This window comes from Onychostruthus taczanowskii, unplaced genomic scaffold (genome assembly GCF_017590055.1).
Source record: "Onychostruthus taczanowskii isolate IOZ18803 unplaced genomic scaffold, ASM1759005v1 scaffold192, whole genome shotgun sequence".
Classification (NCBI taxonomy): domain Eukaryota; kingdom Metazoa; phylum Chordata; class Aves; order Passeriformes; family Passeridae; genus Onychostruthus; species Onychostruthus taczanowskii.
The window spans coordinates 203,593-262,274 of record NW_024499151.1 but is presented as its reverse complement, the minus strand read 5'-3'; the positions used below and the strand labels follow the sequence as shown (position 1 = coordinate 262,274).

At 50.3% G+C, this 58,682-nt stretch overlaps 2 protein-coding genes across 3 annotated transcripts; both read right to left on the bottom strand.

The window, feature by feature from the left end:
- Positions 1–19,527: 19,527 nt before the first annotated feature.
- SMIM11A (small integral membrane protein 11A) lies at positions 19,528–28,319 on the bottom strand. Of its 2 annotated transcripts, XM_041402107.1 has the most exons (5): positions 28,164–28,319; positions 26,953–27,014; positions 23,267–23,355; positions 21,383–21,562; positions 19,528–19,695 (listed from the first exon to the last, which is right to left on the bottom strand). In XM_041402107.1, the coding sequence occupies exons 3-4, from the start codon at positions 23,285–23,287 to the stop codon at positions 21,395–21,397; spliced, it is 189 nt and encodes a 62-aa protein (XP_041258041.1). In that variant the 5' UTR covers positions 23,288–23,355; positions 26,953–27,014; positions 28,164–28,319; the 3' UTR covers positions 19,528–19,695; positions 21,383–21,394. The 2 variants fall into 2 exon arrangements, with proteins under 2 accessions (XP_041258041.1, XP_041258042.1); XM_041402108.1 differs by lacking the exons at positions 26,953–27,014; positions 28,164–28,319 and adding an exon at positions 23,474–23,535.
- Positions 28,320–29,971: 1,652 nt separating this feature from the next.
- Positions 29,972–30,349, bottom strand: KCNE2 (potassium voltage-gated channel subfamily E regulatory subunit 2). The gene has a single exon (XM_041402106.1). It carries the CDS (start codon positions 30,347–30,349, stop codon positions 29,972–29,974), a length of 378 nt encoding a protein of 125 aa, XP_041258040.1.
- Positions 30,350–58,682: the final 28,333 nt, after the last annotated feature.

Below are 58,682 nucleotides of genomic sequence, written 5' to 3'. Positions count from 1 at the left end.
CTGGGAATTCCATCCCGGGCAGGATTTGTCCCTGCTCTCTGGGAATTCCATCCCGGGCAGGGTTTGTTCCCTGCTCTCTGGGAATTCCATCCCGGGCAGGATTTGTCCCTGCTCTCTGGGAATTCCATCCCGGGCAGGGTTTGTCCCTGCTCTCCGCAGCCCCAGCTGTGTTTGTGTGCCACTCCTCTGCACTCACACACACAAAAAGGTCCCAGCAATCCTCAGGCTGTGCAAAAGAGGGAGGAAGGGGCTGAGCCCAGTCTTGGAAAGAAAGAAAAAAAATAAATAAATCTGATTTCTGATGGGTTCAATGAATCCAGCCTGGACTGGTGGGACACCCCGGTGTCTTCATGGTGTTCTAAAAATCACCCAGACCCTTCCTTTGGCACGGGGGCTCAGAGATGGTCCTGGACACTTCTCCCAGCCTGATTCCTGTGGTTCCAAGCCCTTCCAGCACTGTCTGTGAGTTACACATGGACAAATAACTCAATTTATTTATACAAGTCCTTCCTGGACTCCAACCTGGAGTTGCCCAAGAGCAGCCACCAATCCTTCCTTACTTGTCTTTAAAGGCAGATTCTACCCTAATTAAAAAAATAAATAAATAAATTTAGTATTATTTGTATATTATTTATATATTTTAAAATGAATATATTATTTATATTATTTATTTATTTTTAATGTATATTGAGATTTTTTTTAAATATATTGAGATTTTAAAAAATATAATGAGGGTTTTTTTATACTGGGATTTTTTTAATACTGGGATTTTTTTAGATACTGATTTTTTTAATATACAGATTTTTTAAAATATGGAATTTAAAATATTTTTAATATATTGACTTGTTTTTTATATTGACTTGTTTTTTTTTTTAAATACTGAGATTTAAAGTGCCTGTCCAACATCTCACTGAGCAGAAGACACTGTTTCCCTTGCAAAGCAAAGTCTGAGCACCTGAAAAATCAGAACTCTGGGCTTTGTATTCAATTTTAAATCCCCAAAAATTCCTACATACGCCTTGTTCCAGGACCAGTCCCACCCCAGTGGTGGCAGGAGTTGGGGAACCCTTAGAATTCCAGAAGGTTTGGGTTGGAAGGAACCTTCAGGATCATCCCAGTGGCACCCCTGGCATGGGCACGGCCAACTCCCCCCGTGCCAGGTCCCAGGCAGGGTGGGCAGTGCCCATAAAAACCACCCAAAGCTCAGTCTCAGCTTCAGATGGCAGCAAATAAACAGAATTTTGGGGATGGGGTGGCTTGGGGGTGGGCGGGAATTCCATCCCGGGCAGGGTTTGTCCCTGCTCTCCGCAGCCCCAGCTGTGTTTGTGTGCCACTCCTCTGCACTCACACACACAAAAAGGTCCCAGCAATCCTCAGGCTGTGCAAAAGAGGGAGGAAGGGGCTGAGCCCAGTCTTGGAAAGAAAGAAAATAAATAAATAAATCTGATTTCTGATGGGTTCAATGAATCCAGCCTGGACTGGTGGGACACCCCGGTGTCTTCATGGTGTTCTAAAAATCACCCAGACCCTTCCTTTGGCACGGGGGCTCAGAGATGGTCCTGGACACTTCTCCCAGCCTGATTCCTGTGGTTCCAAGCCCTTCCAGCACTGTCTGTGAGTTACACATGGACAAATAACTCAATTTATTTATACAAGTCCTTCCTGGACTCCAACCTGGAGTTGCCCAAGAGCAGCCACCAATCCTTCCTTACTTGTCTTTAAAGGCAGATTCTACCCTAATTAAAAAATAAATAAATAAATTTAGTTTTATTTGTATATTATTTATATATTTTAAAATGAATATATTATTTATATTATTTATTTATTTTTAATATATATTATTTATTTGTTTCAAAAGAAATATGCTATTTCCATTAATTATTTATTTTTAATGTATATTGAGATTTTTTTTAAATATATTGAGATTTTAAAAAATATAATGAGGGTTTTTTTATACTGGGATTTTTTTAATACTGGGATTTTTTTAGATACTGATTTTTTTAATATACAGATTTTTTAAAATATGGAATTTAAAATATTTTTAATATATTGACTTGTTTTTTATATTGACTTGTTTTTTTTTTTAAATACTGAGATTTAAAGTGCCTGTCCAACATCTCACTGAGCAGAAGACACTGTTTCCCTTGCAAAGCAAAGTCTGAGCACCTGAAAAATCAGAACTCTGGGCTTTGTATTCAATTTTAAATCCCCAAAAATTCCTACATACGCCTTGTTCCAGGACCAGTCCCACCCCAGTGGTGGTAGGAGTTGGGGAACCCTTAGAATTCCAGAAGGTTTGGGTTGGAAGGAACCTTCAGGATCATCCCAGTGGCACCCCTGGCATGGGCACGGCCAACTCCCCCCGTGCCAGGTCCCAGGCAGGGTGGGCAGTGCCCATAAAAACCACCCAAAGCTCAGTCCCAGCTTCAGATGGCAGCAAATAAACAGAATTTTGGGCATGGGGTGGCTTGGGGGTGGGCAGAGCGAGGGGTTGGTGGTGGTTTTTTTGAGGTAGGATTGCAGGGAGTTTGGAATTCCAGCAGGAGGAGGAAGGAGTGAGGATTTATCCCTGAATTTTGGTCTCTGTGCCCCTCATGGCACTGCCCATAAATCCCACGGAGCAGAACGGTCTGGAGGGGCAGGGCAAGGAGAGCTGGGCTCGGGGAACAACTGGGAAAATTTATCAGGAGAACAATGGATTTTCAGTCAGTTTTTGCAGCCTAAAACCTTCACCTGGGGTTGAGCCAAGGAATAAATCCCTTTTATTGTGCTGAGCCGGGCAAGTTTCACTCCTGAGCAGAGCTGGGATCATGGATTGAGTCCCTGGGGAGAGAACATCGCCAGGAGCATGGTGGGGACAGGACAGGGGAATGGCTCCCAGTGCCAGAGGGCAGGACTGGGGGGGATCTTGGGAATTAGGCAGGGTGGGGAGGTCCTGGAATGAGATCCCGGAAGGAAATTCCCAAAAAGCTGTGGCTGCCCCTGGATCCCTGGCAGTGCCCAAGGCCAGCTTGGAGCAGCCTGGCACAGTGGAAGGTGTCCCTGCCACGGCAGGGGGTGGAACAAAATTATCTTGAAGGTCCCTTTCAAATTATTGATGAATTTTAAGAAGCCAGATTGGGCTGGGGCAGAGGGAAGAGTTTTATAATCCATGAGTTTTACAATCCATGAGTTTTATAATCCATGGGCGCTTTATCGGGAACTTGGAAGGGATTTTGCCATTCTGTTTTCCTGCAGAGGCAAAAAAAAATCCCGTTCAGCTCAAAGCCACACCTGATCCCACACCCCCAGAGCTGCTGGAATTGCCTGGATTCCCTGGAACATCCCCAGCTGCGGGTGCTGTGGCTGTAAATCTCCCCAATCCTGGATGGCACCGACGCAGCCGCGTTTATTGCGCGTTAGGAGATTCCAGGCGGAGCACTCAGAGCCCAGGAGGATAAACACAGACACTAGCAGCATTAGGAAAATTAATCCACAAACACCAGAGGTTTGTGTCCAAAGAGGAGACAAAGGAGTCCTTTTTGGCTTTATTTGAATAAAGGGAGAGGCCATGGGGCATTCCCCTGGGATGTCTCTCAAGTTTTTGGAGGATGCAGCCGCCTTTTTATCCCAATTTCCCACATTTCCTTCTCTCCTTCCTCATTCCTGAGGTCCTTGAGAGGTAAAAAATTCCTGATACACCTGATACCAAAGATTCCCCTCTAATATATAACCCTCTCTTTTAATTTTTCATTCTTACGGAATTTAGAGGTTTTTCTTCCCCATTGTTTCTTTCATCTTTCAATGTCTAATTTAATTTCTCAGCAAACCTAAAGTTCATTAAAAGCAGATCTCTTTTTCCATTCATCAGTCAGGGGAATCCTTCCTGTTGTTTCTTTTAAATCCCAGTGCTGGTTTTATCTCCCAGCGGACCCACAGCTTGTTAGTAAAGACAAATCCACTATTCCTCTCATATATATAAATGTATATATACACACATATATATGTGTATATATACATATATATTTAATATATAAATATATCATATATCTAAAATATAAATAGATATATTTATATTTACAAACTATATTACATATATATCTATATAAATATATATAATATCTATATAAATATGTCTATACATATATATGTGTGTGTATATATATATCCCATATACATATATCTGTCTCTCTCTTTAGTCTCCTTATTTTTTCAGATTTTTTTAAAATTCTCTACTTCACATTAATATTAAGTTTTAAATGTGAATGCACTGTTTTGAACCCAATTTTGAAAACCCACTTTAAATACATATATATGTGTGTATATATATATTCCATATACATATATGTGTCTCTCTCTCTGTAGTCTCTTTATTTTTTCAGATTTTTTAAAAAATTCTCTTATTCACATTAATATTAAGTTTTAAATTTCAAGTTTTTAAACCCACTTTTGAAAACCCACTTTAAAAACTTTTAAACTCACTTCTTAAATAGGTTCTTGTAGGAAATTTAGGGCAGAGCCAACCCCTCAGGTGTTGTGAAGCACCTGAGCTCTGGCTGCAAGAGGTGAGCTTGTTCCCTCATTTTTAAAGACCCTTGAGGAGCAGAACACGATAAAAACCAAGGAAAACTGAGACAAGGAATTGTGGAATAGGGACAAGGAATTGTGGAATAGGTCTCTCTGTAGGGAGAGACCTTAAATCTCATCCCATCCCAGCCCTGCCATGGCAGGGACACCTTCCCCTGTGCCAGGCTGCTCCAGCCCCAGTGTCCAGCCTGGCCTTGGGCACTGCCAGGGATCCAGGGGCAGCCCCAGCTGCTCTGGGCACCCTGTGCCAGGGTCTCAGCACCAGGAGAGGGAATGACTTGAAATTAGCCAAAATTGCATATTTGGGATGAAACTCTTGGATTTGATTTACAGCCCTCATGGGCAGATTGGCACAAAGCTTTTCTAATATTGTCACATTCTTCTCAAAGGAGGCATTTCAGAGAGCTAAAAATGATCCATGGATTTCTGTCAAAATGAGGAAATTGTTGCTGCCAAAAGCTTATTTTTGGGTGTGGGATTGGGAGATGGAGCAAAAATTTTTTTTTCATCTTTAGATTTTTCAGAATGGCAGTATTTTGTGGTTTGCTTGGGGGCAATGGTTTGCCCAGAGCAGCTGGGGCTGCCCCTGGATCCCTGGCAGTGCCCAAGGCCAGGCTGGACACTGGGGCTGGAGCAGCCTGGCACAGGGGAAGGTGTCCCTGCCATGGCAGGGTGGCACTGGATGGGATTTAAGGTCCTTCCCAACCCAAACCATTCCTTGATTCTGTGACAATCCCAGTATAGATTTCCTCTCCTCTTGGAGAGGTTACTGTTCATCCCATTTCCATTGAGGTTATCCCTGGAACTGGCAGGGTTATTCCCAAATTCTGGCTCTGCTGCTGCATCACCAGCAGAACAGAAGCAGCCTGGGGGAATTGTGTGTGCCCTGCCCGTTTTCCAGGCAGACAGCACAACTTTGCATTCCCTGAATTCCTGCCCCAACTTGCCACTGGCTTCCTCCGTGGAGCTCTGCCTGTCAGATGTGCAGCTGGAGGATGGAATCCTGGAATATCCTGAGTGGGAATAAACCCACAGGGATCCCCCAGTGCCACCCCTGCCCTGCCCAGACCCCCCCAAGCCCAGCCTGGGCATCCCTGGCAGCGCTGGCCAAAGGCTCCTGGAGCTCTGGCAGCCTCGGGGCCGTGCCCATTCCCTGGGCAGCCTGGGCAGTGCCAGCAGCCTCTGGGCAAGAACCTTTCCCTAAAATCCACCCTAAATCCCTTCTGGCCCAGCCCCAGCCAGGATCTTGTCCCCCTCCCAGGGAACAGAGACTGGAGCTGCAGCTCAGGTGAGCTCAGGCTCCTCCAGCTGAATCCCAAGTGCAGGAATCCCCAGAGCAGAGGACAGGGAGTGCTATGAAGGCCCTGGGCTCAGCTAACCCGTTCTTATTTGCTTTTTTTTTTTGGTTTTTTTTTGTTCAGATTTGGCCTCTGGAGCGGAAGCTGCCATGGCTTTGAGCAACCACACCAACAGCAGCTCGGTGCTGCCCAATTTGCTCCACATGGAGCAAAAGAAGTCCCTGCGGTTCAACAACTACAGCAACCCCGCCCTGGAGCTGCAGGAGGAGATCATGGCCTCCTTCTACATCCTCATCATCGTCGGCTTCTTTGGCTTCCTGCTCTTTGTCATGATGCTCAGCAACATCGTTTCCAGCAAGCCTGAGAACTACATGGACTACCTGTACTCGGGCAAGCTGAGCCCGCCCCGGGGCCAGCTGGAGCTGCCCCAGACCCAGAGCAAGGACACCAGGGACACCAGGGACACCAGGGACACCAGGGACACCAGGGACACCAGGGACACCTTTGTCATCATCAACAGCGCTGCCCTCCTGGAGCTGCAGCGGCACGATGGCACAAACCAGCCCGGGACCGAGGGGCTGGGCACAAACTCCGTCCTTAGGGATGTGTGAAAATGGGTTTTTTTTTTCATTTTCCTTCTGCTCAGCCTACCCAGGGATCATTTTCCTCCTTGGGGAGGTTTCCCACGTGCAGCTGTGAAGGCACTGGGGGGGAACCTGTGTTATTCCAGCTCCAGGCCTTTGGATGAAGGGCTGGAGATGAATTCCCTCTTGGCTGCTCTTCCATGGCTGTTCCTGTTGTGTTTTCATGGCTTGGCTCTCAGGAGAAGGGATCACCCTTCCTTTGCTGTTGCTTCCAACAGGGCCAGGACGTGTCCAGCTGGGACAGTGTGTCTGTGCCTGCTTCCTGGAATTCTTGATTCCCTAATTTCTTTGGGAGCTCGGAGCTGCCAGTGAGCCCTGGCTGTGACTGTGCCAGCAGGAAGAGCCTCCGTGTCCAGCCTGAAATGATGGGAAAGGGTTGAAGATCTGTGTCCACAAGGAATGAAGGACATTCCAAGGATCTGGAGGCACGTGCTGGACTTGGACTTGTTTGGTCTGCAGCAGCTTTTGGACAGTGGTCGTGCATTTCTCAGCAGCTCTTCCACACTTGGCTGCCCTAAACCAGGAAAATGAGGAGGGCCAGGACATCCCATTCCCAAGGCTTGGAGACAGGACAATGGGGAATGGCCTGAAGCTGCCAGAGGGCAGGGCTGGATGGGATCTTGGCAATGAGGAATTGTTCCCTGGCAGGGTGGGCAGGGGCTGGGATGGAATTCCCAGAGCAGCTGGGGCTGCCCCTGGATCCCTGGCAGTGCCCAAGGCCAGGCTGGACACTGGGGCTGGAGCAGCCTGGCACAGGGGGAGGTGTCCCTGCCATGGCAGGGGTGGCACGGGATGATCTTTAAGGTCCTTCCAATCCAACCCATTCCATGCTTCTGATGTCCCTCCCTGGGCAGCCTCAGGGCTGACAATTCCCAGCTGGAGCCCTTGGGGATGTGACACCACTGTGCCAATGATCCCAAAACAAAATCCCTGCTGCTTCCCCAGGGTGGTTACAGGAGCCAAGGGGGTGTTGCAGTTCTGGGGTGTTTTCTGCAGGTCCCCACGGGGCTCAGGACTGTGCCCTGCAGAGTCCTGGAATCCAGGATGGGAGATGTGGAGAGGCAAATGCTGGCAGAGGGTTCCAGCTTGCCACACTTGGTCCAAGAATTCATTGGCAAAAGCTCTGGAGTCTGCAAATCCAAATGTTTGGAGACCAGTGGGGCAGATACTGTGAGAACCTTGAGGCATTTGGTTATAGGAGTAAAAATCCTATGAAATCCTATAAAATTGTGAGTCTGAATGTTGGGGGCTCCTCTCAGCCTCCTTTATGTTCCTTTGTGTGTTTGCTCGTTGTTACTGACAGGAAAAGAATTCCCAACAATTTTATAGGGAGCATTATTTCCTAATTCTCCTTCCACAGGTTTTTCCTGTCTGGAACTTCACGTTTTGCTACTGTGATGTTTTTCTCTCCCAGATATTCCTGTATCCTTTTCTACCATGATAAATTGTTGCTATTATGGGATTTTGCCACTGTTTGGGCCAACCCAACCGCCTGGAATTGATTTATTCCATGTGGCCACATCCTTAAAGGGAGTTTTCAGAGCCTGATCTCCTCAGAACTGTTCCAAGGCTGCTACTTCCAGCTGATACCCAAGCTGAAATCCAAACCACTCTCTTGGCTTTCCAAACTTGTCCTTGGAATTCCAGAGGTTCAGCTTTCCAGCAGAGACCTCTCCTTTTTTGGACAGGTGCATATTCCCAGCCACTGGCTCCAGCAGGGGCCAATTAGGGATTGGAGTTGGTTTTGGATCCTGTTCCTTTGGCTTCCCTGAGGTGTCCACAACTCCGGCTCTCAGCAGCCACATTCCCACTGCTGCTGCTCAGCTGGAAAATGGGAGATGTTTAAAGGTTGGAACAACATTGGCAGCTTCCAGGTTTGTTCCTTCTCCCCAGTGGGGCTGTTTTCCAGAAGGGGACAGGTGGCACCATCCAAAATTGGATGCACTGAGAGGAGATTCCAGCCTGACTTCCAGCAGCTCTAAGAATTCCTGCTTTGCACACCCAGCTTCTCCATTTTTACATGCAACAGCATCAGGAAGCAGAGTTGGAGGTGTCTCATTCCATGGTGAGATCCTGGTTTCAGTGGCGCCTCATTCCATGGTGAGATCCAGGTTTTGGAAGTGCCTCATTCCATGGTGAGATCCAGGTTTTGGAGGTGCCTCATTCCATGGTGAGATCCAGGTTTTGGAGGTGCCTCATTTCATGGTGAGATCCAGGTTTTGGAGGTGTCTCATCCCTTGGTGAGATCCAGGTTTTGGAGGTGCCTCATTCTATGGTGAGATCAGAGTTTTGGAGGTGCCTCATCCCTTGGTGAGATCCTGGTTTTGGAGGTGCCTCATTCCATGGTGAGATCCAGGTTTCAGAGGTGCCTCATTCCATGGTGAGACCCAGGTTTTGGAGGTGCCTCATTCCAGGTTTCAGCTTTCACCACCCACTCCAGATTTTGGGCAGGGATTTCACCTCCTGCACCAGTGGCAGCTGCAAGGATGTGCCAGGCTGGAAGTTGAATTCCACAGGGAAGGGCAAACTGAGCTTCCAACAGCAAATTCCCTGCTGAGGGATGACAGAACTCTGACATTCCCTTGGGAATGAGCCCATTCCTGCTCACACCTTCACCAGCTCCTGCAGATGGCTGAGGTGGGTCCTTCCCTCTGCACTGGGGGCTCCACATCCCAAAAAGAGAGGGGAAAAATCAAATTCTGACCACTCAGGATCTGGTTGGTGGCTTTGTCCCCTTTCCAGCCACTCTGTCCCAGCCCCTTGGAGCCTTTTTTCCCTCCTGGCTTTTCCCTCCCTACCCCAGGGAGATGCAGCTGTGCCTGCCCTGTTCCAACCACACTGATAAAAGCTCCAACTCCTAAAGAAATCCCGATCCTACTGAGTCCAGGCAAGGAAAATTCCTATTTCCACCTGGAATGGTGGCTGGGATGAGGCAGAAGCCATGAGGGGAGTGGGATAAACTCAGCCTTGGCTGTGAATTCCTAACGCCCAACCCAAAATTCCATCAGTTTTCACAAAGTTCTCCCTGGTTTAGCAGGAAACCACCTGACTCTGTTCTGAGGAGTAGAAGGCTTTTAATTTAATTATTGTCTTAATTTATTTTCTACATTTCCCACCTTTTTCTGTTTCCATCCTAAGGCCATCTTTGACTCAGGCAAGCTTTTCTCTCTTGGTTCCAGCAGAGCTAAAATTACCCACTTTTGGAAAGTATTTTTGACACCAGAAATGCAACTTTGGTGTGGGACTGCAGCTCATGCTCAGGAATTCATCAGCCAGAGGGAAGGAAAAGTGATTATTTAAATTTGGGATGGTGTTGGTTAGAAAAAGAATCCTAATCTTCGTCACTTTGTGTAAGACTGGGAGAGAACCAAACTCCCTGTGGAGAGATGGTTTTGGAAAAAAAAAAAAAAAAAGAAAGAAACCCACAAAACATTTAATTTAGATAAAAATAAAATATTAAATTTCAAACTTAATTTTAGCTGTAATATAATACAGCAGTTAAAAAACACCCTACTGTCACTGTGTATTTCATTATGTTCTGAATTTCATGATGTTTTTAGTTGGCATTTTAAAATAAATGTGAAAATGTGTGTAAAATAAATGTTTTTGTGATGAATTTTAGTTCAAATCTCATATGTGGACTGGGAAGGTAATGACATAATGACCCCTGAAGTGGGTAATTGGGATGTAAGTGATAATTGCCACCCTAATTAGCAGGGACTTTGTGCAGGGGTAGGTGGTAAATTTGGTGGTTAGGGTGGTTTATGTCTCTGCTATGGGGCTGGGACAGAGGAGAATCCCCTGCTCAGTGACACTGGGATTGCCAGGTCACAGAATCAGGAATTCCTGAGTGGGAATAAATCCACATGCATTCCAGTCTGTCTCAAAGTCTGGGAAATTTTCTCCATGAATGAGGGGCAAAGTCAGAGCTCCCCTGGGAGCAATTCCCCTCACAGGAGGCACAACTTCTGCCCTGGTGTGACAACTCAAGTTTTAGCTTTTCTGTTTTTCAGACTCTGTGCTGCTTTAGTGTGTGGGTCTGGGTTCATATTATGGGATGGTGAGCTCTGTGCACAGAGCAGGGACACAAAACAATTCCTGCTCCAGCTGGGCACCAAGGACAAATGATCCAAATCTCAGCCCAGGAGCACAAACCCCGTGGGCTGCAGAGAGAAAAACAAGCAGGATGGGAGTGCAGGGGCTGAGCTGGAATTGGACACTGAACTGCAATGTGCACATGGAGCAGAGCTGATCCCAGGGAGAGACCCCGGGAGCGCTCGTGCATTTTGGGGCCATTTGGGTTCATCTTGGGTGCAGCCCTGGCTGGGCTCTTGTGCTGCCCAAGGTGCATCCATGGAGGAGATCCTTTGGATAAATCCCTGCTTTATTCTTTAGCTCTGCCCAGCCTCTGCTCTGGCTCAGCCTGCACAAGGCATCAGCAGGGACTGAGCTGGAGCAGAGCCCCGAGAGGGGCTGGAGTCTCTTCCCTAGGATATTCCAGGATATTCACAGCTCCATGCCCTGGGCTCTGGGATGATGCTGGAGCTGGGAGGTGGCACCAGCTGTCCCAACCTGACGCATCCTATGATTCTGTGAAACACCACCTTCATATTAGGGAACAGAGAATATGATTTGCACTTCCAGTGGGTGCCAATGGTCCCAAAAGAATTAGGGGATAATTCCCTCCAGGCTTTTCTTCTCACACTTTACATAGTTCTTTAATAGTGAGGTCCATGAATGACTTCTTTAAGGGACCTCAGGCCATCAGCAGGTCTTTAAATGTGCTTTTTGCAATATCAGTAATTCCAGCAGGATTATCAGGTTCTGCTCCTGGTATCCTTTATTGAGGATAAAAGCACATATTAAAAGAACACTAATAAAAGAAAGTATTTGAAATCCAAATGTTTCATTTCGGGGTACCCCCCATGACCAGGTGCATCTGTGCTCTGCTTGGACCAGGGACAGATAATTTACACAAAAATGGGCCAAAAATCCAATTTCACCACCCTTGTGACAAATTCCTGATATGGGAGCTATGAGACCAGGCCTTGGGTGTAAATTCCCCAAATTTCAACAAAGAGAGGGCTGGAAAATGAACTCCATGGATCAAGGCTGTCTTTGACTCCAAGGGGGAATCTGCTCCTGAGCAGGGAATTGAATAAGGCTGAAGAATTCCAAGTGACTCTCCCACTGCAGACACATTCAAATCTGGTGAAAATGGGAAATTCCAATTTTCCCCCTCAAAGCTGGTGCCAGCTCAGTGCTTCCCAACACCGAGCATTTCACTTTCAGCAGTCTGCAAGGAACTTCTCAGGGACAGGTGGGAGAAATCTTCCTGAAAGGGAAGTTCCCAGCAATTACTGCTTGGTTCAGGCTTTAAGGCATGAATTCAGGATAAAATCTGGCACCTCATCATGGCATATTTTCCTTCCCCATGCCATTAGTTAGTGAAATTCAGTGATTTCCCATGCTGAGTGATGCAAAGTGGTATTTTTAAACAGTTTTTCCAAGTTTATTGAACATTTTCTTCCTTTTTCTTTTGGAAGTGGCTCCCAATTTACATTGTGGTGCTCCTTACTGTGTTTCTTATGTATTTCTGAGAGAATCAAGACCATAAAAACAAAAAAGAGAGAAGACATGATTCACTAAAGAGACAAACCTGTGCTGTGATTCCCCTGTGCGTGGAAATCATTGAAATGGGAAATTTTGTGGCAGAGAGAGATCTAAACCAAGGGAGTCTCATCTACCTTCAGAGGAATCCACAGATTTAATTCTCCAGAGTTGAGATGTGAATGGGAAAAGAAAAATAACCTGCTTTTCTCAGCTTCAGACTCCTCAGCAAAAACATCTGTTTGTTTCTGACCATCAGGGAAGCAGCAGGGAAAGGGAAATGGAGGAAAGAGGAACAGGAACAGCTGATCTGCTGCAGTGAGGGCTGTGTCCAGAGGGATCCTGACAGGCTGCCCCAAAATATCCACATCTGCTAAAAACCTGTCTAAACGTCCCAATAACTCCATGGCTGAAGGTCAGAGACCACATCAGGGTGCACTGTCCTTAATTCCTGTGGAATTAAGAGAGGGACACCTGGGATGCTTCTTTGTGGATAAAGGAAAATCCCAGAGTCAAAGAATCCCAGAATCACCAAGAGACTTCCATGGTCATCCAGCATCACCCCAAAGCCTGTCCCCAGGGCCACATCCAGACTCCTCTGGGACAATCCCAGTGACTCCAAACCTCCCTGGGCAGCTCAGCCCAAGGCCTGACCACTCTGCCAGGGAAATTTTCTGTGCCAGTCTCCAGCCTGAGCCTCCCCTGGTGCCATTTGAGGCCATTTCCTCTCCTCCTTTCCCTGCCTCTCCTGTCAGGAGCTGTGCAGAGCAGTGAGGTCCCCCCTGAGCCTCCTTTTCTCCAGGCTGAGCCCTTTCCCAGCTCCCTCAGCTGCTCCTCCCAGGCCGTGCTGATGGACTGGGAGTGCTGTGAAATCAGAATGAGGAAAGGAATAGTTGTGGTGCCTCTGTCCCCCGGGGAAAGGCAGGGACTGCACAGCCCTGGGCTTCTCTTGAGCCACAGCTCTGCTCACCCCGTGGCCCAGTGGCTGCTGCCCTGCCCTGCTGACCCCTCTGGGGACAAGGAGCAGCTCCAGCCGGAGCAGCACAAATCCCAGCCCTGCATTGTTGTGTCTGGGCTCACAGGAAGGAGAACAAGCCCAGACCTGCTGGGATCAGAGTCCTGGCCCTGCTCCCTCGCTGGGCTTTGCTTCCAGGGCTCAGCAGCTGCAGGTTCTGGTGCTGTTCCCAGCCTTGTTCCATGGAAAGGTGTGTCCTGCCCTCCCTGACAGAGCAGAGCCCATGGCACCAGGAATGGGACCAGAGGGTCAAGGAATCATGGAGTGCTTTGGCTTGGAAGGATATTAAACCCATCTTGTTCCATCCCACTGTCCCAGGCTGCTCCAAGCCCCAATGTCCAACCTGGGCACTGCCAGGGATCCATGCCACAACTTTTTGGAAATTCCATCCCAGCCCCTGCTCACCCTGCCAGGGAACAATTCCTCATTGCCCAGATCCCATCCAGCCCTGCTCTCTGGCACTGGCAGCCATTCCCTGGCTCCTGTCCCTGCAGGCCTTGTCCCCAGTCCCTCTGCAGCTCTCCTGGAGCCCCCTCAGGCCCTGGGAAAGCTCTAAAATCTCCCCAGAACCTTCTCTCCTCCAGGCTGGACAACTCCAATCCCCTGCTTCCCATCCATTTAGGACCAGGAAATATCCCAAGGAAGCAATTTGTGCCACAGGAATTGTCCTCCCTGGTTTGGATTCCTTGGGAAGGCAAGAGGGAAGCCCCCATGAAGGATTTAAAGTAAACAAGCATTAGGAAAGAGGAAGTTTTCTGCCAGATTCCCAGAAAATAAAGGGAAAAATAGAACAATCTCCTTTTCCTGGGAAAGCTGTGTCAAATCCCTTCCCATTTCCCTCTGGGAGGTTGAGGCCTGGCAAAACCTTTCTCCCCAATCCATTTTAACGTCATGGAAACCTGTGGGCAGGAAAAAGAGCTGAGTCTGAAATCCAAAGAACTTTGGGATGTTACAGAAATCCCTCCAAGAGGAGTCCTTGCCTTTCCTCCAGTCCCCCTTTGCTGCTGTGTAGGATAATTACAGCCCATGTTTTCCACAAAACCGTGTAACCCTTCGTGGGGAAGGAAAATATTGTGGCTGATGCAGCTGTGACTCAACTGGTAATTTGGGATGACGAGCAATTCCTTGAACATCTGACTCAAGTTAATGGGAGGATGTTACCCAACAGCAGCACCTTAGTCAAGAGCCCTTGAAATAACATCTCAGCTCCTCAGCAGGGCTTGAAATCCCCAGTATTTTATTGGGATTGCCAGCAGGAGCTCTTGGAGGGAGGCTCAGGGCACTTGAACATTGCAGGAGAGCAAAGCCAAGCTCTGGTCCCACTCAGGAATCTCTGTGTGTGTGTGTGGAGATTTCCTCTAAAATGTGGGAAAAAATAATTAAAGGATCTTTGCAAGAGGCAGAGGCAGATGCAAATATTGGGGAGAAGCTGTCACAGATGTCCCTCTGCTCAAGCTGGAATGCAAATCACTTGAATTTCCATCATGTCTCATTAACTAATGACTCCTGGGGCTTTTACAAGCCTCATCTTCATGGGAAAAAAAGCCCCACAAACATTTATTTTTCCTCCAGCTCTTGGAGCAGGTCTGTAATGGATCACCCCATTACCCAACACATGGGAACATTTTAAATGGGAACATTTCCCCCCATTTTCAAGTCCTCACTCCTGACAGCTTTCTGCAACCCGGGGCCAAAAGCACTTGGGGACGTAATTTAGGGGTGGTTATGGTGGGACTGGAGGATCCTGAAGGTCTCTCCCAAGCTGGATGGTTTGGGATTTTGGGATAAAAGCTTTTCTGGGTGAGCAAGCAAAGTGGAGCCCACTGAGAAGTGGGAGAAGGGTGGCCAGGAATGGAGAGCCAGGAGACATCACTCAAAGCTCATGCTCTGTCCCTAGGAACTTCCTCCTTGGAATTTCTTCCTGCAGGGCCCAGGTGGGAGAGGAGGAGGCATGGGAGGGAGAGGGAACACCCTAATGATGGTCTGTGTGAGAAAAGCAGAACAACAGAGCTGGTTCAGAGCCCAAACACAAGGCCCAGGCTCGTTTCTTTGACTCCAACTCCACTGCCGTTTGTTGGTGCTTGGCTCTGAGCCTCCCCACATCAACGAGGAGCAGCAGGCTGGGAAATGAGCCCGAGTTTAGGCCAGAGAAATGAGTCAGGGCAGATAAAAAGAGCTGGAGGACTGCAAAAGGGCCACGCTGTTGGAAGTGAGGCAAAGCCAAACAGCAGGAAGTCCAGGGAAAAAAAAAAAAAAGGATAATCAAAAAGGAGAGTCACCCATCTGTGCTCCATGGCATCAACAGGAAGCAGCCACATCCATCCTCCTCCATGTGACAGCCACATCCCAGCCTTGGGACAGACTGGAAGAGCCTTGCAGGGATGCTGGGACACGTGGACATTTCCAGCAGCTCCCTCTGGTCCAGCAGGAATGGCTGCCAGCTGGAAATCCACATGGATAAAAGCCGAATCACTCCTTTGTGCCCAAACAAACTTTCCCTCTGCAGGAGCACACAAGGAGCTCATTGCCATGGGATAACCTGTGGCAGCTGCCAGAATTCCTGATATCAGCTGGGATTGTCCCAAAGTGCTCCACACGTGAGCCAGGCAAGGTCCAGCTGAGCCCAGACACGCTGGAATTGCTCCAGCAGCCAAGACAAAGCAGCTTCAAAGCCAAAGCCAAGCTGGGCAGGGACTTGGGTTGTGCCACCTCCCAGTCCTCGGCCACTCACAGCCAAAAAAAAGGTCCTTGGATCAAATCCAGGGGGAAAACATCAACTCAGGTTGTGGAAATTTTACCTGAGCTGTCCCCACACACTCCTGGGTGGGACACTGGGCTGTTTTCCATGTGGAGCTGCAGCGTAAGAGCCAAAGCTCTTAGAGACAGCCCAAACCATGGGGAAAGGTCACACAAGGAGCACCTGAGGGTGCTTAGAATGTGCAGCTGGAGGAGCCTGAGGGAGACCCTGAGGGGCTGCAGCTCCAACCTCTGCTCCTGGCACGGGGACAGCACCCAGGGAGCAGCTGGGGCTGGGCCAGGGCAGCTCCAGCAGGAATTAAGGGCAGGGCACCCTGATGTGGTCTCTGACCTTCAGCCATGGAGTTATTGGGACGTTTAGACAGGTTTTTAGCAGATGTGGATATTTTGGGGCAGCCTGTCAGGATCCCTCTGGACACAGCCCTCACTGCAGCAGATCAGCTGTTCCTGTGATCCTGGGGGAAAAGATGGGCTCCAACAAACCCAAAGGGTCACAACAGCTGATCCAACATTAAACAAAGCCTCAGGATCTCTCAGGAAACCAAAATACCCCAAGGGCTGACCCCCTCAGCAGTCACAGACCCCAAAAGATGCAAGAACTGTTCCATAAGAAAGCAGCAATTCCAAAGAGTTTCCCCAGTTAAAAAGAAAACCCAGCCTGGGCAGGGCAAGGCATCCAAAGTGCAGAGTGTGTTTATTGCAGATGATGCAGGGAAACAATGGAATGTTGGGAGAAAAAGGGACCAAGTGCACTGAAAACCCCTCTGAAGGGAAATGTCTGGGGGAGATCATCATTAATAACAATCTTCTGCTTTGACCTTCAGGGGGACACTGGGACTGGGATGATTCAGGGAATCTTTGGTTTCAGGAACAGCTGGTAGAAGACAGGGGTTGAGGAGGGATAAATTTCACATTATTGGCAGTTACTCCTGAACTTGGGAACTTCCAGGCTCCTTTCTGATCCCTGTGGGTTTGTTCCCACCCAGGAATTCCATGGTTCAGTCCCACCAAGGTCAGCACTGCTGGATGCTCACCAAGCTCCAGCAGAGTGAAGATTTAAGCCATGTTCACATCTCAGATGTGATTTGGGATAAATCCATGATGGTGGCACTGGATGATCCTGGAGGGCTCTTCCCACCTTGATGATTCTGGGATAAACCAAGCACTCCAAGGCCCTCTATCCTTGCTGCCTCCTCTCCCTCAGAGATGAAACTGAACTGAATTCTCTTTTCCTCTTTTAAATGTATTTTTTAATTATGTGTCCAAGGAACACCTGGACGTGGCACTGAGTGCTCTGGGCTGGGGACAAGGTGGCCATGGGGCACAGCTGGCACTGCCTGGGCTGGGAGGGCTTTGCCAGCACCAGGGATTTGGGAATTCTGGGATTCTTTCAGAATTCCAGGCCCCCAGCTGGTCTCTGAAGGAGAAACAGCAGCAAAGCTGAGCTCCTGTCTCCCCCCAGTGTCAGCAGATTTTTCCTGCTCGAGCTGTGACACAAGGGACTCCCAAAGGTGAAATCACCTGGAAGCTGAGAGAGCACAGCTCAAATTCCCCATGGAACAGCAGGGACAGCCATGGCTCAGTTTGGGAAGGGACAGGACTGGAACAGGACAGGGACAGCCATGGCTCAGTTTGGGAAGGGACAGGACTGCACAAAACCTTCTCTTATCCTGGAAATTATTGGATGTCCCCCATGCCAAGCTCTGATGCTACACTGAAATTTAGGAATGGCCTCAAGCAGGAGGAAGGCAGGGATGGATGGGATGGATATTGGGAGAAAATTCCTGGCTGAGAGGGTGGGGAGAGGCTGGGATGGAATTCCCAGAGCAGCTGGGGCTGCCCCTGGATCCCTGGCAGTGCCCAAGGCCAGGCTGGACACTGGGGCTGGAGCAGCCTGGCACAGGGGAAGGTGTCCCTGCCATGCCAGGGGTGGCACTGGCTGATCCTTAAAATCCCTTCCACTCCAAACCACTCTGGGATTCTAAAAATAGATAAATAGATATTGTGATTTCTGCTCACAGAGCAGTAGTTGAAAAGCTCAAAAAAAATTCCTCAGCACTATTATTATTTTTTTTCCTAGAAAAATCTACTCTGGACAGCCTAAAAACTCCAGATTTGGGCTAATATCCAAAACCAACCAGTGAGTGCACAGAGCTGAGCCACTGGTGTCACCAGAGCTGACAATTCCCCGGGGAGGTTTGGGAGGGTGGCTCCAGCAGAATTCCTGTGTTCCCTCAGGGAGGTGGGCACCAGGCTGTTCTGGCACCACAGGAACTGAATTCAATCCCCCCCAGTTCACCTTGGCATGCACAGGTGAGTGCTGGGAGCAGAGGGGAACTGCTGGATTCCCTGGGATTCTGGGAATTCCTGAGCCTGGCAGCCCTGAGGAGCTGGAGCAGGGTATTTCTCTAGGATCCAGCAGGATACAGCACAGCAGGACATTTCTCTGTGCTGGGAATGGCTTTCTGCACTGCTTTTGTTCTCCAGTCTCCAAGGAGACAGCAGGAAAAGGGAGATTTGAACATCCCTGCACTTCCAGGGAGCTCCCTGAGCATCCCCTGTGCTCCCTGCTCAGGTGAGGGCTGGGCTCAGGGCTCCTCCAAGGGCTCTCCAGCCTTCCTCTTCCCTCCTCTCCCCCCTGCCCTGCAAAAATTCTGCTTCTCCTTAACTCCCAGGAGCATGCAGGAAGTGCTTTGGAATGGAAACGGGGATGTGAAGGCACCTCAGGCACTGCCACACCTGAGCCTTTATTGCTGTTTCTCTGTTGATGAACAGAGAAATAAAATCTGCTCTGGAGCCAGGCTGGGAGAGCTGGGAGTGTCCAGGAGAGGGAGAAACTCCAGGGAGAGCTCAGAGCCCCTGGCAGGGCCTGAAGGGGCTCCAGGAGAGCTGCAGAGGGACTGGGGACAAGGGATGGAGGGACAGGAGCCAGGGAATGGCTTCAGAGTAGGATTTGATGGGATCTTGGCAATGAGGAATTGCTCCCTGGCAGGGTGGGCAGGGGCTGGGATGGAATTCCCAGAGCAGCTGGGGCTGCCCCTGGATCCCTGGCAGTGCCCAAGGCCAGGCTGGACACTGGGGCTGGAGCAGCCTGGCACAGGGGAAGGTGTCCCTGCCATGGCAGGGGTGGAACAAGGTGATTTTAGGTGATTTTGGGTCTCTTCCAACCCAAACCATTCCAGGATTCCATGCCCAACTTCTCCAGGATTTGGTGCCACTGCAGAGGCAGGAACAGCTGCCCCTAGGCTGAGCAGAGAACAGGGAACCAAAGAGATTTCTCAGGATAAACCTCTTGCCATGAAACTCCTTCTGTGATCTCCATGGAGCCCAGGAAGTCCTGGATGCACCAAGTGCCTGGAGCTGCTCCTCTCCTGGCATTGTCCACGTGATTCCATGCAGGTCCCACAGCCTGACCCTTGCAGGAAGCACCTGCAAAAGCTGCACTGAGCTCTCTCCACTTCCTTCTGCCTCTCCACGAGCTTTGGAGCCTCCCAAGATACATCCAGAGCATTTTTCTCCTCCATTTTTCCCTCCAGAGTGTTTTCCTCTTCCATCCCAGCCACCTCCTTGCAGCTGATCTTTCCCAAGTGCCTCCCCTTGCAGCTCCAGTCCTTTGAGGAAGCAGCACCCACGTTTATTTTTTAAACAAAGACTTTTTTTTTTATTATTATTGCATAAATGGAGGCTCAGCTGCTTTGCTGTACATATAAAAACAGAGATAATTTAAGTGTCACTCTGAGGTTACCCATCCTTCTTTTCCAGGAAGGCTTCATCCTCCTGGGAAGGCATTCCAAGTGTCAGGAACCTGCAGGGTGGGGACAGAGCAGTGAGAAGAGCAGGCACAAGAGGGAGAGCACAGGGGCCCCAGTGCCCATGGAGCTGTTCCCAGCTCCATGGGGGAATTGCTCCCTCTGAATCCCAGAATTTAGGAAGGATAGAACCTCTGCTGGGCAGCTCTGGGGACTGGGAAGTGAATTTCTGTGGGATCAGAGAGGTTTGAACACCAAGGGTGGTGTCACCTGCTGGGCACTGAGGTTTTGGGGCACAAATCCCTGGAGCTGTGGGGTTTGCCAAACAGAATTCCCTGGGATAACACTGCACAGAACCCCAAAATCCCAGCCTGGTTTGGGTTAGAGGGATCTTAAATCTCATCCCATCCACCCCTGCCACCTCCAACCTTCCCAGGCTGCTCCAAGCCCTGCCCAACCTTTCCTTTTCCAGGGAAGGGCCCAAAATCTGCCCCAAAGCCAAGTCCTGAATCTGCTGGAAGCAGGAGACTGAAAAACCCCTTTGGTTTTGGTTTTTTTGGGGGGTTTTGTTTGGTGTTTTTTGGTTTGTTTTGGTTTTTATTTTTTGTTTTGGGTTGTTTTTTTTTGTGTGTGTAAATGGATTGGTTTGTTTTGGTTTTTATTTTTTGTTTTGGGGTTTTTTTGTGTGTGTGTGTAGATAGAAAAAAATTCGTTCCCATGGTTATTCCCAGGGCCTCATTTTTAGGCACAATTCCCAATCCTTGGGAATAAAAGGAATAAAACAGTGACAGGGTGGAAATAAAATCTAGGAAAGGTTTTTAAGTGTCTTTAGATGGGAAGGGATGACCTCAGAAAGGGAAATAAGATTTTATTTCAATAAAGAGCAACATGACATCAAACTCCCACTGAGCTTCCAAAGGGCAGGCAGGAATAGAATTCCCATTTTGCTGCAGAACAGGGAGAAGTGAAGCAAACTGCTCCAAAAATGACAAGCAAGGCAGGGAATAGAATCCAAGCAGCAGGCAGGACTCATTCTGTTCATGGATTTGCTCCAAGAACGCAGGGATTGCTTCAACTTTGGAAACAGAGGGGAGGAGCTCAGGAATTTCAGAATGAAAATCCCAAATTTAGGGAATTTTGTAACATTCATTTTGCTCTTTCAAGCAGAAAAAATGTGCATTTTTCTCAGGGAGTTCTACGTGGTGGATGTTCCATGGCAGAACCTGTCCCTTTGGGAATTCCAGGTGTGGAATTTTCCCTTTCCAGCTAAACCACCCCCAAGCTGTCAATAATTTCACTCCTCTTAGAAAGGCTGATTATTTTCTCTCTTTATTTTGTGACTTCAGGCTCAGAGCTCTGATTGCAGCATCCTGCCTGGCTGCTCCCCTGCAGTTATTCCCAATTTATCCCCCTCTTTGTGCACCAGGCACAAAAACCCAGGGAATATTGTGCTAAAACATCCTCAAACAGGACAATGGCTCATGTAACTCCCACAAAGAATGAGAGAACAAATCCCCTGAAACATCCCAAATATTCCAAGAGCTCATTTTGGGATCCAAAATCCAAATCAATCCCACCAATGCCATTGTTCAAGCCCAGGAATCCCACAAAGAATGAGAGAACAAATCCCCTGAAACATCCCAAATATTCCAAGAGCTCATTTTGGGATCCAAAATCCAAATCAATCCCACTGGGATTAGCAATGTCATTGTCCAAGCCCAGGAAGTGGGATCAGTTCCATACCTGAGGCACTCTTCACTCATCCTTCTTCTCTCCTTCTGCTTTCAGTTTCTCCTCACGTTCCCTCTTCAGTTTCTCCTCAATTTTCTTGCTCTGGTACATTTTGACTCCAGCAAAGGCCAAGCAAAGGATCAATGTTTTAGCTGCCAAAATGTACATCAGCAGTGGGAAGTTCTCCAGAGCCTGGAATGCCAAAAAATCTGTTTAGGCACTTCTGGAACTCTTGGGCAATTAAAAATGAATTTATAGGGATGTTCTGCATCTTCCATTCCAACAGTAATGCTCCTCTCTCACCATGATTTTTATTTCTGTGGGGAATTAAACCAGGCAGAGCAAGAAAGCCAAAGAAAAATCCCCTTCCCTCAAGTCCTGAACTCCTTTTGCTCATTTTGCAGCAATATTTGCACCATCTGGAGCTGAAAAAAAAGGGAAGAGCTGAGTATTTTAGGGAAATTGTGAAAGTGGAAATGCTTCTGAAGAATCCTCACAAGTGATGGATCCCTTGGCATCAGCTCTCAGATGGGATCCCCAAAAACACTCCAGGAAATCTTAATTCACAGCAATTTTGTAATGAACCTGCTCAGATATGAAAGGTGCAGATAAATACCTTTAAATTGGCAGAAAAGTGACAAATCCAAGGATTGCTGTACCAGTTTTGAATGCCTGGAATTGCACAGAGTGTTTCAATTCTATAAAAGCATGGACTTGGAGAGGAAAATCCAGTGGAAATGGGTGGTGGGCACTGAGCAGGCCCCAGGGATGGGGTGGGGTTGTGTAGGGCCAAGGCTCGGACTGGGTGATCCCTGTGGCTCCCTTCCCACCAGGATATTCCAAGGTTTTGTGGTAACTCTGTGAACTTGGAATTCACCCTGTTCCCTCAGGATATCCCAAAGCTGTCAGGACACATCAAAGCTCTGAATTTGGGCCAAGCCTTGTGTCCCTACACCAGCAGGGAGCTTGGAAAAACAGCACCAGGCTCTGCAAATCTCCTCACAATCACAGAGGCAGCAGCTCTGAGGCCACAGCTCTGCAACACCAGGGCTGGGGGGAAATGTGATTTAATGAGTTCAAATTGTTAATTACAGAGTCATGGAATTATTTGGAGTGGAAGGGATTTCAAACCTCATCCAGTTCCCCTGTGCCAGGCTGCTCCAGCCCCAGTGTCCAGCCTGGCCTTGGGCACTGCCAGGGATCCAGGGGCAGCCCCAGCTGCTCTGGGAATTCCATCCCAGCCCCTGCCCACCCTGCCAGGGAACAATTCCTCATTGCCCAGATCCCATCCAGCCCTGCCCTCTGGCACTGGCAGCCATTCCCTGGGTGCTGTCCCTGCATCCCCTGGAAATTGTCTCTCTCCAGGTTTCCTGGGGCTCCTTCAGGCCCTGCAAGGCCACCCTGAGCTCAGCCCAAAGCTTCTCCTGTGCAGCTGAACAATCCCAGCTGTGCCAGCCTTTCCTGCCAGCAGAGCTGCTCCATCCCTCTGCTCATCCTGGAGCCTCCTCTGGGCTCTCTGCAGCAGCACCTTGCAGGAGGTACCTGCTCCAACACTGTGGTGCCTGACACAATGACCCCAAAACCCCCAAAAACCCAGTGGAGAAATTGCCCTCCAGTAACAAAAGCAGCTGAGGGAAGTGTAGCCAGAGAAAAACCTGGAAAGAGGAAAGGCAGGAGCAGCAGGGCTGAGCAGAGCTCAGGTCTAACATGGGAGGCCCCAACAGCAAATCCTGGGGCAAGCACATCTGGCAAGGAAGGACAAGAGGAAATCCCCTGTCCCTGAGAGTGTGGGGGTTAAACAACCCTCCCCTGGGAAGGGAACCATCAGAACCCACCCAACACATCCTCCACGCAAAGAGCAGCCTTCCCTGCTTTGGGAACCTGCCCCAGCCTCACCTTCCAGTTAAAGGCCACCATCTCAGCTGTGGGGTGCCCCAGGACTGGGGGGGTTACACTCCTGGAGGCACAGGGCAGGGCAGGAACATCTTGGAGACATGGAAAACAAAGCAGAATGAACTCTTGCAGAAATGGAAAACAAAGCAGAATGAACTCCTGGAGAAACAGAAATTCAAAGAGAATTAGGCAAGCTGCTAATTAGCCCACCCTGCCCTGGGAGGGGCTCATCCCCAGCAATCCCCAGTGACCTCAGGGACTTTCTGGGGCTCAGGGACAGGAGCAGGACAGGGCTTTGACAGCCCAGAGCAGGTGCTGGGGCTGGAATTCCACACCCTGACAGCTGCCCCATGGAAAACATGGAAAGCACGGCTGCCTTAGGAAGCTGGAGCCGTGTGTGCTGCCCCTGCCTGCCTCTGCTGGGACTGAGGACACACAGGAGCTTCTTTGAGGATTTCCAAGCCCACCTGCTCTGTTTGGAGCCTGAACATCGAATTAATCCTCTAATTTCTCAGTCCTCTGTGGTTGATTAATTTAATTCTCCATACTAACAGTTTGTAAATACAGAGGTTAGCAAGGCAAGCGCTCCCTGGAGCCCTGAGTGGTCACCAACCATTCCAGAGCTGAATTCCTGGGATGAAAAGCCTGCAGCACACACAGCACTGCCTTGGGCTCTCTGCTTAGCTGCTGGAATCCAAATTAACCCCTGGAGGCCTTTGCTGTCCATGGAAAGGCAGGAGAGAACACTCCAGCACCGTGAAAAGCTCAGCTGAATAAATCAGCAGCACGCCATAGAGCAGCTGCTGAGCTCCCTGCAGAAATTAAATGTTCTTGCAGTTCCTGTCCTGCTCAGTTTCTGGGCAGATTTTGTAATTTCTCCAGCCAGAGCATCCTCTCCTCTCCTTTTCCCTCTCACCCTGCTGAGACCCCTCTGGAAACATTCCCACTCCTCCAGAGTGAGCAAGACCCAGCTGTACCAAAGCCCTGGGGTGGCAGCCACCACCAAATTCCTGTTCATCAGTCACTGTTCCTGTGCTGATCCTGATTGTGCAGCTCCTTCTCCTGCTGGGAAAATGTCAGGGTGGTTGTGAAAAGAGCCAGTGCTGCTACACTTCCAAGAAAAGGTATTTTCACTTCATGGAATCACAGGATGATTGGAAGGACCAATCTGGGTTGGAAGGACCTTGGAGATCATCCCATGCCACCCCTGGGAAAGGGGAGGATTTTGCCCAGAGCAGTTGTGGCTGCCCCTGGACCCCTGGCAGAGTCCAAGGCCAGGTTGGACACTGGGGCTTGGAGCAGCCTGGGATTAGTGCAAGGTGTCCCAGCCCATGGAGGCTGGATGAGCTTTGAAATCCCTTCCAATCCAAACCATTCCAGGATTCTAGGATTCCCTTCACACTTAAAAAACACCATTTATGAGCACTGAGGTTATCAGTTCAAGAGCAGAAAGCTCCAACACTGCTTTTTCAAGGCTGGGGTATCTTAAATCAACAGCTGGAATGGTGTGTTTGCCTTTCCCGAGGAGATAAGGCACAGAAAGGAGCAGGGAACACATCCACAGGCAGGCATTGTTCCCTGCCCAGGGAAATGCAGGCAAACACAGGGCCTGGGCCCCACACAAGGGCACTGCTCCCTCCCCTCACCTGCAAGGAGCTCTGGTGTGCAGCCACGTGAGGAGAGACACGAGCAGCAGGCTCTGCCATTCCCTGAGAGATGCTCCATGAGCTGGGGTAACACAGCAGCAGGCTCTGCCATTCCCTGAGAGATGCTCCATGAGCTGGGGTAACACAGCAGCAGGCTCTGCCATTCCCTGAGAGATGCTCCATGAGCTGGGGTAACACAGCAGCAGGCTCTGCCATTCCCTGAGAGATGCTCCATGAGCTGGGGTAACACAGCAGCAGGCTCTGCCATTCCCTGAGAGATGCTCCATGAGCTGGGGTAACACAGCAGCAGGCTCTGCCATTCCCTGAGAGATGCTCCATGAGCTGGGGTAACACAGCAGCAGGCTCTGCCATTCCCTGAGAGATGCTCCATGAGCTGGGGTAACACAGCAGCAGGCTCTGCCATTCCCTGAGAGATGCTCCATGAGCTGGGGTAACACAGCAGCAGGCTCTGCCATTCCCTGAGAGATGCTCCATGAGCTGGGGTAACACAGCAGCAGGCTCTGCCATTCCCTGAGAGATGCTCCATGAGCTGGGGTAACACAGCAGCAGGCTCTGCCATTCCCTGAGAGATGCTCCATGAGCTGGGGTAACACAGCAGCAGGCTCTGCCATTCCCTGAGAGATGCTCCATGAGCTGGGGTAACACAGCAGCAGGCTCTGCCATTCCCTGAGAGATGCTCCATGAGCTGGGGTAACACAGCAGCAGGCTCTGCCATTCCCTGAGAGATGCTCCATGAGCTGGGGTAACACAGCAGCAGGCTCTGCCATTCCCTGAGAGATGCTCCATGAGCTGGGGTAACACAGCAGCAGGCTCTGCCATTCCCTGAGAGATGCTCCATGAGCTGGGGTAACACAGCAGCAGGCTCTGCCATTCCCTGCCAGCTCCATGAGCTGGGATAACACAGCAGCAGGCTGCCAGGGATTCCTGGGACTGCCCTGCCAGGCACTGCCTGCTCACTGCCAGGTCCCCTCTGGAGATTTATTCCTTTCCAAATGGGAGGTGGTCATGAGCAGAGCCATGCCACAGTGCCTGCCCCAGCCCTGGCAGTGCCCCAGGCCAGGCTGGATGGGGTTTGGAGCAGCCTGGCACAGTGGAAGGTGTTCCTATGCCTATGGCACTGGATGGGCTTTAAGTTCCCTCTCATCCCAAACCATGCTGGGATTTTGGGATTCTGGGCTCTGTATGCAGCCTTGTCCCAGGGAATTCTGTCTGGTGAAGCAGATCAGGCTCCTGCAGATGGGAAAGAGGAGAGGGTCTGGCCAGATCCCACCTCAGGGATTGCTGTGAAAGCAATTCCCTGTGAACCCCAAATCCTCTGGGATCCTCTGCAGGCAGAGCAGGCTCATTCCAGAGGCTCGTGTCCCTCAGGGAGGGTGCACCACATCCCAGAGCTTGGAATTAGCCCTGATTCCAGCCCCAGGATCTCTGCCCTGCTCTGCCTTGTGCAACACAGCCCCACAGGCAGCCCCAGGCACGTGGGAGGCCTGTGGTGGAGGAGGGAATTGAATGCCAGCCTGGATTGCAGCTCCAGCCCTCCCCAGGAAGCACAGCCCAGCCCAGGCTCTCAGGGCATTGTCTGCAGAGCACGAACAGCCCCGAGGCACCACAGAACATCCACAGAACAGCCACAGCATCCAAAGCCCCTGGAGGTGTCCTGGCAGGCTGCACATCTCGCCCTGCCTGCCAAGAACTCCACCATTCCCACAAAATGGGGCTGGAGATATTCCTTTGGGGACTGCTGAACAACTCCAGCCACCAGGCCTTGGAAAGCACCGAGTTACTGAGTTATCTGAGTGCACTTAAATGTGACTTTTCTGAGCTAGAAAAGGGGTGGCACTCACCAAGGCCAGGCTGGATGGGACTCTCAGCAACGTGGAAGGTGTCCCTGCTCATGGCAGGGCTTGGAATGACATGATCTTTAAGGTCCTTTCCAACCCAAACCTGATTCTGATTCTGGATCAACTCAAGGTTCCAACTCAAGCAACATCAAAACGATTTAAAAAAACATCAAGATCTTCATACCTGCTGAAGCAGAAATTAAAAGATGAGTGATTCCTCCAGTAGCTCCTCACATACTCCAAAGTCTGGAAAACAGGAACAGAGCAGATGGGATGTTTCATTAACATTGGTTGGATTAAAATAATAATAATAAAAAAAAAAACCAAACCAGAAATGCCAGGGGCACATCAGACTCTTCCACCATGACATCACCAGGGATCACAAAGATGATCCCACAACTAGAGGCCCTCAGCTCTGGAAACAGGCTGGAGAATTGGGATTGTCCAGCCTGGAGAAGGGACAATTCCAGGGAGACCTTAGAGCCCATTCCAGTGCTAAAAAGGAGGGAGAGGGACTTTTTATATGGGCAGAGAGTACCAAGACAAGGAGCAATGGTTTTAGACTGCCAGAGGGCAGGGTTGGATGGGATCTTGAGAATTAGGGACTGTCCCCTGGCAGGGTGGGCAGGGGCTGGGATGGAATTCCCAGAGCAGCTGGGGCTGCCCCTGGATCCCAGCCCAGCTCTGTCCTGGGCTGGAAAAGAAGGGACTGGGGAACAAGGAGGGAGGGTGGAAAGCAAGAAAATCAGGGGGTGCAGAGCAAGGAAAGGGGATGGAGAGAAAGGAAGGGGGGCTGAAGAGAAAGGAAGGGGGACTGGGGAACAAGGAACGGGGATGGAGAACAACAAATGGGTGCTGGAGAGTAGGGGGAGAATAAGGAGGGGGGCCTGAAGGGAAAGGCAGGGAGTGGAGAACAAAAGTGGGAGGGCTGGAGGGGAAGGAAGGCGATGGAGAACTAGGAAAGGAGGCTGGTGAACAAGGAGGGAGCGCTGGATATCGAGTAAGGGGGCTGGAGGGAAAGGAAGAGGCTGAAGAACAACAGCGTGGGGACTGAGAGCAAGGGCGGGTGGAGAGCAAAGAGGGGCTGGAGATGGAGGAAAGCGGGGTGAGCAACACGGAAGGGACTGGAGAGAGGGAAGGGAGGATGCATGAGACGGGAGAGGGCTCGGAGAGAAAGGACGAGGCCTGGAGAGCAAGGACGGGGTGGAGAAGGGGCAGCGGCAGGCCGGGCAGGGCAGGCAGCAGGCCCGGCCCGGGAGAGCGGCCGAGCCTGCGGGAGCGGAGCGCTTGGAGCTGGCGGCGATGCCAGCCGGGGTCCGCCAGAGCCCCGCGGAGCCGTGAGGGGAAGGAAGGGAGGGAGGAAGGGAGGAAGGAAGAGCTCCGGGCCGGTCCTACCTCCGGGCGGCCATGGCAGCGGGGGCGGCGCTCCCTCACGGAGCTCCCGGCAGCGGCAGCGCCGGGCCCGGCCGGGGCCGCTCCGCCCGCTCGGCTGCGGCGCTGGGCATGGCGGGGCTCGGCTTTTCTCCCTCAAAATTAACAGTTCTGCTCTAAAGCAGCTCCCGAAAGCACCGCGGCGAGGTCCCAGAGCGCAGCTGGGGATCAGGAAAGGGATTGGGATTGTGCCCCTCAGGTGAGAGCCCACCTGCAGAGCTGCCCCAGCCCTGTCCCAGCACAGGGAGGAGCTGGAGCTGCTGCAGAGAGCCCAGAGGAGGCTCCAGGATGAGCAGAGGGATGGAGCAGCTCTGCTGGCAGGAAAGGCTGGCACAGCTGGGATTGTTCAGCTGCACAGGAGAAGCTTTGGGCTGAGCTCAGGGTGGCCTTGCAGGGCCTGAAGGAGCCCCAGGAAACCTGGAGAGAGACAATTTCCAGGGGATGCAGGGACAGCACCCAGGGAATGGCTTCCAACTGAAAAATTACAGGTTTAGATCAGATATTAGGAACAATTTCCTCCCTGGCAGGGTGGGCAGGGTCTGGGATGGAATTCCCAGAGCAGCTGGGGCTGCCCCTGGATCCCTGGCAGTGCCCAAGGCCAGGCTGGACACTGGGGCTGGAGCAGCCTGGACACCTTCCACTATCCCAGGTTGCTCCATGCCCTGTCCAGACTGGCATTAAACATTTCCAGGAATGTGGAGTCCACAGCCTCTCTGGGCAGCCTGTGTCAGGGCCTCACCACCCTCATACTAAAGAGTCCACAGCCTCTCTGGGCAGCCTGTGTCAGGGACTCACCACCCTCATACTAAATAATTTCTTCCTAACATCTGACATAAACCTGCCCTGCTGCAATTTAAGGCCATTTCCCCTTGTCCTATCAATTCATTACTATGTGAGAACTGCCTCTGCAGCTCTCCTGGAGCCCCTTCAGGCCCTGCCAGGGGCTCTGAGCTTTCCCTGGAGCTTCTCCTCTCCAGGTGAGCACCCCCAGCTCTCCCAGCCTGGCTCAGAGCAGAGGAGCTCTGTGAAACAGCTCTGGACTCTCCAGCATCTCCACCTTTTTCTGGTGTTGATCCAGGGGCAGCTCTGCAGGTGGGGTCTCACACAAGCTAAGTAGAAGAAATCCCTTCCTTCATCCTGCTGGTTTTGCACCTCCAGCACATCTGGAGTGTGATGGTATCAGCTCAAATCTCAAAACCTGTGGTGAAGACAAGCCAAAGGCTCCCAAAGAAAAGAAGCCCTTTGTCATTTATTATTTAACATGACTGAAAGTAGGAATCAGATCACTAAAAAGGAGTGGGAAGTGAGTGTGTGCAGGTATCAGGTCCTTCCTGTGATTCATTCCCTAATTGCTTCCTCAGTCAATGAGTGGAGATTGGAGATTTCACTGGACATTTTCAGGTTATTTTTAAAGTGGTTTTGAGTCACGCAGTGTGGATCTAAATTGGCACTTTTGACCAGCACTAATTCACAGTTATTCTGAGGTGGAAACATCCAGATCTGCTTGTGGATTTAAAAAATGCTCAAATAATCAAGTTATCCCTGTCATGGCTTTATTTCCCAAAGGACAGACTATCAAAGGGAAGCACAATCACAGACTTTTCTTGGACTTTGCCAAGATCCTCACGGGAACCATGACATTGATTTCCTCAGGACTCCATTATCCATTGACCTATGTGTAAATTTAACCAACACTCCCACAGCTCTTTGGAATTCCAGCGAGTTCCCTCTGTGTGACTCCATGAATCCCTCACTGCTGGTGTTCCAGAAAGTCAAGGTGACTCTGGACTTGTTTTATCCCTTGCCCCCAGGTTTTCATGGATCACACACTTGAGATCTTCTGGGTTCAGAACCTGGTTCTTGTACTTCTCCCCCCAGTCCTCCACGATGTACTGGTGATAGGGATCATTGGAGTGCTCCCTCCTCTTGGATTTCACAGTGCTCACCAGGATGGCCACGATGATGAAGGAGAACATCCCAATCATCACCATCAGGTAGAGGATAACGTAGTCAAAGTTTTCAGCAGCCACCTCAGCCTGCAGTTTATTCGCTGCTTCTGTCATGTTCCTCCTCCAGCTGTTCATGTAATTGAGGAAGGTTTCCTTGAAAATATCTTCCACTGCCCAAGTGAAGTTCTGCAGCTTGGCCATCCTTGCCAATTATGCTGCTAAAGACAAGAAAATACTCTTTTTACTCAGATGTCTGCATTAAAATTGTTGGTGTGGAGTATTTTGTCAGTGTTATGTCAATTATCTAGTAACAGCCACCTTCTGACACTTGAAGGTGCAGCTTTAGCTCAGCTGAGAATCTCCATCTCTGAGTGGTTCAGTATGTTCAGAGACCCAAGGAGGTCCTACTCAGAACCATGGAATGGTTCTGTTGGGAGAGACCTCAAATCCCACCCATTCCCACCCCTGCCATGGCAGGGACACCTTCCCCTGTGCCAGGCTGCTCCAGCCCCAGTGTCCAGCCTGGCCTTGGGCACTGCCAGGGATCCAGGGGCAGCCCCAGCTGCTCTGGGAATTCCATCCCAGCCCCTGCCCACCCTGCCAGGGAGCAATTCCTCATTGCCCAGATCCCATCCAGCCCTGCCCTCTGGCACTGGCAGCCATTCCCTGGGTGCTGTCCCTGCATGCCCTGGAAATTGTCTCTCCCCAGGTTTCCTGGGGCTCCTTCAGGCCCTGCAAGGCCACCCTGAGCTCAGCCCAAAGCTTCTCCTGTGCAGCTGAACAATGCCAGCTGTGCCAGCCTTTCCTGCCAGCAGAGCTGCTCCATCCCTCTGCTCATCCTGGAGCCCACTCAGGTCCCTTTGCTCAGTGGGACACTTTGGTGAAGGTCCCCATGGCCCTGTCACAGGGCTTGTGGCACTGTCCCTTCCCTACAGAGGGGAATCTCCAAGGGAAGAAGGATTCCTCCTGAGGAGAAGACAAAACCATGGGAGGGACATGGGGGCTGAGACTCCATCCCTGGAGTGGCCTCAGGGACCATTTGGGACAGTCCCCCAAGGGGAAGAGACACTGCCTGGTACTGCAAAGCCATGTTTGATCCCATTTATCCCAAAATTCAGACCCCAGTCCTGCTCAGACCCATGAACCAGGTGTATGTCACAGAGGAGGACAATCCCCCTCCAGCATTCCTTCCCACTCAGAGCCCATTCCCACCAGCTCTCATTCCCACCCAAAACTCACTCACACCCAAAACTCATTCCCACCAGAGCCTGTTTCCACATAGATCCCATTCCTACACAGATCCTGTTCCCACAAAGATCCCGTTCCCATCCAGATCCCATTCCCACCCTGATCCCATTCCCACCCAGATCCTATTTCCACCCAGATCCCATTCTCACACAGATCCCATTCCCACCCAGATCTGTTCCTACCCAGATCCCATTCCCACATGTATCTCATTCCCACACAGATCCCATTCTCACACAAATCCCATTCCCACACAGATCCCATTCCCACACAGATCTGTTCCTACCCAGATCCCATTCTCACACAGATCCCATTCCCACCCAGATCTAACTCCCACCAGATGCCATTCCCACCTGATCCTACTCTTACCCAATCCCATTCCCACCTGATACCATTCCCACACAGATCCTATTCCCACCAGAGCCATTCCCACCTGATCCCATTCCCTCCCAGGCTGTCCCACTTTAATGTGAACAATTCTTTCAGCTCTCCAGGCCAGCCAAGCCCTGAAACCTGTGGAAATCTTCCCCCAAAAGCCCTTTGTTCCCACTCCAATCCTCAAGAACGAGGAGCTGGCTGCATCCAAGGGGAAGAGGCAATGAATTTTCATTGCTAATAAAAAATCTGGGATGTTTTCCAATTCAAGAATTCAGGAATTCAGCCCTGTGTGCACACAAGGATGCAGGTACACGTGCACATGGATCATTCTGCAGTTATTCCCTCACACATGCTCAAATACAGGGGATAAAAGTAATTAATGAAACTAAATGAGAAAATATAAATACAAACTGCCTTTACTGTCTGTAAAACCTGCTTTTTCCTTGATTTACATCAAAAATTGCTATCATTTTTCAAGAGGAAATAGACTTGTAACAGCATCTTACCTTTGCTGTGTCCTTCCCTAAGGAGATTCAGAACACTCAGGATTTTCCAGCTCCACTGGATAATGGGATGAAACTCCCCAAAAGAGCAGGGACGTCTTTAAGGAGCCTGCACAAGGCTGGGAGCAGGTGCCTGTGAAATAAGTGCCTTGCACTGCACGCCTTATGTTTATATTAAATTAAAAGCTAAATCTAATCTCACCTGGAAAGTCAAATATTGGCTGACAGCTTGCATCAGTCATCCTGTCGGATCTGGGACTGAGCCTTTGTGCTGATTGCTGCAAGTTTAGATATTGGAAAAGAGCTTTCCTGGGGTTAAACTTGGGGTGCAGCTCCATTTTTGGTGAGCCAGAAGAGTAAAGATGAGCTTGTAAAATAATAATAATAATATTATTAAGAATTATTAGAGAAGAATTCTTGGCTGTGAGGGTGGGCAGGCCCTGGCACAGGGTGCCCAGAGCAGCTGTGGCTGCCCCTGGATTCCTGGCCGTGCCCAAGGGCAGGATGGGGTTTGGAACAACCTGGCACAGTGGAATGGGATCGTCTTTAAGGTCCCTTCCCACCTGAATCATGTCATGTTTCTATGAATAAAGCAGTAGCACCAGCAGTGATAAGAACAATCATTTCCTTTGCTGATCTGGGCACAAGAGGTGAGCACTGAGCAGTCAGGCTGCTCAACACCCAAAGTTTGAGTTTCCTTTCCTTTCCTTTCCTTTCCTTTCCTTTCCCATCTTCCTCTCCTCTCCTCTCCTCTCCTCTCCTTTCTCCTTTCCTTTCCTCCCTTTCCCTTTCCTTTCCCTCCCCTTTCCCCACTCACCTCCTTTTCCTTTTCTCCCCCAGGATCAGGTGAGCCCCACCTCCATGTCCTTCCTGCAGAATAAATCCTCGGAGATCTGCTCCGTGGGCACCTCACTCATGAGATGGAGCAGAAAAAGACAAAAACTTCCTAAAAAAATACCCCAGAAAACCAAACCAAAAGAGGGGGAAAAAGGAGAATGAATGAGTATTGGCTTTTTTTCTGGAAAACAGCAGATGCTGCCACCTCTGAGAGGCTCTGAGACACCTGAGGAGTTTCCTCAGGGAAACGAGACCACATCAGGAATATCAGCAGCTGCTCCTGCTCTGCTGGGGACATCCAGTGAGGGGGATCATGGTGGGACTAAGGTGCAAAATGCTCCCAAAACACTTGGGCTGGGACTAAAAAACCATATATTCATTTTACAGCCAGTCCTGCCTAAGAAATGTCATCTTTGAGGGATAGGAAGGCAGCGTGGAGTGACCCCAAATCCACAGCACACCCCAGAGAGAGGGAGATTTGCTCCTGGTGTGGAAAATGCTGATCCCTGAGGAAACCCTGCTGCTCCAACCTTTGTCATGGTTACTGCTCTCCTTGCTCCTGGAGATGTTCTGAGCAGAAAACCTGCCAGCACTGGGATGAGCTGCTGGCAGCATTTCCTCCTGATCCCCCACTTTTCCTGGCAGGTTCCCTTGGCTTTGCCCCCAGAGAGCTTCTGTGTGCTCTGAGGAACCCCAGAGGCACCTCCCTGTGCTGTGCACGGACATTCCCTGGCTGCTCCTAGCTGGATAATGTCACTTGGAGCTCTTTTGTCTGGCTATGGAAATGGAGACCACATCAGGGTGCACTGTCCTTAATTCCTGTGGAATTAAGAGAGGGATACCTGGGATGCTCCTTTGTGGCTAAAGAAAAATCCCAGAATGCCAGAATCACTAAGAGACTTCCATGGTCATCCAGTATCAGCCCAAACCCTGTCCCCAAGGGCCACATCCAGTCTTCTCTGAACCCTTCCAGTGACTCCATTACCTCCCTGGGCAGCTCATTCCAAGGCCTGACCACTCTGTGAGGGGAAAAATTGTTTCTAATCCCTAATCTGACCCTCCCCTGGTACAATTTGAGGCCATTTCCTCTCATCCTTTCCTTTAGTGTTGGAATCTGAAATGAAAGGAACTTTCAGAACTAAATAAAAGTAGTTATAAAAATAAAAAAGAGATTAAAATGCAATACTATAAATTTATGTGTCATAACATAATTAGGTAAATAAGCTTACACTTTAATATAAATCTGTAAGACAAAATATGTAAAGTTTAATTAAAAAACATAAATATTCTTATTAACAGTGTTTTATTAATCAATAATTCCTTTAAAAGTCTTATAACCTTCTAAACCATAACACTGTAAGCCAAATTCACCCTTCCCACCTATGTAAAAAAAAAAAAAAAAAAAAAAAAAACCACATCATCAAAACCAACTCCAAAATCCCGTGTCTAACTTATTCAAAACTCCCCACAAATAAATTATCACACTTAGGACATGACAGAGAGAACTTGCTGTGCCTTCCTGTCAGGGAGGGTTGGGGAGCAAGGAGGTCCTGCCAAGGAAAGCTCTGCTGCAGGGATGGAGAAATGGGAGGCAGGAGGAGGCTGCAGTGCCCGGCTTTGTTGCCCAGCTTTGTTGCTATGGTTTTGTGTGGTGCTGTTGCAAAAGCTTCAGGGGATAAATGAGGGTGTTGGCTGCACAGAGCCTTGAACTGGAAAAGCAAACACGGATATTTCTGGCTGGGAAGAGCAGATGTGACACCTGAAATGCTCAGGTGTGTGTGTCCCTCAGAAGGGAAGAGGTGCCCACACTGATCCCTCAGAAATATTGGGGGGTTCCCCATTCTTTCAGCTGTAATTAAAATATTGGTGCTGCAGCTGAACGGCAACAAGCTGTGAGGACCTGAGGGCAACCTCTGCTCAAAATACAATGGAAGGCAAAGAGAATGACTGACAGGTTTGGGGGTTTTTGGTTTGTTTAATTGGTTGTTTGGAGGGTTTTTTCCCCTATGGTTTAGGTTGGAAGGGATCTTGAAGAATCATCCCATTCCACCCCTGCCATGGCAGGGACACCTTCCCCTGTGCCAGGCTGCTCCAGCCCCAGTGTCCAGCCTGGCCTTGGGCACTGCCAGGGATCCAGGGGCAGCCCCAGCTGCTCTGGGAATTCCATCCCAGCCCCTGCCCACCCTGCCAGGGAGCAATTCCTCATTGCCAAGATCCCATCAAATCCTACTCTGAAGCCATTCCCTGGCTCCTGTCCCTGCAGCCCTTGTCCCCAGTCCCTCTGCAGCTCTCCTGGAGCCCCTTCAGGCCCTGCCAGGGGCTCTGAGGTATATGAGAAGTACAAATGTCACCAAGGACGGTCACACAGCAAGGTGCTGTCTGTCCCCACCTCCCCTCTGCTTCCATGGAGTGGAAAACTTGAATCCAGAGCTCCTGTGCCATCAGTGCTGGAACCAGCAGCAGTGGGTGGCGTGGAGGCCCCTCTGTCCCTCGTGTCCCTCTGTCCCTCATCCAGGCTGCGAGCTGGGCCCTCTGCTCAGATCTTTACACACTTGACAGCCACACTCTGAGTCCTGGAAATTAAAGTGGGTCCTGATCCACCACTTGTGGATCCAAATGGATTTTTTTGGCATTTGCTCAGGTGAACACATCCTGTGGAGCTGAAGCCTCACTGAAGAATCACACTGGGCCCTCACAGGAGAGACCTGGAGGGGCTGGAGCGTGTCCAGGGCAGGGAACGGAGCTGGGAAGGGGCTGGAGAATTGCTGAGGGAGCTGGGAAGGGGCTGGAGGATTCCTGAGGGAGCTGGGAAGGGGCTGGAGGATTCCTGAGGGAGCTGGGAAGGGGCTGAGCCTGGAGCACAGGAGGCTCAGGGGGCCCTTGTGGCTCTGCACAAGTCCCTGCCAGGAGGGGACAGCCGGGGGGGTCGGGCTCTGCTCCAGGGAACAGGGACAGGAGCAGAGGGAACGGCCTCAGGCTGGGCCAGGGCAGGCTCAGCTGGGCCAGCAGCAGGAATTTGCCCATGGAAAGGGTGCTCAGGCCTTGGCAGGGGCTGCCCAAAAGAAAGCCTGAATGGATTTCAAAGCCATGTAGACGTGGCTCTTTGGAACATTGTTTCAGGGTACACATGGTGGTGCTCTCTTACACCTTGGACTTCATGATCTTACAGGTGTTTTCCAACCTAAACCATTCTGTGATTGCAGGTTTTCTCCACTTCCACACGCTACTCCAGAGACAGGCACATGAGGCTGCAGATGGTACCAGAGGGCCAAAGGTTTGTGGTTTGGCCTCAAGGAGACCTGAGGTTTTATTTGGGATTGCAGTGGGAAACAGTTCCCAGAAGCTGCAGCCCGTGTGTGCAATGGTCACAGCCACCTTGTCCCACCTGCCACTTGTGACAACCAACCCCTCCTGAGCCTGGAGGTTCCAGGGGATGGAAACTGGGAGGGGCAGCCCTGCTGAATCCCCATTTTCCTGCCAAGTCCCGTCCTCCCAAAGCAGAGGGAGGCAGAGCAGCAGTTGCAGCACCAGGCTGTGGGTTTGGCAGGAGGGCAGGGCTCTGCCGAAGGCCACTGATTGCCACAGCTCCCGTGGGCAGGGACAGCTCAGTGTCTGACTGGGCTGAATTCCCACAGCAGCACTCCTGCTTTCCAGTCTCATTCCTTCTCCTTTCATCTCCTCACCACAGTGGCCTGGAAGCTGGATCCAAGTCCTGAATCTCCCGATTCACCTTATCCCACTCTCTCTTCACACTGCTAAGCTGTGGGACCTTTGTGCCACAGGACACTGGAGGTGAAACATTCCAAAACAGGTTGATTCACAGAGGGAAAATGCATCCAGAGGGTTTGAGTAAAAGGACATCATGTCCCCAGCAGAGGATTAGTGTGGGGAGGTGTGACTGACCACATGTCTGCCCCACTTGCGTGTCCTTCCTTAATCCCTCAGGTTTGTCCATCTCCTCGATGCATTTCTTCACCTAAAACCTCCCCACCCTGTCTGGGAAAGAGGAGGGAGAGGCAGGAAAGAGGAGGGTGGGGAAAGGCAAAAAAATGCATGTGGGGAACAAGCTGTGCATGGGAAGCACAGGAGAGCAAGGAAGGATGCAAAGGTCACCTGGATGCTCCTGTCAGACCTTTCCTTCTGGGGCAAAGGTGCTGGGACTTCATGGAGCTTCGGATGGGACAAAGGAATAAAAAGGGAAGGGCAGGAGAGCAGCCAGAAACTTTCTAGAACATTCTTCAGGGCTCAGAAGAGAAATCACAACCTGCTCCCCTCTCACAGTGCTTTGTGTGCCAGTGTCCCTCTTGGACTCGTGTCTGGGCCAGGAGGGACATCCTCATGTTGGTGTATTCCATGGACATTGCTGTATTCCATGGACATTGAAGAATTCCATGGATGTTGGTGTATTCTGTGGATGTTGGTGAATTCCACGAATGTGGGTGCATTCCATGATCATTGGTGTATTCCATGGATGTTGGTGTATTCCATGGACATTGATGAACTCCATATATGTTGGTGTATTCCATGGATGCTGGTGTATTCCATGGATGCTGGTGTATTCCATTGTTGTGGGTATATTCCATGGACATTGATGAACTCCATAGATGTTGGTGTATTCCATGGATGTTGGTGTATTCCATGGATGTGGGTGTATTCCATGGCCATTGATGTGTTCCATGGATGTTGGTGTATTCCATGGACATTGGTGTATTCCTTGGACATCAGTGCATTCCATGGATGTTGGTGTGTTCCACAGATGTTGGTGCATTCCATGGATGTTGGTGTGTTCCACAGATGTTGGTGTATTCCATGGACATTGGTGTATTCCTTGGACATCAGTGCATTCCATGGATGTTGGTGTGTTCCACAGATGTTGGTGCATTCCATGGATGTTGGTGTATTCCATGGATACTGGTGTGTTCCATGGACATTGGTGCATTCTGTGGATGTTGTGTGTTCCATGGATGTTGGTGTATTCCATGGATGTGGGTGTATTCCATGGCCATTGATGTGTTCCATGGATGTTGGTGTATTCCATGGATGTTGGTGTGTTCCACAGATGTTGGTGTATTCCATGGACATTGGTGTATTCCATGGACATCAGTGCATTCCATGGATGTTGGTGTGTTGCACAGATGTTGGTGCATTCCATGGATGTTGGTGTATTCCATGGATGCTGGTGTGTTCCATGGACATTGGTGCATTCTGTGGATGTTGGTGTATTCCACGTATGTTGGTGTATTCCATAGATGCTGGTGCATTCCATGAATATTGATGTATTCCCTGGACGCTGGTGTATTCCATTGACATTGGTGTATTCCACAGATGTTGGTGTATTCCATGGACATTGATGAACTCCATAGATGTTGGTGAATTCCATGGACTTTGGTGAATTCCATGGACGTTGGTGAATTCTGTGGATGTTCAGAGTGGGTTTGATGGCAGCTGTGAGGTGGATCAGGATGGAGGTGCAGGGATACCTGGGCTGGCTTTGGTTTCCAGATCAAAACCAAACTGGTTTCTGCTCTCCTGGCTCAGTGAAGCCCATGGAATTCCATGAGGAATTGGGAAGGAACGGCCCCTGGAGAGCCTGAACTGGAGCTACATTCCCATCAACACCCACTTTCATGGAGTGTGGTGTTGGTAACCCACGTGTTCATGGAATTACAGATTATTCCTGAGAAGTGGATGGAGGAGTGAAGGATCTGTTTCCATAATTCCTCAGGAAAAAAAAGTAGCCTGATCCCCATGGGCAGGAGAATTCCACTACTTCCTTAGCAGCATTCCTGTGCTTCCAGAGATCTGTTTCCATAATTCCTCAGGAAAAAAAGTGGCCTGATCCCCATGGGTAGGAGAATTCCACTACTTCCCTGACTCCTTAGAAGCATTCCTGTGCTTCCAGGCACGTTTTAAACAAGGCTGTTTAGAAGACAGAGGGATGAAGTCAAGGATTAAATCCCAGCCCTTCTTAGGTCTGAAAAAAATCCAGGACACTCCTGAGCCTTGTTCTGTTGGAAGCTTTTCCTGGTGTCCTCATCTTGTTCCCACTGCCATGGGAAGGGAACATTCCCTACACCAGGTTGCAAACCAGATGTAGGAACTCACAAATTTACGTATCTTAATCCCTTCTATTTTTAATTATTATTTTATTCTTATTTATAAGAGTTAGGGAGGAGAAATGGGTTGGAGTTCCACCTCAGCCTGAGGACAGTTGTTTTTCCATGGAGCCCTGGAAGAGCTGCCCAGCGAGGTGATGGATTCTCCCTCTCTGGAGCCATCCCAAACCCACCTGGATGTGTCCCTGTGTCACCTGCTCAGGGTGACCCTGCCTGGGCAGGGGGTTGGACTGGGTGATCTCCAGAGGACCCTTCCAACCCTGGTCATTCTGGAATTCTGGGATGGTATTACTGGTGAGGTCCAGGTTGTGTTTGTGCCACAGGCAGGAACAGGAGGAACAAATCGTGCCAGAATTCTGGGATGGGCACCTGGCCACTGGGTGCAACCTGTGCCGAGCTCAGAGTTTGGCAGAAATATCAAGTCAGGTCTAGAACTGCTGCATATTTTGGGTTTGCTGCACCCTGTAACTGACTATTAAAGGAGTGCTGGTTATTTTTCACTTGATAAGCCCAGAGAGGCTCATTCCCATTCCTGGGACTGTGATGGAGCCCTGGGATTGTGGTCCCAGTGGGTGCTGCACAGTCAGAGGGGAAGCAAAGGCCAGGTCAGGACATTTGAATGACCCCAAAAACCAGGGCACCCACCCCACATGACCTCCAGCAGTGGCATCTTCTGAGCCCAACTGTCAGAGAAAATTCCACTTCCACTGCTGTTTATTTTGGCAGAAAAATCTCAGTTTGAGTCACAACCATCCCGGGAGGTCACGGAGGCCAAAACTCATCCCGAGGCCACACAAAACCCCGAGTCTGGGGTTATGTGGGGCTTCCCACATGGTTAAAAGCAAGGAGAGCTGATCATTTCCAACCCAAGGAAGGCAAACAAGGGTGTCAGCACAGGAGTTAAGAAATCCCTGCCCACAAAACCTGGGATGTGTTGCATGAGCACAGGAACATTCCTCGTTTCTCGTTTCCTCCCCCTGCCTTGACCTTGGGCCCATTTGCGATCCCGTTGCGCAAACGGGTCTTGCAACCCAGCTCCTGCTTCCAGCAGAAAATCCTGGCCTCTGGAAGGGCAGGCAGAGGCCAGCCCTGCCCTGGCACCCAGCTTGGGCTCCAGGTGAGGGTCTGGTGGTACCCAGGAGACCTGGCACCCCTGGGAATGCTCTGGATCCTGCACTGAGCCTGCTCTGAGCCAAGCTGGCTTCCCAATATCCCCTATCCAGCACCAGCTCCCTCAGGAAGGTTCTGGGAGCCAGGAGAAGTCCTCATGCTGGTTTGCTGGGCCACACGGGATCATCTCCCTCGCTGGGAAGGCTCTCAGGGTGAGGGGATGTGGGATTTGGGAGATAATCTGCACTCCAGAACTCTGGCTGTTCCCATGGTCAGGGAGGGCATGGAGTGATAGCACCAGGGAATGGTTGTAAACTGAAGGAGGGCAGGGATGGGTGGGATTTTGGGAATGAGGAATTGTTCCCTGGCAGGGTGGGCAGGGGCTGGGATGGAATTCCCAGAGCAGCTGGGGCTGCCCCTGGATCCCTGGCAGTGCCCAAGGCCAGGTTGGACACTGGGGCTGGAGCAGCCTGGGACAGTGGAAGGTGTCCCTGCCATGGCAAAGGGGTGGGAATGGGATCATCTTCAAGATCCCTCCTAACCCAAATCATTCCATGATTCTACGAAGAGCAGCAAATCCACAGAGATTTTCAGCAGCCTCCTCCCAGCTCTCTGAAACCCACTGGAACCTTCCTGCTGCCGTTCATCTGCATTTAGGGAGGCAGGGATGGCACAATTCCTGTGTCCTGCCGGGAAGTGCCGCTCGCTTGGAGCTGGAGCCCTGCTCCGCACCGAGATCATTTCCTGAGCCGGAGCCTCCCCTGGGAGCTGGAGTGGATCCAGGAGAAGGTTATTCCGGGTAAGCTGCCTGAGGGATTTCAACAGATAATTCTGTGCATCTCTAGAACACTCCTGGCTGGAGAACAGTAATCTTTTAATTGGATTCCCTCCGGATAATTGCCCTGCTGGGGCTGCTCACGCCCAGCTCTCCAGAAACACGTCCTGGCGTCTCCATGGAAGGCTCCAGAAACAGCTCCAGGACAAAGCCAGGAAGTGTTGATTCACCTTGGAATTTCTACGATACTCTGAGTGTGATGGCCAGAAAAGCCTGGCTTATCCACTTATCCCACCAAAATAATGGAAATGCCTTTTGATCCTGTTTTTTTTTTTTTTGTTCCAGTGCCACATTTAAGAACCACGAATTGAGTATTTCTGGCGCTGCCTTTCGCTGACCTGAGGATGGAACAAAGATAAGGAATTACCATTTTCATCAAGATTCATGTTCATTCTGAAAATAAATCAGATTTTTCACAGTGTGTCTGCAGACCTTGGTGTGTGTAAATCTGGGATTGTGTGCAGCATCTGACTTAGGGGGGCGATCCTGTAGCTTGATTTTCAGGAATTTGCTGCTGTTCTAGTGGCAGAAAAAAAACAGCACAAGGTTCCTAATGAAAATTGGTGATAATAGACACCAGATTTCAGCTAAAAGTCAGGATTTGGTCCCATAAACATCCAAGAGTCTGGAGTCAAGTGGGTGTTTATTTGTTTGCTCCAGTGACCTTCAGCTTGTTGTTCCCGTGGAGCTGGAATCAGTGGATTTCACAGGACAGACTCCTGGTTTTGTATGTGTGTCTCTAGTGAGGTTATCTCAAAAAGATATTCCAAGGAAAAAGCCAGCACTCACCTCTTCAGAGCCATAATTCTGGGATTTTGTTTGCTGAGGAGACAGAGCTGACCTTTCTGACTGCAATTCCCTCAGATACAAATCCAGATGTGGATTCAAACAATGAATCCCAACTCAATCATCTGTGGAAGGTGCTGAGCTTCAGCTCTGGATGTTCCTCATGTTGATCCATTCCCATCTGAGCTGGGATTTCAGTGCTGTGCCATGAGTGCTGATCCCAAATGGAAAGGTTCCTCCAGGCAAACTGGTCCTCCTCCAGAACAACCCCAAACATCCAAATTCCAAATTGTGGGATGGTTTGGGTGGTTTGGCTGAAGACAAAGAGCCTTGAACAGGAGGGATCCCCATCTCTGGGGGTTGATTTTGCCAACCCAAACGCAGAATGATCAAATTCTGCATCACTAAAATACAAACACAGATCCCACATCTCAGGGCTCACCTGGAGTAATTTAATCCCAGAAGGGAAGTCTCAAACCTCTCATCAAACCCAGAATTTCTCTTAAAACTGATCCCTAAAACTTCATATTTTGTGCTTTATTCGGGTTCTAATTTTGCTAAATATTCCACATATTGGCGAGAATATCAGAATTAAAATGACAAGTGGTCAAGAGTGACTTGGGGAGTGATGCATCACTTGTGTCCCCACTTCTCAGGAGCCCAAACCTGTGGGGGGGAGGTTTGTTCCCATTCCTTACTCCAAAGGCTCCGTCTCAGCCCGTGCCTGGCCGAGCATGGAGCCGTTTGTTTGACCTCCAGCTCTGCCTAAACATCTTGATAAACGAGAGGGAGCCTGATTAGATGGAAAAATATCTGGGGCACTTTTGCCAGGGAAGCAGGAGAGGATTTAATCTCATCCAGAGACACATTTTTCCATAAATCAGGACAGCAGGATGTCCCTTGGTTTTTCTCTTGGAGCACCCTGGAGGATGCAGGTTCCACCTCCAGACCTCTCATCCAGAGACACATTTTTCCATAAATCAGGACAGCAGGACATCCCTTGGTTTTTCTCTGGAGGATGCAGGTTCCACCTGCAGTTGGAATCACTGCTCTTAATCCCATTTCCTATTGGGAGGGACAATTAAAGAAGAAAAATGTTTATCTTTCACTTTGGATATCATTCCAGTAAAAAAAGTCCATGTCAACAGTCCAAATGGGATCCTCCTTCTGTTTATATATATAGATTAAAAAAACTATAAACCAAAAAACTGTAAAACAAAAAACCTATAAAAAACAAACCATAAACCAAACAGGCCATGAAGAAATGGCCAAATAGAAAGACCACATAAATTACAGGCATTTTGATTATTTGGCTGGTATGATGGATACATTCCTGTCTGGAATTCTCTAAGGTGTAACCAGGTACTTTAACCTGTCCTTTGACAAGGGACAGAGAATGGAATTAGATGGGATATTGGGAAGAAATTCCTCCCTGTGAGAGTGGGCAGGGGCTGGCACAGGGTGCTCAGAGCAGCTGTGGCTGCCCCTGGATGCCTGGCAGTACCCAAGGCCAGGATTCCTGGTGACAGGACCACCATGGACTCCATAAGTTCAAAGGAAAACATGGATTTGCTGAGTCTATTCCAGGAAAGCAAAGGAAAATGTAAATCTTCATGGTGTGTCATACATATTTAAATCAGTGGGACTGAGGAACCAAAACACTTTTGGCAATTGGGGTGGTTTGTCCCATGGGATTGAAACTCCCATAATGGGCAACAGAGCTGGGGAAAGGGCTGGAGAAGGAGTCAGAGGAGAATTTCAAATCCCTGGTGCTGGCACAGCCCTCCCAGCCCAGGCAGTGCCAGCTGTGCCCCATGGCCACCTTGTCCCCAGCCCAGAGCACTCAGTGCCACCCCCAGGGGACACCTGCAGGGATGGGCACTGCAAAGCTCCCTGGGCAGCCCCTGCCAAGGCCTGAGCACCCTTTCCATGGGCAAATTCCTGCTGCTGGCCCAGCTGAGCCTGCCCTGGCCCAGCCTGAGGCCGTTCCCTCTGCTCCTGTCCCTGTTCCCTGGAGCAGAGCCCGACCCCCCCGGCTGTCCCCTCCTGGCAGGGACTTGTGCAGAGCCACAAGGGCCCCCTGAGCCTCCTTTTGAAGGAGACAGAGAATTTCCCCTGGAAGGGCAGCTGGAGCTGGAGAAGCCTGCTGGGAATGCTGCAGGATGGAGGGAGCCCCTTGCACGGGGAGAACTCCCCCAGTTCAGTCGGTGCTGCCCAAGGGACACTCTCACACCCCTGGGATTACTCCAAAGGCAATCCCAGGTCCTGATTTACACCAGCTGGGATGCCCTTGGCCTCTGCTCTGAATCCAGCTGAGTGCAGAACCGCAATCAACATTTTCCTCCATTCAAACTGCTCAGCGCTGGAATTTGGCCACCAAAACCCGATCCCTGCTGCCCCTCTGAGTTGGCACCTTGGGTTCCTCACCTGCTCCTGCTCCCTGCCTGCCCCCAGCCAAGGAAAAGCAGGATTTTGGTTTTTTCCTTTTGGTGTTTTCAAGAGCCACCACAATGTGTCCCCAAAGAGCTGTGCTTCCATCCCTCCATCCCTGCTCCTTCCAGCAGGAACGCGTCCAACTGCGAGTTCATCTGCATGGCCATAAATACACCCCCCTCCAGCGCTGCTCCAGCCACTTCCATGGGCAGAGCTGGCAGGAAAACGCTCCTGACCTTCACTTGTGCCCAATCCACCCGGCTCGGGTCTGGTGAGGCGAGGACGGAGCCGTAAAATAAAATAAAAAACCAAAACCCAACAAACCGAGCAGCAGAGAGAGCCCAACAGCGGGGAAAGGTCACGATTCAAGGTCTGCTGCTCATTATTGAGGAATAACACCAGGAGCCGGCCTCATTTGCATAATGAGTTTCGTGCTGGGCTCTGACACGTCCCAAAAGTGACACGGAGTAGGGTTAGGTTAGAAATTGAGGAGAAATTGTTCCCTGTGAGGGTGGGAAGGTGCTGGCACAGGGTGCCCAGAGCAGCTGTGGCTGCCCCTGGATCCCTGGCAGTGCTGCCTGCAGGGACATTTCATGGAGTGGAGCTGCAGGTCTGGGATACAGGGAGGTCTCTGGCCAAACTGGAGGAAAGGCAAATTGGAGGGCAAAAGGGAAAAAATGAAAGGATTCCTTCAAGATCAGAAGAGCAACCATTCGAGATGGGGAGAGAGACTGCTGCCTCAACTGGGAAGATATTTGGGAAGTCCAGGGACAGGAAAACTCTCCTGGAGGGAGCTGGGAAGGGGCTGGAGAATTGCTGAGGAGCTGGGAAGGGGCTGAGCCTGGAGCAAAGGAGGCTCAGGGGGCCCTTGTGGCTCTGCACAAGTCCCTGCCAGGAGGGGACAGCCGGGGGGGTCGGGCTCTGCTCCAGGGAACAGGGACAGGAGCAGAGGGAACGGCCTCAGGCTGGGCCAGGGCAGGCTCAGCTGGGCCAGCAGCAGGAATTTGCCCATGGAAAGGGTGCTCAGGCCTTGGCAGGGGCTGCCCAGGGAGCTTTGCAGTGCCCATCCCTGCAGGTGTCCCCTGGGGGTGGCACTGAGTGCTCTGGGCTGGGGACAAGGTGGCCATGGGGCACAGCTGGCACTGCCTGGGCTGGGAGGGCTGTGCCAGCAGCAGGAATTTGGGATTCTGTGATCTATGTGAGGGAGGCCATGGAATAAATGAGGTGTAGCCATCATGGCTGAGGTCAGAGGTACCTCCAGCAGTGACAATGAGCAGAGCTGGGGCACAGATGTCACACAGATGTCACACAGATGTCACTGCTGGGTGCTGAGCATCAGCACTGAGATCCCTCCTGGCAGAAGGCCAGCTGTGGGCTCCAGCTACCAAATCCAGTGGGATTTTTTTCTTTCAGGTCACTCCACTGCCCTACAGATCTGCCTGTTCCTGTTTTGATCACTGTCCCCACCAACCCCAGCCTGGGCATCCCTGGCAGTGCTGGCCAAAGGCTCCTGGAGCTCTGGCAGCCTCGGGGCCGTGCCCATTCCCTGGGCAGCCTGGGCAGTGCCAGCAGCCTCTGGGGAAGAACCTTTCCCTAAAATCCAACCTAAACCCCTCCTGGCCCAGCTCCAGCCTCTCTCTAGGTGCTGCTCCTGTCCCAGAGCAGAGATCAGAGCTGTCCCTCTGAGGAGCTGCAGTGGGACCTTCAGGATCACAGAGCTCCTTGACATGGGGCCAGCATGGAACTGAAGGCCCTGGGGCTGTTTCAACTGTAATATTTTTTTATTTTTGTCATTTTTGGGGAGGGGACCCCCTTTACTCCAGCCTCTGTTACCACAGAGCTGGGGAAGCAGAAGAGCAAATCCCCCTGATCCTGGAGCTGCTGCCATGAGCAGCTGGCAGAAGGATCTGAGCTGCAAGGGGAAGGAAAAAGGGAAGGAAAAGTTCAGGCCAGCATGTGATGACCCCCCCAGCTTCCTCCCAGTGCCCTGACCCTTCTCCCTGGGCACAGCAATGTGAGTGACCCTGTGAGTGAGTGACCCTGGCTGCTGCCAGCGGTTCCAGATGTGCACTGACATGGGAGCTGACTTTCAGGAATGACTCCTTGCCAGCAGCTCCTCTGTGTGAGGCCAGTGCTGATTGCTGGGCCTTGACCACAGCATTGCACTTGTCAGCCACAAAGGGTTTTGGCCACGCGAGCCTGGCTCTGCACTCGCTGACCTGCAGGACTGTCCTCACCTCTGTCCCTGCTCTCTCACCCCAAGGACATTCCCACCCTGGCCTGTCCCTGCAGAGCAGCTGGGCCCCCAGGGCAGGGTGGAATTGTATTTGTGGGGTGCCCAGACGAAGGGAGGAATGATGGATCTGACTCCATGTTCTCAGAAGCCTAATTTATTATTTATGATACTATATGATATAAAAGACTACTAAACTAAACTGTACTAAAGAATACAGAAAGGATACTTACAGAATGCTAAAAAGATAATAATGAAAACTCATGACTCTCTCCAGAGTCCTGACACAGCTTGGCACTGGTTGGCCAAAGAGTCAAAACAATTCACATGAAACCAATGAAACAATCCCCTGTGGGTAAACAATCCCCAACCACATTCCAAAGCAGCAAAACACAGGAGAAGCAAATCAGATAAAATTGTTTTCCTTTCTCTCTGAGGCTTCTCAGCTTCCCAGGAGAAAAATCCTGGGCAAAGCGATTTTCCAGAAGACATGAATGTGACAGGGTGGTGAGGACATGACCCACTTGGGCTGCTCAGATGGAGGAGACTGAGAGGAGAACAACTGCAGCTACAACTTTCATGGGAGGGGAGAAGGAGGGACAATTCCAGTCTCTGCTCCCTGGTACCTGACAGCACCCAGGGAACATCTGGAGCTGGGCCTGAAGGGATTTAGGGTGGATTTTAGGGAAAGGTTCTTCCCCAGAGGCTGCTGGCACTGCCCAGGCTGCCCAGGGAATGGGCACGGCCCCGAGGCTGCCAGAGCTCCAGGAGCCTTTGGCCAGCGCTGCCAGGGATGCCCAGGCTGGGATTATTGGTGGCTCTGGGCAGGGCAGGGGTGGCACTGGGGGATCCCTGTGGGTCCCTCCAGCTCAGGACATTCCATGATTCTGTGATCTCTCCCAGGCACTCAGAACATATTTGGCAGGAGCTCAGCATGGGGCTGAATTCCCCATGGTCATTTGTGGGGTCTCAGGGCTGATAATCTCAGTGTGGGGCGGGTGTCTGGTGCCAACAGCAGGACAGCAAACACCTGGCAGGGGTGACAGGTGGGGACTTCCAGGAGGGACAGGGATTGTGGTGATCTGAGAGGCCCAGGTACAGCCAAACCTTCTGTGAGTGACAAATTTGGGGAGCACCGTGGGGTAAAACTCCCCCAGAGAGGGGGAGATGCTCTCCCAGTTCCTGGGCAGGGGGAGCAGGGAATAATCCCTGCAGTGCCTGGCTCTGCTGAGCTCCCTGGTGGCACTGCCACAGGGGACACGTGGCAAAACCAGCCCTGGAATGTGGTGTGGGGTCACGGGAAGGTCAGGCTGGAGGTGGCCTCAGGAGCTGCCTGGTCTGGCCTCGTGCTCCAGACGAGTCCAGACTGAAGGCAAGGCTTCAGCTGGACTGAAATGCTGCTGGGATTTGTGGGAGAACTGCCACACCTATGGAATTTCTTCCAGGGACAGAGATGGGGAGCTCTGTTCCCTACCCAGGGCAGCTCCAGCTGCAGCACAGACAGACAGACAGACAGGGATCCTTGGGTTTGTTCATCCACTGCTCCTGGAATTGCTGCTGGAATGACCCACTCCACTGTGGGACTTCTCCCTATCCAGTGTCACCCATGGAGTGACAGCTTCCTGGGGAGCTACAACTTCTCAGCACTCCCACTGTTCAATCCTGGTCATTGCTGTCCATTCCTGGTGAGTTGCTAATTATTGTTCATTAATAAAGGTGACCTGGAAGTGCCTTCTCAACAGTACAAGCATGGAAGTGCTCCAGGCCAGGCTGGATGGGGCTGGAGCAGCCTGGGACAGTGGAAGGTGTCCCTGCCATGGAATGGGATGATCTTTAAGGTCCATCCCAACTCAAACCAGTCTGGGATTCCACGATTCCATAGCAGGACAATTATTTTTCCAAGCAGGCTCCATGCAGGATTCCTCAGCTGCTATTCCAGCTCCAAGCCCTGCAGACCTCAGGGAGGTGTTTTAAGCAGGAACAAGAAAAGCACAAGGAACACTCCAACACTTTTAATCCCACTCAGTTCTCCTGATTTACCTGGACAAACAACTCCCTGACACACGAACTCATGAAACACCGTTCCAACAAATGATCAGAAATTTAACTTCAGCTTTTCCAGCCCCTGGGGGATAACCCAGCTCCTGGGTTTGTGCTTACACAGGGAAAAGGGGCCAGGAATGAGTTGGGGTGACTGCTTGCTTGGGCTGTTGAACACAAATTGTCCCCTGCAGATACAGGGATGAGTCCAGCAGCTCCGGCTGTGCTGTCAAATCCCAACCCTCAGCACATCTGCCCTTCTTAGAAACGGGGTTACACAGTTTTCCCCTCAATCTGGAACAACAAAAGTGGGGTTTTTCCACTCTCCCGTAAAGTAAAAGCGACATCTTTGCTCCAACTTTCACTCACCCAAGCGAATTTCACCTCCAGGCAAACACCACCCTTGGAAAACTCCATTTCCAAAGGTGAGTGTTTTGGAAAGTCAGGAGAGTGTGAAAAATAGGGGCCAGAATGGAAACTATTCCTGCAGTGGAAGGCAAAGGATTGGATTCTCATCTTGGATTCCTTCTCCACCAGCCAAGGCTGTCACACACCAAGGGCAAACAAAGCCAACAATGAACTGACCAAAATTCAATGTTATTCCACGGAGCATAGTTGAGGTGAGGGGAGTTATGTGGGATGGAAGCCGAGGTTAAGGGAACACAAAGGAGAAGGAATTTGGGCACTTTGGGGGATGTGTAGGGAATAGTTTTCCTTCGCATCTGGTGCAAATTGGAGATTGCCAGGCACAAAATCCATGCCCTGGGCCAAGCCAGTGGTTGGGCTTAAAAACAAGGCAATTGTCTTCGAAAACTTAAATATTGTTTCTCTAGGATTTGTGGTTGTGTAGCCTCGAGATGTTCCACAGGGAGTGCTGGGAGTGCCAGGGTGAGGTGAAATGACCCTGCTGAGGCCAGGCTGGAAGGTTGCAGAGAAAGGCTCCAGGAGCTCTGAGCTGGGGTGCCTGAGGAGTCTCATGGAGGTGGCAATTCCTACCAAAAAGGTGTTGGTTGAGGAGGAGCGAGTTTTTCCCATCCCACCTTTCTGGCCTCTCCCCTTGTTCCCTGGCTGCTTGATTTTGGTTTTTTTTAAACAGCACTCTGATTTCTTAGTTTGTCCTCTGCTGAGGAGGACAGGGAGGCTGCAGAAAGGCAGAGATCCCCAGGCAGTGGCAAAAGTGCTGCTTCATCCCAGAATCCCCAAATCCCTGGGGTTGGAACAGATTTGCAAGGTCATGGAGTGCCAGCTGTGCCCCATGCCCACCTTGTCCCCAACCCAGAGCACTCAGTGCCACCCCCAGGGGACACCTGCAGGGATGGGCACTGCAAAGCTCCCTGGGCAGCCCCTGCCAAGGCCTGAGCACCCTTTCCATGGGCAAATTCCTGCTGCTGGCCCAGCTGAGCCTGCCCTGGCCCAGCCTGAGGCCGTTCCCTCTGCTCCTGTCCCTGTTCCCTGGAGCAGAGCCCGAACCCCCCGGCTGTCCCCTCCTGGCAGGGACTTGTGCAGAGCCACAAGGGCCCCCTGAGCCTCCTTTGCTCCAGGCTCAGCCCCTTCCCAGCTCCTCAGGGATTCTCCAGCCCCTTCCCAGCTCCCTCAGTCCCTCCTGGGGCTCCAGCCCCTTCCCAGCTGGTCTTCTCCCAGCCACAGAGTTCCAGCTGTGCTGGTGATGAACAAAGGTAGAGAAAATCCTGGGAGCCATGAACACATTTTTTATTTACCTTGTGGAAATCTCAGCTGCACTGGAGCCAAAATTCCCAATTTTCCTCCTCCTTTCTCACCATTTTTTTACACTTCCACAGCCAGCCCAATCATGATTTAAAATAATCTGATTTCCAAGACGTGGCCGTGGCTGTGGAAGTTCATTGCTGCACTTGGGATCATCTTGATTTACCCTGACGTGATTTTAAATTCTTTTTGTGCTCTATAAATGGGTTTTCATTAAATCCCCCATAATATTCCTTTAACCCCCGGTCAATGTTTGGCTTCCAGTGCCTATATTTAAATATGATTAGAGGACCTCTGCCTCCTGATGAAGCAATTCCATATAAAGCAAACTTACTGTAATTTAATTTCTCTTTTGAACTGGAGGCAGAGTATGAATCCACATTTATTTCATGGAACTGAGGGGGTGGGAATGGGATTTGATTACGAGAATAAATATAAGATCATATGATTGAAAAATTAATAGCTTCCCTTATCCGACTTTAATCTGTTTAAATAACTTTAGGAACAGCTCAAGGCCTGGAATATTTGACTATTCAAGAGTAAAGCAGCCAACCAGCTCAGCAGAGTTTTCCCTGGCACATCCTTGATTGACTTTCTCCATGAAAACTGAATATTTAGGGTTTCAAACAATACCTAGATGCAGCATTTTTTACATGTTTTGACCACCTGAGAGTTTATTGGGATTTTTTTTTTCCTGTTAAAAAAAAATCTTGTGGCTGTTTCAGTGGAATGTTTGTTGTTGAGTGAGGTCAGGCTCGAGGGTTAAGTCATGTTTGATATCCTGGATAAATCCACACTGGGAATTGGACAATGCCATGACCAAATCCCAGCAAATGGATCACAACAGGTCAGCTCCATTCGGTGAGGAAAAGTTTTACCAGGGAAGTTTAAAGGATGTAACTCTACGACATCCAGTGAAAAATTTAAATCACATTTCCCCAAAAAAAGTAATTTGTGCAAAACCTTTGTGCTCCCTGGAAAAGGGAAGGAACTCTCCAATATTATCAGTACAACCATGGAATTGTAGAATTCCACAATGGTTTGGAGTGGAAGGGATTTTAAGGATCACCCCATCCCACCCCTGCCATGGCAGGGACACCTTCCCCTGTGCCAGGCTGCTCCAGCCCCAGTGTCCAGCCTGGCCTTGGGCACTGCCAGGGATCCAGGGGCAGCCCTAGCTGCTCTGGGAATTCCATCCCAGCCCCTGCCCACCCTGCCAGGGAACAATTCCTCATTGCCCAGATCCCATCCAGCCCTGCCCTCTGGCACTGGCAGCCATCCCCCTTTCTCCTGTCAGTATTTGCAGGATAAAACCTCCCTCTGCCTCCTTTTTATAACCCCCTAAAGGCACTGGAAGGCCTCAAGGAGTTCCCCTGGAGCCTCCTCTCCTCCAGAACATGAAAAACCAAATCCACAACCTGAGGACAGCCTTGGGAAAGAATCCCTGCTCAAGGAGCTGGAGATATCCTTTTTGGCTGGCAGCTCCTTTTTGGCATTACTCCATTATTCCATCCACATTATTCCATCCCTTCCCAGAAGGAGGCATGGGGCAGAAATTCTGCCAGGAGTGGGGAGAGTCCAACAACTGCAGCTCGTGGAACTGCCATGGAATTTCCTGCTTTGTTTGTACCAATCTTTAATTTATGGAGAAAGTCCAGCAGGTCTGTGAGAGCTGAGGAAGGAAAACCACCTTGGAAATCTCTCTTTACTGGGAGTTGAATCCCAACCGAATGGATTTTTTCATGGCATGGAGCATCCAGTGGTTCATCCATGGGAAGAGAGGAAGGACACAGGACCCAGCTCAGCCCTCCTGCATTCCTGGCACTCTGGGATTTCCCAGTTGGGCTGGAGGCTGTGGCCAGAGTTCACCAGCTCAGACAAACCTGTCCTACCCGGATTTGTCCAAACTGTCTCCCAATGGATTGAAACCTTTGGCCTCCTCCCTATGTTGGGATCAAGGCTTTCACAACTTAATTACACCTGGAATTAAAGAGATCTTCAATTGGTCTGTGTTAAAACCTCTGCCTGATACTTTGATTAGAATTTCTTCTTTTATTATCAGGTTTATTACCCTGCTCCTCATTCCTCAGGACTTTCTGGATCTATATTCCCATTCACATCTTTTCCAGTCTATTAATCCCTTCTACATTTCTCCTCTGCCTTATTTCCCTCCCTTCTCTTTTCTTCTGGTTGCACATAATGGGTTTGAACAGAGGCAAAATCCATTTTTATTTTGTTTAGTTCTCTAATCATTGCTCCCTGGATTTTTCCCTTTTCCACCAGCACTGAACACTGAGCTGCCTTTTCAGGGAATTACCCAGCAACTCCCAGACCAAGTCCCCAAATAGCAGCAGCTCAGTCAGAATCCCAGAATCCTGGAATGGTTTGGGTTGGAGGGACCTTAATGAACATCCAGTGCCACCTCTGCCATGGCAGGGACACCTTCCACTGTCCCAGGCTGCTCCAAGCCCCATCCAAGCTGGCCTTGATCATTCCCTGGATCCCTGGCAGTGCCCAAGGCCAGGCTGGACACTGGGGCTGGAGCAGCCTGGCACAGGGGAAGGTGTCCCTGCCATGGCAGGGGTGGCACTGGAGGAGCTTTAATGTCCCTTCCACCCCAAACCATTCCATGATTCAGTTCCTCAGCTTGTCCCCTGTACAGAGCTCCTTCTCCATGGGAATTTCTGATTGATCCAAATGCAAAACCCTGACACAATCAAGGTCAGTTGTTGCAAAGCCCCTCTGCCCCCTTTTTCAGATATTTATTTGTACTCAGGTCCCTCCTCTTTCCTCTGGAATTGTAACTGTGACAGCACAAGGATTTCTGTCCCTGCAGCCACATTCCCAATCACACAGGCTCTGACTTTACACTTCTGGACAATTGATGTGCAATCCCTCTCTCTTTCCCTGGCTTCTCCTCAAATGAACAGCCAGACATTCACTCAAGCCCTGCACTTCTGTTCTGATCTAGATGCAAGGAGCTCCTTTTTTTGGGAATAATGGAAAAGCTTTCCAAGCTCTTGCCACGAAGAAATAGTTCCCCCCTACCTGTTGGCCAAACAGCTGCTGCAGCTGCATTCCTGCTCTTTTCCTTTTGCTCCCTATTCTCCTGGAGGATTGCTGGCTGTTGCTGACATTTGTATTGTGCCTGGGTTTATTAATTCATCAAATGCCAAGGATCTGGTTCCTCATTCTGCTGGAGCAGCTGGTTCCCATCAGCTGCTGTTACAATTGGCTTGAAAAACCTCCCAGGAGGAGCCCAGTAACTCAGATTTGTCAGATCTGCAGTAATTCGTGCAAGATGGGGTCGATGTGGAAATCCACATTTCTTAACTGCAAGAATCAAGATACCAATCCTATTGTTGAATCCAAGATGGGACTTCCAGTAGAACCCACTTGTCACTGACAATTCCCAATTCCCACCCCCTTCCCATTGCACAGCCTGAAATCTTCTGTGTTTGCTCTTAGGCCAGAGGTTGTGTGTTTCCTTTTGAGACAGAAGAAAATCTGTTCAGATCAGAACAGAACAACCCAAACAATTCAGAAAATCCCTCCAGTGCTCCTCATACTCGGATAACTCCAGGAACATTTCCCTTAAATCCTCACATTTGGCATCTGCCAAAGAGGAATGTGTGGTTTGCCTCGATAGGAGAAATCTGGAAATGAACATTGAAACATTTTCTGCTTTGTAATTTGTAATTGTCTGGGCTGGTTTAGCAATGAGTGTGTGAGTACAATGTTCAGGGAGTTTTTAGTTCTGGTCCTCTGACTCAACACAAACCTTTTGTTATCTTTTTGACTCAGGAATTACATGACATGTCATTTGGAACCCATTGGCAGGCCCTGCACGATGGCAAAATCACAGACCCTGAGTAGAAACTCAACATTTCCTCATGAAAACTCTGCCTCGGTGCTTTTTGGTTCCTCAGCACCTCCTCACCTGCACAACAATTGTGTCTAAACCAATATGAGCTCTTGGACAGAAACAGGATGAGGGGGAATGGCTTCCAGCTGGACAGGCAGGGTGAGATGGGATATTGGGAAAGAATTCTGTGAGGCCCAGGTTGCTCTCAGGGGTTGTGGACTCCCCATCCTGGAAGTGTCCAAGGCCAGGTTGGAACAGCCTGGGATAGTGGAAGGTGTCCCTGTCCATGGATAAGCTTTAAGGACCCCCCCAACCCAACCCAGCACATCCCAACCCAACCCAGCACATCCCAACACAGCCCAGCCCAGCCCAACCCAACCCACCCCAACCCAACCCAATTAAAGATTCCGTGATTCCATGATTATCCGTGCAGTTCATTAAGCAAATTAAAGATCTTGTCCCACCTCTCTGTGCCTACAGCAGCTCTACCAACCCACCCTTGATGCCTTAAGGAGCTGGAACAGAGGCTGGATGGAGTTGAGAGGAATAAAGAGGGTATTTATTGAAGTTTTTATTTTATTTATTACTGTGCCTTCAAAGGCCACACCCTGGCAGTACCACAGCCACAGTCATGGCCTAGGTGGCTCCAAAATGGAATCAAACAGGGCTTGGTCATGAGATCTCACATTTTTATAAGTTTTAGTCCATTTGCATACAGGAGCCAACTGTCCAATTAATAGCTTCAAATGATGAAGTTTCATGCTCCTTGCTCGCTTACCTGCCCTCCTCTTTTCACATTTATGCTTTGGGCCTGAAGTTGGAAGAGATTGTCCTTGAGTCTCCAGCTAGAATGGGATAGTTTTGTCTTCACCACCCTGTGAAAAGATCCCAGTAACACTTAACACTTTGCTCACCAAAACAGAACAGAGAAACCTAAAACCCAAGGTATCACCCTTTTCCCTTCTTTTCTCCTAGGTATGATGTCCTTGAGCTCGGGTGTCTCATCCTGGGTGTCCTGAGGAGCCCCAGGGTCTTCCACAACTCCCAAACTCCAAGAACAAGGAGCAGCTTCAACTCCATTCCCAGTGGGCACCTCTGGCTGTGGCCAGAGCGAGATCCCAGCTTCAGCTTCCTTGTGGGAAGGAGCTTTGACCAAGAAAACAGAGTTAGCCTGTGGTTACAGCCCAGGATCTGGCCTCCATTCCTGGAACTGCAGCAGATTTCCTGTGTGGCTTTGGACAAGTCACGTCAGCCAAAGCCCTCGGAGCTGGGGCCAAGCCACTGCTGCTCCAAATCAGGTGTTTGTTTGTTTGTTTGTCTGTCTGTCTGTCTGTATGGCCAAGCATGGATTTAAGAGCCTGATTTTTGACATCCAGGGGGTTTTTATAAATCTTTGGTCCATATCTCTCCGGTGGCACCGCTCTGGAATTCCTGGAGAGCACAGGCCAGTTGTTCTTGTGTGAATTTAGGTGTGTTTACTTTATAAAGCTCATCAGGTGGGCACTCATTTCTCTGAACCAATCACTTCCACCTGTGGATGAAGAAGATCCAGGAGCACAATTCCATCTCTTCAGGCCTTCCAGAGGTTCAGCACCTTAAGGGTGGAAAGGCTCAAATCCCAGAGAAATGCAAAACAGCATTTCTACTCCAGTTTATTCCACCTCTGTGGATAGGCCTTGAATATTCCTGCTGTATTCTCAGTGGGGAAACACTCCAGACTTGCTGGACAGCTGTTCCCATTCTGAAGATTTTTTCCTCTCAGAAAGAATCCCAGAATTTACCTGCTAAGTTTTAAATTCCCTCTCCAATTCTGTCAGGATTCAATCACCAGAAAATATTATGCAAGACCTTTTTAAACAGAAAAATGCAAGGTAGCAGCCCACACCCAGTCATTATTTCCATTCCTTGTCTTAAATAACCTGTCCAAACAAACAAATACCTCCTAGGCTGAGACCTTCTACAAGAATTTTTAGTCCAGGCTGGATTTTAACAGCCAACTTATAACAACAATCCCCCCCTTATTGGTAGTGGCGTGTGTGCTACCAGGGTAAAAATATTCCCAATGTGCACACACTGGATGGGATTTAAATAGAAATATCCTTGTGATTTTGGCTGACAGAGTCCTCGGGCAAAGCTGGCTCTGTGCAGAGGCAGAACTTTTCTTAGCTCAGCCAGGGGCTGGGTTTGTGTCCAAACCCAGCCGGGAGGGGACGGCAGGGGCAGGAGTGGGGCTCTGAGCTTGGTCTGGGGCTGGGCCTGTGTGAGGGACCCAGCTGGAGACACCACTGAGGTGTTTCACACCCCAGCAGATGGAAGTTGGGGTTTTTTCCAATATCCCAAATCCCTGGTGCTGGCACAGCCCTCCCAGCCCAGGCAGTGCCAGCTGTGCCCCATGGCCACCTTGTCCCCAGCCCAGAGCACTCAGTGCCACCCCCAGGGGACACCTGCAGGGATGGGCACTGCAAAGCTCCCTGGGCAGCCCCTGCCAAGGCCTGAGCACCCTTTCCATGGGCAAATTCCTGCTGCTGGCCCAGCTGAGCCTGCCCTGGCCCAGCCTGAGGCCGTTCCCTCTGCTCCTGTCCCTGTTCCCTGGAGCAGAGCCCGACCCCCCCGGCTGTCCCCTCCTGGCAGGGACTTGTGCAGAGCCACAAGGGCCCCTGAGCCTCCTGTGCTCCAGGCTCAGCCCCTTCCCAGCTCCCTCAGGAATTCTCCAGCCCCTTCCCAGCTCCGTTCCCTGCCCTGGACACGCTCCAGCCCCTCCAGGTCTCTCCTGCAGGAGCAGAACTGGACACAGCCCTCGAGGGACCAGCACAGGGGACAATCCCTGCCCTGCTCCTGCTGGACACACAATTTGCCCCCAGTGTGCCATAAATCCCTCAGAGATGTGGCAAACAGGAGGCCCAAAAGCAAGTCAAGGCTGGTGTGATTGAGATTCCCAAGCAAAGTGGATTAAAAATCCAAGGGAATCTTTAAACCAAACATTGGTTTTTGTAGAACAACAAAACCAGGGTAGTGTTTGCACTCAGCCATAAAAGTTGCTGTGGTTGTGTAATCATGTGAAGTTGTGGCCTTAGGAGGAGTTAGAAAGCAGCTGCAGCAAATTAACTTCTCAAATTTATTATGGATTGGGTGGAATCTAGAAAATTCCCCCATGTTATTTTTTTTTCATTATAGAACTGGAAAAGGCACGTTTTGGGAAGTTGTGGCCTTAGGAGGAGTTAGAAAGCAGCTGCAGCAAATTAACTTCTCAAATTTATTATGGATTGGGTGGAATCTAGAAAATTCCCCCATGTTATTTTTTTTTTTCATTATAGGACTGGAAAAGGCATGTTTTGAATGAGGTTTCATCTCAAGCCTCTCCCCCTGGGCAGGCACAAACCTGAAGCCTCAAAGGGAAATGCAAAACCAGCAGCAAAACCAGACACCCCCTCCCAAAAAATGCATGGACATCTTTTTTCCTCCTTTCAGGACCTGATCCATGTCCCAGAGGGCTCAGGCACAGGAATCCCAGTGTAGGGAGCTGGTAGAGCCTCAGAAAAGTGAAAATGTGTGGGGTGATCCCAGGTGAGTGAAATCTGGTAAAACCATTGGGATCCTCATTCCAGAAAAGGGAGTGGGCACCACCAGAAGGAAATCCATGGAATGGCTGCCACAGCTGGCACAGGGGGAAATTTTGGATTCTGAGAAATAAATTCAGAGTCTCCTCTAAAAATCAAGACCAGAAAACCTCCAGTGCCCTGCTTTTTTTAGAGGATCACCACAGGAAGCTGTCCCAGATTCCCAACATTCTCCAATATTTCAGTTTCTCTTTCCCTTCAAAATAATTTCCAAGTGCCCCTCACCAGCTCCTCAATCTCTGGTGATTTTCCCTGGGATCTTCAGCTCCTTGGCTCACCACTCTTTGCTCCCCTTTCACACCTCTAGGTCTGCTCTCACCTTCCTCACTTCCCTCATCCCATCCCACTTTTGATCCAGGTCACTGGATGACCTTGAGTGTCTTTTCCCACCTTGGAGATCCCGTGGTTTTCCCACCTCAGGAGAAGCAGGGAGTTGTGTTTGGGGGACCTTGAGTGTCTTTTCCCACCTTGGAGATCCCGTGGTTTTCCCCACCTCATGACAAGCAGGGAGTTGTGTTTGGGATTCTGTCTGTAGGAGTGATGGTTCTCAGGAGTCCCCTAAGGATGAAATCTTTTCCATGCAGAGCCTTCCCAAAATAAAACCATTTCCCAACCACTTTATTGAGCGAAGTGATGATCCCACTGCTCAGATCTGGATTCCCTGTAATGTTCATTTGCTGGAGATCCCATCCAGACCTTATCCAGTGGAAATTTTTGCATCACCTCCAAAGTTCTTGGGATGTCATTACAGACTGGGACAGGATAATTTTGTTTTCCTTGCATGAACAGTCTTGTTCCCACTTATCCCTGC

Excerpts from the sequence above, each read along its gene's own strand:
- SMIM11A (XM_041402107.1), bottom strand. The coding sequence starts at position 23,287 with ATGGTGGCCTTTAACTGGAAG. Across the intron at positions 21,563-23,266 it reads TGGTGGCCTTTAACTGGAAG|GCTCTGGAGAACTTCCCACT; the intron begins GTGAGGCTGGGG and ends TTGGCATTCCAG.
- KCNE2 (XM_041402106.1), bottom strand. The coding sequence starts at position 30,349 with ATGGCCAAGCTGCAGAACTTCACTTGGGCAGTGGAAGATATTTTCAAG.